The 69,829-nt window shown below is 38.9% G+C and overlaps 6 protein-coding genes across 11 annotated transcripts; 2 read left to right on the forward strand and 4 right to left on the reverse strand.

The window, feature by feature from the left end:
• The first annotated feature begins 691 nt into the window (after nt 1-691).
• On the forward strand, nt 692-8,914 carry LOC132789711 (protein commissureless 1). The gene is made up of 2 exons (XM_060797925.1): nt 692-1,486; nt 6,528-8,914. The coding sequence occupies exons 1-2, from the start codon at nt 979-981 to the stop codon at nt 7,268-7,270; spliced, it is 1,251 nt and encodes a 416-aa protein (XP_060653908.1). The 5' UTR covers nt 692-978; the 3' UTR covers nt 7,271-8,914.
• Nucleotides 8,915-13,953: 5,039 nt separating this feature from the next.
• LOC132788188 (serine-rich adhesin for platelets-like) lies at nt 13,954-33,767 on the reverse strand. The gene is made up of 4 exons (XM_060795520.1): nt 26,917-33,767; nt 24,478-26,852; nt 15,950-24,393; nt 13,954-14,037 (listed from the first exon to the last, which is right to left on the reverse strand). Exons 1-4 carry the CDS (start codon nt 33,765-33,767, stop codon nt 13,954-13,956), a joined length of 17,754 nt encoding a protein of 5,917 aa, XP_060651503.1.
• A 1,770-nt stretch (nt 33,768-35,537) lies between these two features.
• Nucleotides 35,538-38,076, reverse strand: LOC132793029 (uncharacterized). 3 transcript variants are annotated; one of them, XM_060802618.1, is made up of 5 exons: nt 37,793-38,074; nt 37,576-37,720; nt 37,387-37,518; nt 37,154-37,333; nt 35,542-36,412 (listed from the first exon to the last, which is right to left on the reverse strand). In XM_060802618.1, exons 1-5 carry the CDS (start codon nt 37,918-37,920, stop codon nt 35,678-35,680), a joined length of 1,320 nt encoding a protein of 439 aa, XP_060658601.1. In that variant the 5' UTR covers nt 37,921-38,074; the 3' UTR covers nt 35,542-35,677. The 3 variants fall into 3 exon arrangements, with proteins under 3 accessions (XP_060658603.1, XP_060658601.1, XP_060658604.1); XM_060802620.1 differs by lacking the exons at nt 37,387-37,518; nt 37,576-37,720 and having other exon boundaries at nt 35,538-36,412; nt 37,793-38,076; XM_060802621.1 differs by lacking the exons at nt 37,154-37,333; nt 37,387-37,518; nt 37,576-37,720 and having other exon boundaries at nt 35,545-36,412.
• Nucleotides 38,077-38,233: 157 nt separating this feature from the next.
• Nucleotides 38,234-40,413, reverse strand: LOC132793038 (uncharacterized). 2 transcript variants are annotated; one of them, XM_060802634.1, is made up of 5 exons: nt 40,145-40,413; nt 39,920-40,064; nt 39,731-39,862; nt 39,515-39,676; nt 38,234-39,455 (listed from the first exon to the last, which is right to left on the reverse strand). In XM_060802634.1, the coding sequence occupies exons 1-5, from the start codon at nt 40,252-40,254 to the stop codon at nt 38,628-38,630; spliced, it is 1,377 nt and encodes a 458-aa protein (XP_060658617.1). In that variant the 5' UTR covers nt 40,255-40,413; the 3' UTR covers nt 38,234-38,627. The 2 variants fall into 2 exon arrangements, with proteins under 2 accessions (XP_060658617.1, XP_060658616.1); XM_060802633.1 differs by having other exon boundaries at nt 40,127-40,412.
• A 277-nt stretch (nt 40,414-40,690) lies between these two features.
• Nucleotides 40,691-45,449, reverse strand: LOC132791744 (mucin-4-like). 3 transcript variants are annotated; one of them, XM_060800795.1, is made up of 5 exons: nt 45,141-45,449; nt 44,935-45,079; nt 44,742-44,873; nt 44,504-44,671; nt 40,691-42,398 (listed from the first exon to the last, which is right to left on the reverse strand). In XM_060800795.1, exons 1-5 carry the CDS (start codon nt 45,263-45,265, stop codon nt 40,965-40,967), a joined length of 2,004 nt encoding a protein of 667 aa, XP_060656778.1. In that variant the 5' UTR covers nt 45,266-45,449; the 3' UTR covers nt 40,691-40,964. The 3 variants fall into 3 exon arrangements, with proteins under 3 accessions (XP_060656778.1, XP_060656776.1, XP_060656777.1); XM_060800793.1 differs by lacking the exons at nt 44,504-44,671; nt 44,742-44,873; nt 44,935-45,079; nt 45,141-45,449 and adding exons at nt 42,464-42,643; nt 42,697-42,828; nt 42,886-43,030; nt 43,083-43,352; XM_060800794.1 differs by lacking the exon at nt 40,691-42,398 and adding an exon at nt 43,938-44,445 and having other exon boundaries at nt 45,141-45,430.
• A 16,881-nt stretch (nt 45,450-62,330) lies between these two features.
• Nucleotides 62,331-64,897, forward strand: LOC132792297 (protein commissureless 2). Its single transcript, XM_060801597.1, has 2 exons — nt 62,331-63,043; nt 64,117-64,897. Exons 1-2 carry the CDS (start codon nt 62,611-62,613, stop codon nt 64,647-64,649), a joined length of 966 nt encoding a protein of 321 aa, XP_060657580.1. The 5' UTR covers nt 62,331-62,610; the 3' UTR covers nt 64,650-64,897.
• Nucleotides 64,898-69,829: the final 4,932 nt, after the last annotated feature.

A 69,829-nucleotide genomic window follows, 5' to 3' on the forward strand; every position in this document is an offset into this window, starting at 1 on the left:
AGTGCTTCTTCAAACAGAAACACTTTAAGCTGCTTTATATTGTGTGAGCTTAAGCGAAACCATAAGAACTGATGAACAGTTCCAAAGTTTCTAAACTAAATCCATGTTTTCTTTGCGTCCCATAAATCCATGACCAAGCTCAGGCTTATCACCAATCCCGCCCCCTGAATCTCCTCCTCTGGCGTGTGCTCATTATAAACGCTGGAAGTTTTGCGAGCTGCAATTTGGTTTTTGCTTCAAGAACTTGAAAGAACTTTAAAGTTTAAACGCCCCGAAATGCGTCACGAACGTGACCGGGTCGAAGTTTTCTTTAACCAAAATGTCGACATCTTTGTCTTTGGCCAAAAAGGCGAGCGTTCTCCAAACTGGGTCAGCAATGAGGATGTCAAGCATTAAAGAAGCAGAAAAAAAATAACGCAAACTAAAATGAAATGAACTGCCAAGGAAAACATGCTACGCCAAGGAATTGTACTTCAACTCGACTTGCGAGTGAATTCCGAAAGGGAGTTGAGCGAGTATTTGCGAGTCAATTGAGTGAGCGTAAAAAATGTCCCCGCTGAGCGAGAGTGAGAGCGAGAGCCGGAGCGAGAGAGCAGACGACATTGCAGCTGCTGGCGTGCAGTTCGACTCGCTGCGTTTGCTTTTACCTTGTGCTCGCAGTGCGAGAGGCGAATTCAGTCAACAACGAGCCGCCCCAGCGAACGGACGCAGTGTGCGGAGCAGCGTTCAACGTGAAAGCAAAAAAGAGAAAAAAAAAAACAACACTGAATAAGAGACGAATCGTCTTCGTAAACGTAATCGAAATTCGAGTTTCGATTTTATTTATAGACAAACGCTTTGTTTACGTGTCGTGACGCGTGTGCCAACTAAAACGAAACGCAAAGCAAATAGCTAAAAACAACTTGCGAGAAGAGATATACTAAACAACAAATTGTAACTGTGTTTCAAGTGAACCCAAAAAAACGCAAAGACACAAACATGTCGTTGGGCAGCACAACGGATTACCCGCTGACTGTGGAGACTGTGGAGACAACAACAACGATTGGAGAACTGTTTGCGGAATTCATTGCTGCACCGGCAAGCAGCATGAGTCCCGCTGCCATCGCCGAGCACATGCAACAGAATCAAATCACCTTCGAGATACCCACAGCGCACGATCTGCGCCACATTGATGCACTGCATTCGTTCAACGCTCTGCTGCAGCGCATTGGCAACTCTGCCGCTGCCTCTGCCTCTGCCTCGGCCAGCATTAGCACCGAACAACTCTCCAATTCAGTAGTGCTCGATCTGGCCGATCTGCGAGAGAGCAACAATGTGGATGCGGATAACAATTCGACGTGGGAGCAAATCTTTGGCGATGCCGATATGCATGCGATTGTCAACTATTTGTGGATTGGTGTTGTCACCTCGTTGGTGGTGTTATCACTGGTCTTCATACTCTTCAGCTGTTACTTCTATCGCAAGTTTCGTACATGGAAAAAGTGCAGTAAGTATTGAAACTTCCCTCGTCCTGTAATCAAAATGTTTGTCGCTTGTTTTTCGGGTTTTTCTGTGTGAGTGTTTGTTTGTTTCGACCTTATCAACGTCCATTTATCCAGCTGTTTTGGCTGCCAGGCTAAACAATATAAAATGCAGAGGGTGCTCCTCCAATCTCCAATGCTCCCCTCTTCACTCTGACTCCCCTCTATTCGCATTATGTGCCTTTATGGCCGACAGTCTCATAAATTTTGGCGCGCTTCGAAAATTGTTAGGGCGCTGTAATTTTAGATACACAACTTTATGATGCCACAAAATATATGTGTATGTGCCGCATATTTATAATATCAAATTGACCTACCACAGCAACCGACTCCCAACTCTGTCCTCCCACTTCGGCCCATTGCGAGTGCCAGATAATGTGGAGGAGAGACTGACTTTGCAGAGAAAGGCGTGAAATTGTGTGTGTCGCGTTGAATGGACAGTGATAAAGCAGGAGATGCGTAATATACAATATAATATGTAAGGATAACATTTCGCAAATTTTACATTGCGAGCGTAGTCGAAGTTCAGGTACTCTGCTTAGAGTAGATTTCATTTAAATCTTTTTTTATTTTCTATTGTGTTAGTTCAGAAATATATTATTATATTTCTTATTTTCCGATATAATTCAGAGCTTTTTCTCAAATTTGGTTCAATAATATAAAATACTATAAAAAGTGTGCCTGCGAAATTTCATTTTATTATCTCCAAAAAAAGTATTAGGAAATTTAAAGTTATCTTTAACTGAAATTTAAGAACAAGCTGATTATTATTCTACATTGTTTTCATGCACTTACTTTTATAGTCTGCCAAAAATTTGATTACTCTAGTAGAGTATCATAATGTTGGCAGTAATTTCGTCCGGATATTGCATGCCTTTTGTGAGGGCAACAAAAGCCAAAATTGAATACACTTTGTTATGTCTGCTATAAGCAATGGATATATGTGCAAATTCTAAGAAAAAGTGCCTAAAGCGTCAGTTGAATATGCTGGAAAAGTGAACCTGTTGCTTGTGCCCCCCAAAAGACTGACAGTGTTGTAAATAAATGCCAAAAAGTAAATCATATGCTTAGGCACTTTACACATAATTAGAGGCACACACACACACTCAACTCATGTGAATCCCCAAAGAGGTGGTGGTGGAGGGGTGGAAAGGGGCAAGAGCAGCAACCAGCTGTACAACCTGGCCCTAACTATGCAACTTACACAAGTCTCAACTCGAGTGTCAAACTTTTTGCAGACCAATTTAGCCAAATGATTTATTTAGGCCAAAACCAGAAAGAGCGAGAGACGCAGATAGCGAAAGAGAGAGCGAGAGCGAAAGAGTGTGTGCGAGATAGAGAGCATTACACAAGTTGTTAGAGGGGGGAGGCCAAAGGCCGTGGCATTAAAGTATGGCCAACTCAACTGTCAAACTGTCAATTTCGTGCTAACGAGCCTTAAAAACTTTTGCTGCCCCTCGCCTCAAATGGCAGCGAGGAGTGTTTGTTCGGTGCGGCGACGAGGGCGGAGGGAGGAGGGAGCGGGGGAACCACTACGTAAAATATCAATTTGAGCTTTGAGCGATATGTGCGTGAGTGTGCGTGTGTGTGTGTGTGTGTGAGCGAGTGTTGCCTGCTTTTGGGGGCGCCTCTGCGTCTAATTAGTTTCGTTAGTGTCGTGTTGGGTTTAGTTTTTGCTTTTCTCTTCTCGCTTTTTTTTTTTCGGGTAATACACGTTAGACTGGCCTACATAGATAGGGGCTAAACACACACACACACATACATATATATATATATAGTTGTGTTAGGTGCATCGCTAGTGTGTGTGTGTGTGAGCGAGAGGTACACACGTGTGTCATTTATAATTAAGCAACTTTGGCTTAAGTTTGCTCGATTTTCATAGCACGCTTTTGTGCGCTTAATGCTCGCTACGTGTGCTGCAGCCCTGCCTCTCCTCCGTCCCTGGTCAGGTTCTTGTGCTTTGTTGACGCTAAGAGCAAGCAAGGCGGAGGCAGTGAAGAAAGCGAGTGTGTTTACCTTATAAATACTTAACGAGCGCCTGAGATGCCAACCTGGCGAGCTGCCTCTCACAGCCTCACAGTTTATTTATTAAGCAAGGATACACTAGCACTCACACACACTCGCACACAAATGAGGAGCAAGTTTCGGCTTGTTATCAATTAGAGCAGCGCACAACTGAATTTATTAACAGGACAACAGCCAGCGGGGGCAGTCAGGCACTTGTAAATTGAAGCAAAGTACCAGAAACAACACGAACGAACGGGAGCGAAACAGGAGCTGCCCCCAGCCACTGTTTATTATGTTGTATAGGTTGTGCATAATTTACTTGGCTGCCTGAAAAATGTAATTAAGCGTAGCACACTCTTCCTTCTCTCTCTCTCTACTCCTACTCCATCGTCTTCCTTCCTCGAATTTCTTCAAGACACAAAAACTAGCTGCCAAAAACTTGACTCCAGCAGAAGGACACTGAAAGCTGCCTCAATTTATAATGGATTTTGTGGTCTCGCTCTGACTTTGTCCAACAAACTTGCTAAAAACATTCCTCGAGGTATCAGTTAGACTCATTTTCTTTTCATGTTTTTTTTTTTTTTTGTTTTGTTGTTGCTTCAAATGTTTACCAATTAGAACGCTATTGTTTACCCAAATACTTTTAGCTGTTAAGTCTTGGCTTTGCAAATAGTTTTTGCTGTCACTTCCAAAGTTCGAGTGAGCAAAATAAGTCGACGGATAATTCGGGATAAACTTAATTTGAGCATCACTCAACACTCGACTTTCATTGAAATCACCTGCCAAGCGATTAAATGTAATAAAATACCGTCCAACCTCAAAAAAAGCAGCGCCAACTGTTCGACGCATAAAAAAGAATAAAATGAACAAACATTTATGAAAAGCCCAAAAGAAAGGAAAACAAAAAATGCGTGGATAAAAAATAAATAAAAGAGCGCAGCGAAGCGAACTCAATTGTTGGGCCCTTCAGCGTTCGTCAGCTCATTGCAATGAATTTAAATTGTTGCATACATTTCGGCGCTTGGGCAGTAAAAAAGCTGTAACAAAAGCCAAAAACAAATGGCGTGCTAATTTTTTCCCGTAGCCACTGCAAATGCTCCACTCTTCCCTTCGCCTCCTTTCGATTCGTTCCTTTCTGGACAACTTCCTTTTTTTTCGGCTGCGTTTTCGCATGCTGCAAGAGGAGAAGAGGCGTCCCAAATACTTGCATAAAATATGAAGCTGGCAGCATGTGTGTGCGGTGTGTGTGTGTGTGTGTGCCACGCCCATTGCGGCCCCAGTTGGTCGTGTTTGCCGTCTGTCTATCAAAAAATGAAACAAAAGTCAAAATGGGTCTGTGAAAGTGCTCGTCCAGGAGGCAGCACCCGAAAAATATACGAGTTTGTGCTACAGTTATAACAATAAATCAACAAACGCTGCCAGCAGCACACCAATGTACAGCACAGTGCCTGCTAACAGTATGACTACAAGTACTGTGCGACTGCTGTTGATGTTGCTGCTGCTGCTGCTCCTCTTGTTACACTTGCTGTTGTTGTTGTTGTTGTTGTTATTTCTCTGTTTTAATATTGTAATGCGAAAATTTTTTGTTCAACAGGCTTACGACTACCACTGTCTGCCACGCCCCCTTCACACACACACACTCAAATGCAAAAAAAATGCCATCGCTTTAATGGAAAACCATTTGACCAAAATATTTACTCATGCGAACTTCTAGCACATACAAATAAAAAATTAAATTAAATTTAATTTAATGCAAAAAACAACAACGACGAAGTCCAAAAAAGAAAAACAAAAAGAAGCGCGGGGAAAAACAACATTTTCGCTGACAATTAAAAAATTGTCGAGATTTTTGAAATTGCTGCATTCAATTGCATAAAGCGAGCACCCACATGAATGTGGCTTAAATCGCATTTAATAACTGCAACATTGTGCGGCCAGAACACGCAATAAATGCAACTCCAAGCCCTCACTTTATTATTCTTTGGATCAATCTATTTTCAATCATAATTAGAATGCCCCGTTGCCCAATTGTGGATAAAAGGGTTTACAATAAATGTTATTTTGGGAAAAAGCTGCAGTCGATGATAAATTGTAATCAATATTTATTCAGACAAGTTTCATGCTACTTTGTAAAATACTTTGGAAAATATTTGATGCCTCATGAAGTCTATGAAAATCTGTTTAATACCTCGTTTAACTGGCGAATAAAGCTTAAAAGCCATATAAACACTTTTAAGTTTCGGTCTTATGACATTTTTTGGTTTAACGGACAAAAGAAAAAGGTTGAATTCCATAAAAATTCAACATTACGCCGTTGCATACTTTCCGGCGTTTTTATGCCTTCTGCATTTCTGCATCTTCTTCAGTATTTATTCATTTTGCTTTTTATTATTCTTACTTTTATTTTTGTTCATGTGCCACGCGCGCACTTCCGGCATGTTATTGCCTACTCGTTGTAGTTGTAGTTGTAAATGTTCTTCGCAACTTGTTGTTGTCAGTCAGTCAGTCAGTGAGTCATTCAGTCATTCAGTTTGTTGTTGCTGTTGTTGTGAATGGGAAACTTTGCCTGTCCGTCCACTCACACAGGCATTTCCGGTCAGCACAAAAGTTTCTTTTCCCCCCTCTTTGTCTCTCGCTTGCTTGCTGTCTCTTTCTTTGTGTTGTTTTTGCGTATTTTTTGTGTCTTTTCAATAAAAGATCCTGAGGTTCCTGTTCATGTCCTGGCATTCACAAAGTTCAAGCGTTTGCGCCTTTACGCTAAATTGAATTTAATGCCAAGCCCAACGTGCTGCTTCCTTTTTTCGTTCATTCTTTCTTTCGTTCTTTCGTTTATTCCTATCCAACAAGTGTCCTTTGTGTGGGCTGTGGCAAGGGACGAGGACAGGACACATGGCACATAGCACATAGCACATAGCACACAAACAATCTAATGAGACGTCTGTCAAAGTCAAAGCCAACAGAAACTAAACAACTTTCTATCTACCTTCTATTTATTTGCAGACAAGGACATACGGGCACAGATTCATGCGGCAAGCGATTCCTACTCCTCGCACGGCGCCAGTCATCACCTGATCAGCTGCGATGCCCGTCGATTGTTGCAGCAGCTGCCAGCAGCCAATGGAGCAGCAACTGGCTCGCAACTTGTGAGTCCAATGGCAGGCGCTGCCGCAGGCGCTGCCGCAGGCGGCGGCGTTGGAGTCGGTGGAGGCAACGAGGCGGCGTTCTATCAAATTGAATCGCCACCCTGCTACACAATTGCCACAGGTCTGCCCAGCTACGATGAGGCGTTGCATCATCAGCCGCGTCATTTTGCCTACGGCATGAAGTTTGTGTATCCCAGTCTGGCGGCAGTGCATCATCATCACCATCATCATCATAATCAGCTTCTGCAGCAACGTGCGTGCATTGCCAACTGGGAAAAGAACGCAGAGCAGCGGTGCAGCTCGAATAAGCTGCAAAAGTGCAAACTGTCAGCAGCAGCAGCAGCAGCAGACGATTCGTCGAGGCAGACGCAAGTTCAAATGCAGACGGAGAGTGAGAGGCTGAGGCAAGCGGAGACTGAGGACAAAGGCTCGCCTGCTATTTGCATTAACATGCCGGATGAGATGGAGGAGGAGCAGCATCAGCATCAGCATCGAAATGTGGTGGCCAATGCTGCGTCAACAGATGCGGCACAAACTTTGCTGCCGGCGGCAGCTGCTGACGATGATTGCGCCTCATTGGTTGTTGTTGTTGCCGCGTGATTGCCCATCAACTGAGCTGGCCAGGGCATCTAAAGGGGGAAACGGGAACGGGGAATTGCGGGGGAAGGGTATTGGGTATAGATTATGGGCCAGAGATCATGGTTACATGTTTAGTCACTTGTAAATATTGTAGTTTGCATCCTCTGGCTGATCCTATAAACTAGCTTCGATGACAGATGAAATGATTTCATGATTTTGTTTTAGTTATTTGTTATATATCATGTATTATCCAAGACTGAGTATTATTTATTGTCTATGTATTAAGTAATTTAAACGAATTGCCTATCGTTTAAGCCTAAATGTTAATGAACAACAAAATATAAACGCTAAAAATATATTCAACAAAACGACCTACAATGAAAATCAAAGAACAACATTCATTTTGTTTTATTTTCATAGTTTCTTTAGTTTGGTTTTTAATTTTACGCTGCAATTTTATTGGTTTTCTATTGGTAATTGCTAATTGGATTAGATATATTCGTTCTACATTTTTCTCACAATTATTAATGGGACTTAAAGCGTACTTACTCATTTGCTAAATTTTATTTTCTTCTTTACTTGTCCCCAAGACAAGTTAGCGTATTCTCCACAGACCTGTTTCTCCTTAATTGAAACACATTTAGTTAAAGGTATTTTTGATTTTGGTTTAATTTTGCACCTCTTGATCAAGCACTGTTAGTTCTTAAAGTGTTGCAGTTACTAAAATGACTTGAAAAGCAAAACAGCAAGTAGCGAAAATATTATGATGGATTCAAGATAAAAGAAAAATATCTACGATATCTACGTATAGGCCTTTAAAGGGAGAGAAACAAAAACTTCAATCGAAAATGCAAAAATCCAAGCTAAGCAAATTAACTAAAGCAAATAAACGAATAAATATTGTCAACTATGGTAAAGAGAAATTGCAAGCAAAATAAAATATTTATGCAAAAATAGAAATGCATGGTATTTTGATTAACTCTGGGGAAATGGTGAACGTGCATTGGGAACGAGAATGAGATTGAGAATGCGAATGACAGCAGCTGGAATGGAACCAGGTTAAGTCAGAGCTCTCGTGCGAGCATAATAAATACTTAATTTCATGTCAAATTTGACACTTTTGTTGAGGTTTCTGCGCCTCGCCTCGACTCGTGTGTAATGCTGCAATTTGTATTCAAATGTACGATTTGTTGATGAGTCGACGAGGGACAGACCGACAGACAGACATAGAGACACGCGGACAGACAGACAGACGGATGGACAGAGTAACACGCCACATCAAGCATTCCATAACGCAGCGAAGCAAGAAACACCAAAACAGGGCCATAAATTATATTATCGTGCATCGTGTATCTGGTTCAGGTCACAGTCATGAGTGACTGCCAGTTAAACTGTGGACAGCGTCGGCAACAACCACATCGTCATCGACGGGGGGCCAAGGGCTTGTGTAGGGCACAAGAAAGGAGTGGAGGGGGTGTAAAGTGGGTGTAGAACCTGGCACTGACAGCAACAACAACATCAACACCATCACCAGCAGTGGCAGTGGCAGTTTCTGTTGCAAATGCAGTTGCAGCTCCATCTCTGCTAACTTTGTGTCGCGGTCGTGTTTAGCTGTAAATCACAACCAAAACATAAGCCATAAAGCCGCGAGTAGCGTATAACCGACCTATCTATACCCTGTAATATTTATTGTAAAAAAAAAAAACAATTAAAAAATCTACATTTTGCATATTTATTTATTTATTTAGAGTTAGGTTCAAGTCTTTCATAACTGCTTGAAGGTGTCTAAATTTCACAATTAAAATAACATCTCAATGCACTCTATTATTTGCAATAAATTAATATTAATAATAGATATTAAAGGCAATGCAGAGATTACGACAGTGAAGTAAAAGTATCATTGTTGTTCAATGTAGTTGTTGTTTTATCTACACAGCCACATCTTTTAAAGGGTAATGAGGGCATATATTCAGCGACCATTGACACTGTTAACCTCAAAGATAACCGATGCGCAATGTTATATCTACATATCTACTTGTCTTGGAAAATGCACAGTTTGTACGTGCATGAGGAGAATGGTTTTATGGGGCTTCGAACGTGTGCTCGCCGCAATTATTTGAAGAAACAACAAAAAGTTCATTGAACAGGTTACTGTGTTTTCAATATTTCGGTTGAAAAAATAACATATAATATATATATTGTTTTGAATATAGTTGATTTTATAATAATAATCATAATCGTCTTTTGTTGCAACAGTAGTATTATGAAAAATTGCTTCGATTACATCGACAGTATTTATTACATCGTTAGTATTGCCCCATCTCACAGCAGTCAATTATTACTTAAGCTTAAAATGAGTCATAAATGTCATTAAGATATAAACTTTCTGTAGCTCTATCATTCGAATATAATTCTGTTACATCTCCAGTAAGATGATAATCTTTTTTCGCAATAGTCACATCACTAAAATTATCGTAATCTCCATCAAAACCACCTTTTTTTTATGATTTTTGCTCAGTTGTTGACAAAAGAATCAATATTAGATTACTTTAATATTTACTACGAGTAGAATCCTTAGAAGAGTACAGCTGTTGGCAAATAATTTGATCTTTCTGTAGCTGTAACTTTTGTTGTTTCTGTGCTTGTGACTTTTGTGTTAGTATTTTCAGAAGTTGCAACAGTTGTTGTCGAAGGAGTTGCTGTGGCATTGCTTGATAATTTACCAGAAGATACAATATTTGTTCACAATAAAACTTCAGTTAATTCCTCATAATAATGGTCACCAGAAGACAAGACGGTTTTAGAAGTAGACTCTTCTTTGGTTGTATCATCAGAAGATGTACTAGTAGTTGACCAGAGAATTGCTGTTGCAGTGCTTGAATCGCCACCAGAAGATGCAACATTTGTTAACAACGGAGTTGATGTTGCAACGGTTGTTGCAACTGTTGTTGTTGCTGTGCTTGTCACTTTTGTGCTAGTGTCTTCAGAAGTTGCAACTGTTGTTGACGAAAAAGTTGCTGTGGCACTGCTTGAATCTCCATCAGAAGATGCTACGGTTGTTGATAACGAAGCTGATGTTGCAACTGTTTTTGTTGCTGTGCTCGTCATTTTTTTGGTAGTATCATCAGAGGATCTAACAGTTGTTGACAACGAAGCTGATGTTGCAACTGTTGTTGCTGTGCTTGTCACTTTTGCGCTAGTACCTTCAGAAGTTGCATCTGTTGTCGACGAAACAGTTGCTGTGGCACTGCTTGAATATTCATCAGAAGATGTACCAGTAGTTAACGAAAGAGTTGTGGCAGTGCTTAAATGTTGATCAGAAAATGTACCAGTTGTTGACGAAAAAGTTGCTGTGACACTGCTTGAATCTTCATCGGAGGATGCAACAGTTGTTGACAATGAAGCTTCAGTAGATTCGTCGTAATAATAGTCATCAGAAGACGAGACAGTTTCAAAAGTAGAGTCCTCTTTGGTTGTATCAATAGAAGATGTACCAGTTGTTGACGAAAAAGTTGCTGTTGCTACGGTTGTTGACAACGGAGATGATGTTGCAACTGTTGTTGTTGCTGTGCTCGTCACTTTTTTGGTAGTATCATCAGAGGATCTAACAGTTGTTGACAAAGGAGTTGATGTTAAAACTGTAGTCGTTGCAGTGCTTGTCAGTTTTGTGCTAGTATCTTCAGAAGTAGCAACTGTTGTTGACGAATAAGTTGTGGTGGTAGTGCTTGAATCTCCATCAGAAGATGCTACGGTTGTTGACAACGGAGATGATGTTGCAACTGTTGTTGTTGCTGTGCTCGTCACTTTTTTGGTAGTATCATCAGAGGATCTAACAGTTGTTGACAAAGGAGTTGATGTTGCAACTGCAGTCGTTGCAGTGCTTGTCAGTTTTGTGCTAGTATCTTCAGAAGTAGCAACTGTTGTTGACGAATAAGTTGTGGTGGCAGTGCTTGAATCTCCATCAGAAGATGCTACGGTTGTTGACAACGAAGCTGATGTTGCAACTGTTGTTGTTGCTGTGCTCGTCACTTTTTTGGTAGTATCATCAGAGGATCTAACAGTTGTTGACAAAGGAGTTGATGTTAAAAATGTAGTCGTTGCAGTGCTTGTCAGTTTTGTGCTAGTATCTTCAGAAGTAGCAACTGTTGTTGACGAATAAGTTGTGGTGGTAGTGCTTGAATCTCCATCAGAAGATGCTACGGTTGTTGACAACGAAGCTGATGTTGCAACTGTTGTTGTTGCTGTGCTCGTCACTTTTTTGGTAGTATCATCAGAGGATCTAACAGTTGTTGACAAAGGAGTTGATGTTGCAACTGCAGTCGTTGCAGTGCTTGTCAGTTTTGTGCTAGTATCTTCAGAAGTAGCAACTGTTGTTGACGAATAAGTTGTGGTGGTAGTGCTTGAATCTCCATCAGAAGATGCTACGGTTGTTGACAACGGAGATGATGTTGCAACTGTTGTTGTTGCTGTGCTCGTCACTTTTTTGGTAGTATCATCAGAGGATCTAACAGTTGTTGACAAAGGAGTTGATGTTAAAACTGTAGTCGTTGCAGTGCTTGACAGTTTTGTGCTAGTATCTTCAGAAGTTGCAATAGCTGTTGGCGAGAAAGTGGCAGTGCTTGAATCTCCTTCAGAAGATGCTACGGTTGTTGACAACGGAGCTGATGTTGCAACTGTTGTTGTTGCTGTGCTCGTCACTTTTTTGGTAGTATCATCAGAGGATCTAACAGTTGTTGACAAAGGAGTTGATGTTGCAACTGCAGTTGTTGCAGTACTGGTGACTTTCTCAGAAGATGCTACGGTTGTTGACAACGGAGCTGACGTTGCAATTGTTGTTGTTGGTGCGCTTGTAACTTTTGAGCTAGTATCTTCAGAAGTAGCAACTGGTGTTGACGAAAAAGTTGTGGTGGTAGTGCTTGAATCTCCATCAGAAGATGCTACGGTTGTTGACAACTGAGCTGATGTTGCAACTGTTGTTGTTGCTGCGCTTGTCACTTTTGAGCTAGTATCTTCAGAAGTAGCAACTGTTGTCGACCAAAGAGTTGCTGTGGCACTGCTTAAATCTTGATCAGAAGATGTACCAGTTGTTGACGAAAGAGTTGCTGTGACACTGCTTGAATCTTTATCGGATGATGCAACAGCTGTTGACAATGAAGCTTCAGTAGATTCGTCGTAATAATAGTCATCAGAAGACGAGACGGTTTCAAAAGTAGAGTCTTCTTTGGTTGTATCAACAGAAAATGTACCAGTTGTTGACGAAAAAGTTGCTGTTGCTACGGTTGTTGACAACGGAGATGATGTTGCAACTGTTGTTGTTGCTGTGCTCGTCACTTTTTTGGTAGTATCATCAGAGGATCTAACAGTTGTTGACAAAGGAGTTGATGTTGCAACTGCAGTCGTTGCAGTGCTTGTCAGTTTTGTGCTAGTATCTTCAGAAGTTGCAATAGCTGTTGGCGAGAAAGTGGCAGTGCTTGAATCTCCTTCAGAAGATGCTACGGTTGTTGACAACGGAGATGATGTTGCAACTGTTGTTGTTGCTGTGCTCGTCACTTTTTTGGTAGTATCATCAGAGGATCTAACAGTTGTTGACAAAGGAGTTGATGTTGCAACTGCAGTCGTTGCAGTGCTTGTCAGTTTTGTGCTAGTATCTTCAGAAGTTGCAATAGCTGTTGGCGAGAAAGTGGCAGTGCTTGAATCTCCTTCAGAAGATGCTACGGTTGTTGACAACGGAGATGATGTTGCAGCTGTTGTTGTTGCTGTGCTCGTCACTTTTTTGGTAGTATCATCAGAGGATCTAACAGTTGTTGACAAAGGAGTTGATGTTGCAACTGCAGTTGTTGCAGTGCTTGTCAGTTTTGTGCTAGTATCTTCAGAAGTTGCATCTGTTGTCGACGAAAGAGTTGCTGTGGCACTGCTTAAATCTTGATCAGAAGATGTACCAGTTGTTGACGAAAGAGTTGCTGTGACACTGCTTGAATCTTTATCGGATGATGCAACAGTTGTTGACAATGAAGCTTCAGTAGATTCGTCGTAATAATAGTCATCAGAAGACGAGACGGTTTCAAAAGTAGAGTCTTCTTTGGTTGTATCAACAGAATATGTACCAGTTGTTGACGAAAAAGTTGCTGTTGCTACGGTGGTTGACAACGGAGATGATGTTTTAACTGTTCTTGTTGCTGTGCTCGTGACTTTTTTGGTAGTATCATCAGAGGATCTAACAGTTGTTGACAAAGGAGTTGATGTTGCAACTGCAGTCGTTGCAGTACTGGTGACTTTCTCAGAAGATGCAACGGTTGTTGACAACGGAGCTGATGTTGCAATTGTTGTTGTTGGTGCGCTTGTAACTTTTGAGCTAGTATCTTCAGAAGTAGCAACTGGTGTTGACGAAAAAGTTGTGGTGGCAGTGCTTGAATCTCCATCAGAAGATGCTACGATTGTTGACAACGAAGATGATGTTGCAACTGTTGTTGTTGCTGTGCTCGTCATTTTTTTGGTAGTATCATCAGAGGATCTAACAGTTGTTGACAAAGGAGTTGATGTTAAAACTGTAGTCGTTGCAGTACTGGTGACTTTCTCAGAAGATGCTACGGTTGTTGACAACGGAGCTGATGTTGCAACTGTTGTTGTTGCTGCGCTTGTCACTTTTGAGCTAGTATCTTCAGAAGTAGCAACTGTTGTCGACCAAAGAGTTGCTGTGGCACTGCTTAAATCTTGATCAGAAGATGTACCAGTTGTTGACGAAAGAGTTGCTGTGACACTGCTTGAATCTTCATCGGATGATGCAACAGCTGTTGACAATGAAGCTTCAGTAGATTCGTCGTAATAATAGTCATCAGAAGACGAGACGGTTTCAAAAGTAGAGTCTTCTTTGGTTGTATCAACAGAAAATGTACCAGCTGTTGACGAAAAAGTTGCTGTTGCTACGGTTGTTGACAACGGAGATGATGTTGCAACTGTTGTTATTGCTGTGCTCGTCATTTTTTTGGTAGTATCATCAGAGGATCTAACAGTTGTTGACAAAGGAGTTGATGTTAAAACTGTAGTCGTTGCAGTGCTTGTCAGTTTTGTGTTAGTATCTTCAGAAGTTGCAATAGCTGTTGGCGAGAAAGTGGCAGTACTTGAATCTCCTTCAGAAGATGTTACGGTTGTGGAAAACGGAGCTGATGTTGCAACTGTTGTTGTTGCTGTGCTCGTCACTTTTTTGGTAGTATCATCAGAGGATCTAACAGTTGTTGACAAAGGAGTTGATGTTAAAACTGTAGTCGTTGCAGTGCTTGTCAGTTTTGTGCTAGTATCTTCAGAAGTTGCAATAGCTGTTGGCGAGAAAGTGGCAGTACTTGAATCTCCCTCAGAAGATGTTACGGTTGTTGACAACGGAGCTGATGTCGCAACTGTTGTTGTTGCTGTGCTCGTCATTTTTTTGGTAGTATCATCAGAGGATCTGACAGTTGTTGACAAAGGAGTTGATGTTGCAATTGCAGTCGTTGCAGTGCTTGTCAGTTTTGTGCTAGTATCTTCAGAAGTTGCAATAGCTGTTGGCGAGAAAGTGGCAGTACTTGAATCTCCTTCAGAAGATGTTACGGTTGTGGAAAACGGAGCTGATGTTGCAACTGTTGTTGTTGCTGTGCTCGTCACTTTTTTGGTAGTATCATCAGAGGATCTAACAGTTGTTGACAAAGGAGTTGATGTTAAAACTGTAGTCGTTACAGTGCTTGTCAGTTTTGTGCTAGTATCTTCAGAAGTTGCATCTGTTGTCGACGAAAGAGTTGCTGTGACACTGCTTGAATCTTCATCGGATGATGCAACAGTTGTTGACAATGAAGCTTCAGTAGATTCGTCGTAATAATAGTCATCAGAAGACGAGACGGTTTCAAAAGTAGAGTCTTCTTTGGTTGTATCAACAGAAAATGTACCAGTTGTTGACGAAAAAGTTGCTGTTGCTACGGTTGTTGACAACGAAGCTGATGTTGCAACTGTTGTTGTTGCTGTGCTCGTCACTTTTTTGGTAGTATCATCAGAGGATCTTACAGTTGTTGACAAAGGAGTTGATGTTAAAACTGTAGTCGTTGCAGCGCTTGTCAGTTTTGTGCTAGTATCTTCAGAAGTTGCAATAGCTGTTGGCGAGAAAGTGGCAGTGCTTGAATCGCCTTCAGAAGATGCTACGGTTGTTGACAACGGAGCTGACGTTGCAACTGTTGTTGTTGCTGTGCTCGTCATTTTTTTGGTAGTATCATCAGAGGATCTAACAGTTGTTGACAAAGCAGTTGATGTTAAAACTGTAGTCGTTGCAGTACTGGTGACTTTCTCAGAAGATGCAACGGTTGTTGACAACGGAGCTGATGTTGCAATTATTGTTGTTGGTGCGCTTGTAACTTTTGAGCTAGTATCTTCAGAAGTAGCAACTGGTGTTGACGAAAAAGTCGTGGTGGTAGTGCTTGAATCTCCATCAGAAGATGCTACGGTTGTTGACAACGAAGCTGATGTTGCAACTGTTGTTGTTGCTGTGCTCGTCATTTTTTTGGTAGTATCATCAGAGGATCTAACAGTTGTTGACAAAGGAATTGATGTTAAAACTGTAGTCGTTGCAGTACTGGTGACTTTCTCAGAAGATGCTACGGTTGTTGACAACTGAGCTGATGTTGCAACTGTTGTTGTTGCTGTGCTCGTCACTTTTTTGGTAGTATCATCAGAGGATCTTACAGTTGTTGACAAAGGAGTTGATGTTGCAACTGCAGTCGTTGCAGTGCTTGTCAGTTTTGTGCTAGTATCTTCAGAAGTTGCAATAGCTGTTGGCGAGAAAGTGGCAGTGCTTGAATCTCCTTCAGAAGATGCTACGGTTGTTGACAACGGAGATGATGTTGCAACTGTTGTTGTTGCTGTGCTCGTCACTTTTTTGGTAGTATCATCAGAGGATCTAACAGTTGTTGACAAAGGAGTTGATGTGGCAACTGCAGTCGTTGCAGTGCTTGTCAGTTTTGTGCTAGTATCTTCAGAAGTTGCAATAGCTGTTGGCGAGAAAGTGGCAGTGCTTGAATCTCCTTCAGAAGATGCTACGGTTGTTGACAACGGAGCTGACGTTGCAACTGTTGTTGTTGCTGTGCTCGTCATTTTTTTGGTAGTATCATCAGAGGATCTAACAGTTGTTGACAAAGGAGTTGATGTTGCAACTGCAGTCGTTGCAGTACTGGTGACTTTCTCAGAAGATGCTACGGTTGTTGACAACGGAGCTGATGTTGCAACTGTTGTTGTTGCTGCGCTCGTCATTTTTTTGGTAGTATCATCAGAGGATCTAACAGTTGTTGACAAAGGAGTTGATGTTGCAACTGCAGTCGTTGCAGTACTGGTGACTTTCTCAGAAGATGCTACGGTTGTTGACAACGGAGCTGATGTTGCAACTGTTGTTGTTGGTGCGCTTGTAACTTTTGAGCTAGTATCTTCAGAAGTAGCAACTGGTGTTGTCGAAAAAGTTGTGGTGGTAGTGCTTGAATCTCCATCAGAAGATGCTACGGTTGTTGACAACGGAGCTGATGTTGCAACTGTTGTTGCTGCTGCGCTCGTCATTTTTTTGGTAGTATCATCAGAGGATCTAACAGTTGTTGACAAAGGAGTTGATGTTGCAACTGCAGTCGTTGCAGTACTGGTGACTTTCTCAGAAGATGCTACGGTTGTTGACAACGGAGCTGATGTTGCAACTGTTGTTGTTGGTGCGCTTGTAACTTTTGAGCTAGTATCTTCAGAAGTAGCAACTGGTGTTGTCGAAAAAGTTGTGGTGGTAGTGCTTGAATCTCCATCAGAAGATGCTACGGTTGTTGACAACGGAGATGATGTTGCAACTGTTGTTGTTGCTGTGCTCGTCACTTTTTTGGTAGTATCATCAGAGGATCTAACAGTTGTTGACAAAGGAGTTGATGTTAAAACTGTAGTCGTTGCAGTACTGGTGACTTTCTCAGAAGATGCTACGGTTGTTGACAACGGAGCTGATGTTGCAACTGTTGTTGTTGCTGCGCTTGTCACTTTTGAGCTAGTATCTTCAGAAGTAGCAACTGTTGTCGACCAAAGAGTTGCTGTGGCACTGCTTAAATCTTGATCAGAAGATGTACCAGTTGTTGACGAAAGAGTTGCTGTGACACTGCTTGAATCTTCATCGGATGATGCAACAGCTGTTGACAATGAAGCTTCAGTAGATTCGTCGTAATAATAGTCATCAGAAGACGAGACGGTTTCAAAAGTAGGGTCTTCTTTGGTTGTATCAACAGAAAATGTACCAGTTGTTGACGAAAAAGTTGCTGTTGCTACGGTTGTTGACAACGGAGCTGATGTTGCAACTGTTGTTGTTGCTGTGCTCGTCACTTTTTTGGTAGTATCATCAGAGGATCTTACAGTTGTTGACAAAGGAGTTGATGTTGCAACTGTAGTCGATGCAGTACTGGTGACTTTCTCAGAAGATGCTACGGTTGTTGACAAAGGAGTTGATGTTGCAACTGCAGTCGTTGCAATACTGGTGATTTTCTCAGAAGATGCTACGGTTGTTGACAACGGAGCTGATGTTGCAATTGTTGTTGTTGCTGCGCTTGTCACTTTTGAGCTAGTACCTTCAGAAGTAGCAACTGTTGTTGACGAAAAAGTTGTGGTGGCAGTGCTTGAATCTCCATCAGAAGATGCTACGATTGTTGACAACGAAGATGATGTTGCAACTGTTGTTGTTGCTGTGCTCGTCACTTTTTTGGTAGTATCATCAGAGGATCTAACAGTTGTTGACAAAGGAGTTGATGTTGCAACTGCAGTCGTTGCAGTACTGGTGACTTTCTCAGAAGATGCTACGGTTGTTGACAACGGAGCTGATGTTGCAACTGTTGTTGTTGGTGCGCTTGTAACTTTTGAGCTAGTATCTTCAGAAGTAGCAACTGGTGTTGTCGAAAAAGTTGTGGTGGTAGTGCTTGAATCTCCATCAGAAGATGCTAGGGTTGTTGACAACGGAGATGATGTTGCAACTGTTGTTGTTGCTGTGCTCGTCACTTTTTTGGTAGTATCATCAGAGGATCTAACAGTTGTTGACAAAGGAGTTGATGTTAAAACTGTAGTCGTTGCAGTACTGGTGACTTTCTCAGAAGATGCTACGGTTGTTGACAACGGAGCTGATGTTGCAACTGTTGTTGTTGCTGCGCTTGTCACTTTTGAGCTAGTATCTTCAGAAGTAGCAACTGTTGTCGACCAAAGAGTTGCTGTGGCACTGCTTAAATCTTGATCAGAAGATGTACCAGTTGTTGACGAAAGAGTTGCTGTGACACTGCTTGAATCTTCATCGGATGATGCAACAGCTGTTGACAATGAAGCTTCAGTAGATTCGTCGTAATAATAGTCATCAGAAGACGAGACGGTTTCAAAAGTAGAGTCTTCTTTGGTTGTATCAACAGAAAATGTACCAGTTGTTGACGAAAAAGTTGCTGTTGCTACGGTTGTTGACAACGGAGCTGATGGTGCAACTGTTGTTGTTGCTGTGCTCGTCACTTTTTTGGTAGTATCATCAGAGGATCTTACAGTTGTTGACAAAGGAGTTGATGTTGCAACTGTAGTCGATGCAGTACTGGTGACTTTCTCAGAAGATGCTACGGTTGTTGACAAAGGAGTTGATGTTGCAACTGCAGTCGTTGCAATACTGGTGATTTTCTCAGAAGATGCTACGGTTGTTGACAACGGAGCTGATGTTGCAATTGTTGTTGTTGCTGCGCTTGTCACTTTTGAGCTAGTACCTTCAGAAGTAGCAACTGTTGTTGACGAAAAAGTTGTGGTGGCAGTGCTTGAATCTCCATCAGAAGATGCTACGATTGTTGACAACGAAGATGATGTTGCAACTGTTGTTGTTGCTGTGCTCGTCACTTTTTTGGTAGTATCATCAGAGGATCTAACAGTTGTTGACAAAGGAGTTGATGTTGCAACTGCAGTCGTTGCAGTACTGGTGACTTTCTCAGAAGATGCTACGGTTGTTGACAACGGAGCTGATGTTGCAACTGTTGTTGTTGGTGCGCTTGTAACTTTTGAGCTAGTATCTTCAGAAGTAGCAACTGGTGTTGTCGAAAAAGTTGTGGTGGTAGTGCTTGAATCTCCATCAGAAGATGCTACGGTTGTTGACAACGGAGATGATGTTGCAACTGTTGTTGTTGCTGTGCTCGTCACTTTTTTGGTAGTATCATCAGAGGATCTAACAGTTGTTGACAAAGGAGTTGATGTTAAAACTGTAGTCGTTGCAGTACTGGTGACTTTCTCAGAAGATGCTACGGTTGTTGACAACGGAGCTGATGTTGCAACTGTTGTTGTTGCTGCGCTTGTCACTTTTGAGCTAGTATCTTCAGAAGTAGCAACTGTTGTCGACCAAAGAGTTGCTGTGGCACTGCTTAAATCTTGATCAGAAGATGTACCAGTTGTTGACGAAAGAGTTGCTGTGACACTGCTTGAATCTTCATCGGATGATGCAACAGCTGTTGACAATGAAGCTTCAGTAGATTCGTCGTAATAATAGTCATCAGAAGACGAGACGGTTTCAAAAGTAGAGTCTTCTTTGGTTGTATCAACAGAAAATGTACCAGTTGTTGACGAAAAAGTTGCTGTTGCTACGGTTGTTGACAACGGAGCTGATGGTGCAACTGTTGTTGTTGCTGTGCTCGTCACTTTTTTGGTAGTATCATCAGAGGATCTTACAGTTGTTGACAAAGGAGTTGATGTTGCAACTGTAGTCGATGCAGTACTGGTGACTTTCTCAGAAGATGCTACGGTTGTTGACAAAGGAGTTGATGTTGCAACTGCAGTCGTTGCAATACTGGTGATTTTCTCAGAAGATGCTACGGTTGTTGACAACGGAGCTGATGTTGCAATTGTTGTTGTTGCTGCGCTTGTCACTTTTGAGCTAGTACCTTCAGAAGTAGCAACTGTTGTTGACGAAAAAGTTGTGGTGGCAGTGCTTGAATCTCCATCAGAAGATGCTACGATTGTTGACAACGAAGATGATGTTGCAACTGTTGTTGTTGCTGTGCTCGTCACTTTTTTGGTAGTATCATCAGAGGATCTAACAGTTGTTGACAAAGGAGATGATGTTGCAACTGCAGTCGTTGCAGTGCTTGTCAGTTTTGTGCTAGTATCTTCAGAAGTTGCATCTGTTGTCGACGAAAGAGTTGCTGTGACACTGCTTGAATCTTCATCGGATGATGCAACAGTTGTTGACAATGAAGCTTCAGTAGATTCGTCGTAATAATAGTCATCAGAAGACGAGACGGTTTCAAAAGTAGAGTCTTCTTTGGTTGTATCAACAGAAAATGTACCAGTTGATGACGAAAAAGTTGCTGTTGCTACGGTTGTTGACAACGGAGCTGATGTTGCAACTGTTGTTGTTGCTGTGCTCGTCACTTTTTTGGTAGTATCATCAGAGGATCTAACAGTTGTTGACAAAGGAGTTGATGTTGCAACTGCAGTCGTTGCAGTGCTTGTCAGTTTTGTGGTAGTATCTTCAGAAGTTGCATCTGTCGACGAAAGAGTTGCTGTGGCAGTGCTTAAATCTTCATCGGATGTTGCAACAATTGTTGACAATGAAGCTTCAGTAGATTCATCGTAATAATAGTCATCAGAAGACGAGACAGTTTCAAAAGTAGAGTCTTCTTTGGTTGTATCAATAGAAGATGTACCAGTTGTTGGCGAAAAAGTTGCTGTTGCTACGGTTGTTGACAACGAAGATGATGTTGCAACTGTTGTTGTTGCTGTGCTCGTCATGTTTTTGGTAGTATCATCAGAGGATCTAACAGTTGTTGACAAAGGAGTTGATGTTGCAACTGCAGTCGTTGCAGTGCTTGTCAGTTTTGTGGTAGTATCTTCAGAAGTTGCATCTGTCGACGAAAGAGTTGCTGTGGCAGTGCTTAAATCTTCATCGGATGTTGCAACAATTGTTGACAATGAAGCTTCAGTAGATTCGTCGTAATAATAGTCATCAGAAGACGAGACAGTTTCAAAAGTAGAGTCTTCTTTGTTTGTATCAATAGAAGATGTACCAGTTGTTGGCGAAAAAGTTGCTGTTGCTACGGTTGTTGACAACGAAGATGATGTTGCAACTGTTGTTGTTGCTGTGCTCGTCATGTTTTTGGTAGTATCATCAGAGGATCTAACAGTTGTTGACAAAGGAGTTGATGTTGCAACTGCAGTCGTTGCAGTGCGTGTCAGTTTTGTGCTAGTATCTTCAGAAGTTGCATCTGTTGTCGACGAAAGAGTTGCTGTGGCAGTGCTTGAATATTCATCAGAGGATGTACCAGTTGTTGACGAAAGTGTTGTGGCATTGCTTGAACCTTCATCAGAAGATGCAACAGTTGTTGACAATGAAGCTTCAGTAGATTCGTCGTAATAATAGTCGTCGGAAGACAAGACGGTTTCAGAAGTAGACTCTTCTTTGGTTGTATCATCAGAATATGTATCAGTTGTTGACGAGAGAGTTGTGGCAGTGCTTGAATCTTTATCAGAAGATGTACTAGTAGTTGAAGAAAGAGTTGCTGTGACACTGCTTGAATCTTCATCGGACGATGCAACAGTTGTTGACAATGAAGCTTCAGTAGATTCGTCGTAATAATAGTCGTCGGAAGACGAGACGGTTTCAGAAGTAGACTCTTCTTTGGTTGTATCATCAGAATATGTATCAGTTGTTGACGAGAGAGTTGTGGCAGTGCTTGAATCTTTATCAGAAGATTTACCAGTTGTTGACAAAAGAGTTGCTGTGGCACTGCTTGAATATTTATCAGAAGATGCAACAGTTGTTGACAATGAAGCTTCAGTAGATTCGTCGTAATAATAGTCGTCGGAAGACGAGACGGTTTCAAAAGTAGACTCTTCTTTGGTTGTATCATCAGAAGATGTTCCAGTTGTTGACGAAAGAGTTGGGGCATCGCTTGAATATTCATCAGAAGATGTACCAGTTGTTGACGAAAGCGTTGTGGCAGTGCTTGTATCTTCATCAGAAGATTTACCAGTTGTTGACAAAAGAGTTGCTGTGGCACTGCTTGAATCTTCACCAGATGATGCAACAGTTGTTGACAATGAAGCTTCAGTAGATTCGTCGTAATAATAGTCATCAGAAGACAAGTCGGTTTTAGAAGCAGACTCTTCTTTTGTTGTATCATTGAAAGATGTACCAGTTGTTGACGAAAGCGTTGTGATAGTGCTTGAATAGTCATCAGAAGATTTACCAGTTGTTGACAAAAGAGTTGCTTTTGCACTGCTTGAATCTTCATCAGATGATGCAACAGTTGTTGACAATGAAGCTTCAGTAGATTCGTCGTAAGAAAAGTCATCAGAAGACGAGACGGTTTCAAAAGTAGACTCTTCTTTGGTTGTATCATCAGAAGATGTACCAGTTGTTGACGAAAGAGTTGTGGCATCGCTTGAATATTCATCAGAAGATGTACCAGTTGTTGACGAAAGAGTTGTAGCAGTGCTAGAATCTTCACCAGATGATGCAACAGTTGTTGACAATGAAGCTTCAGTAGATTCGTCGTAATAATAGTCATCAGAAGACAAGTCGGTTTTAGAAGCAGACTCTTCTTTTGTTGTATCATTGAAAGATGTACCACTTGTTGACGAAAGCGTTGTGATAGTGCTTGAATAGTCATCAGAAGATTTACCAGTTGTTGACAAAAGAGTTGCTGTGGCACTGCTTGAATCTTCACCAGATGATGCAACAGTTGTTGACAATGAAGCTTCAGTAGATTCGTCGTAATAATAGTCATCAGAAGACAAGTCGGTTTTAGAAGCAGACTCTTCTTTTGTTGTATCATTGAAAGATGTACCACTTGTTGACGAAAGCGTTGTGATAGTGCTTGAATAGTCATCAGAAGATTTACCAGTTGTTGACAAAAGAGTTGCTTTTGCACTGCTTGAATCTTCATCAGATGATGCAACAATTGTTGACAATGAAGCTTCAGTAGATTCGTCGTAAGAAAAGTCATCAGAAGACGAGACGGTTTCAAAAGTAGACTCTTCTTTGGTTGTATCATCAGAAGATGTACCAGTTGTTGACGAAAGAGTTGTGGCATCGCTTGAATATTCATCAGAAGATGTACCAGTTGTTGACGAAAGAGTTGTAGCAGTGCTAGAATCTTCATAAGAAGATGCAACAGTTGTTGACAATGAAGCATCAGTAGATTCGTCGTAATAATAGTCGTCGGAAGACAAGATGGTTTCAGAAGTAGACTCTTCTTTTGTTGTATCATTGAAAGATGTACCAGTTGTTGACGAAAGCGTTGTGGCAGTGCTTGTATCTTCATCAGAAGATTTACCAGTTGTTGACAAAAGAGTTGCTGTGGCACTGCTTGAATCTTCATCAGATGATGCAACAGTTGTTGACAATGAAGCTTCAGTAGATTCGTCGTAGTAATAGTCATCAGAAGACAAGACGGTTTCAGAAGTAGACTCTTCTTTTGTTGTATCAGTAAAAGATGTATCAGTTATTGACGAAAGCGTTGTGGCAAAGCTTGTATCTTCATCAGAAGATGAGATAGTTGTTGATGAAAGAGTTGTAGCAGTGCTAGAATCTTCATCAGAAGATGTAACAGTTGTTGACAATAAAGCTTCAGTAGATTCGTCGTAATAATAGTCATCGGAAGACATTTCGGTTTCAGAAGCAGACTCTTCTTTTGTTGTATCAGTAAAAGATGTATCAGTTATTGACGAAAGCGTTGTGGCAAAGCTTGTATCTTCATCAGAAGATGAGATAGTTGTTGATGAAAGAGTTGTAGCAGTGCTAGAATCTTCATCAGAAGATGCAACAGCTGTTGACAATGAAGCTTCAGTAGATTCGTCGTAATAATAGTCGTCGGAAGACAAGTTGGTTTCAGAAGTAGACTCCTCTTTTGTTGTATCATTGAAAGATGTACCAGTTGTTGACGAAAGCGTTGTGGCAGTGCTTGTATCTTCATCAGAAGATGAGATAGTTGTTGACGAAAGAGTTGTAGCAGTGCTTGAATCCTCATCAGAAGATTTACCAGTTGTTGACAAAAGAGTTGCTGTGGCACTGCTTGAATCTTCATCAGTAGACGCAACAGTTGTTGACAATGAAGCTTCAGTAGATTCATCGTAGTAATAGTCATCAGAAGACAAGACGGTTTCAAAAGTAGACTCTTCATTAGTTGTATCAATAGAAGATGAACCAGTTGTTGACGAAAGAGTTGTGACATTGCTTGAATATTCATCAGAAGACTTACCAGTTGTTGACAATGAGGCTTCAGTAGATTCGTCGTAATAATAGTCATCGGTAGACAAGACGGTTGCAGAAGTAGACTCTTCTTTAGTTGTATCATTAGAAGATGTACCAGTTGTTGACGAAAGAGTTGTGGCAATGCTTGAATCTTCATCAGAAGATGCAAGTGTTGTTGACAATGAGGCTTCAGTAGATTCGTCGTAGTAATAGTCATCAGAAGACAAGACGGTTTCAGAAGTAGACTCTTCTTTGGTTGTATCATTCGAAGATGTACCAGTTGTTGACGAAAGAGTTGTGGCATTGCTTGAATATTCGTCAGAAGGTGTACCAGTTGTTGACAATGAAGCTTCAGTAGATTCGTCGTAATAGTCGTCGGAAGACAAGGCGGTTTCAGAAGTAGTCTCTTCTTTGGTTGTATCATTAGAAGATGTACCAGTTGTTGACGAAAGAGTTGTGGCATTGCTTGAATCCTCACCAGAAGACGTACCAGTTGTTGACAATGAAGCTTCAGTAGATTCGTCGTAATAATAGTCATCGGAAGACAAGACGGTTTCAGAAGTAGACTCTTCTTTGGTTGTATCATTAGAAGATGTACCAGTTGTTGACGAAAGAGTTGTGGCATTGCTTGAATCTTCATCGGAAGATGTACCTGTTGTTGACAATGAAGCTTCAGTTGATTCGTCGTAGTAATAGTCATCAGAAGACAAGACGGTTTCAGAAGTAGACTCTTCTTTGGTTGTATCATTAGAAGATGTTCCAGTTGTTGACGAAAGAGTTGTGGCATTGCTTGAATCTTCATCAGAAGACGTACCAGTTGTTGACAATGAAGCTTCAGTAGATTCATCGTAATAATAGTCATCGGAAGACAAGACGGTTTCAGAAGTAGACTCTTCTTTGGTTGTATCATTAGACGATGTACCAGTTGTTGACGAAAGAGTTGTGGCAATGCTTGAATCTTCATCAGAAGATGCAAGTGTTGTTGACAATGAGGCTTCAGTAGATTCGTCGTAATAATAGTCATCAGAAGACAAGACGGTTTCAGAAGTAGACTCTTCTTTGGTTGTATCATTAGAAGATGTACCAGTTGTTGACGAAAGAGTTGTGGCATTGCTTGAATATTCATCAGAAGATGTACCAGTTGTTGACAATGAAGCTTCAGTAGATTCGTCGTAATAATAGTCATCGGAAGACAAGACGGTTTCAGAAGTAGACTCTTCTTTGGTTGTATCATTAGAAGATGTACCAGTTGTTGACGAAAGAGTTGTGGCATTGCTTGAATATTCATCAGAAGACTTACCAGTTGTTGACAATGAGGCTTCAGTAGATTCGTCGTAATAATAGTCGTCAGAAGACAAGAGGGTTTCAGAAGTAGACCCTTCTTTGGTTGTATCATTAGAAGATGTACCAGTTGTTGACGAAAGAGTTGTGGCAATGCTTGAATATTCATCAGAAGATGTACCAGTTGTTGACAATGAAACTTCAGTAGATTCGTCGTAATAATAGTCGTCGGAAGACAAGACGGTTTCAGAAGTAGACTCTTCTTTGGTTGTATCATTAGAAGACGTACCAGTTGTTGACGACAGAATTGTGGCAATGCTTGAATCTTCATCAGTAGACGAAACAGTTGTTGACAATAAAGTTTCAGTAGATTCGTCGTAATAATAGTCGTCGGAAGACAAGACAGTTTCAGAAGTAGACTCTTCTTTGGTTGTATCTTTAGAAGATGTACCAGTTGTTGACGAAAGAGTTGTGGCATTGCTTGAATATTCATCGGAAGATGTACCAGTTGTTGACAATGAAGCTTCAGTAGATTCGTCGTAATAATAGTCATCGGAAGACAAGACGGTTTCAGAAGTAGACTCTTCTTTGGTTGTATCATTAGGAGATGTACCAGTTGTTGATGAAAGAGTTGTGGCAATGCTTGAATCTTCATCAGAAGATGCAAGTGTTGTTGATAATGAGGCTTCAGTAGATTCGTCGTAATAATAGTCATCAGAAGACAAGACGGTTTCAGAAGTAGACTCTTCTTTGGTTGTATCATTCGAAGATGTATCAGTTGTTGACGAAAGAGTTGTGGCATTGCTTGAATATTCATCAGAAAATGTACCAGTTGTTGACAATGAAGCTTCAGTAGATTCGTCGTAATAATAGTCATCGGAAGACAAGACGGTTTCAGAAGTAGACTCTTCTTTGGTTGTATCATTAGAAGATGTACCAGTTGTTGACGAAAGAGTTGTGGCAATGCTTGAATCTTCATCAGAAGATGCAAGTGTTGTTGATAATGAGGCTTCAGTAGATTCGTCGTAATAATAGTCATCAGAAGACAAGACGGTTTCAGAAGTAGACTCTTCTTTGGTTGTATCATTCGAAGATGTACCACTTGTTGACGAAAGAGTTGTGGCATTGCTTGAATATTCATCAGAAGATGCAAGTGTTGTTTGACAATGAGGCTTCAGTAGATTCGTCGTAATAATAGTCGTCGGAAGACAAGACAGTTTCAGAAGTAGACTCTTCTTTGGTTGTATCATTAGAAGATGTACCAGTTGTTGACGAAAGAGTTGTGGCAATGCTTGAATCTTCATCAGAAGATGCAAGTGTTGTTGACAATGAGGCTTCAGTAGATTCGTCGTAGTAATAGTCATCAGAAGACAAGACGGTTTCAGAAGTAGACTCTTCTTTGGTTGTATCATTAGAAGATGAACCAGTTGTTGACGAAAGAGTTGTGGCATTGCTTGAATCTTCACCAGAAGACGTACCAGTTGTTGACAATGAAGCTTCAGTAGATTCGTCGTAATAATAGTCATCGGAAGACAAGATGGTTTCAGAAGTAGACTCTTCTTTGGTTGTATCATTAGAAGATGAACCAGTTGTTGACGAAAGAGTTGTGGCATTGCTTGAATCTTCACCAGAAGACGTACCAGTTGTTGACAATGAAGCTTCAGTAGATTCGTCGTAATAATAGTCATCGGAAGACAAGAGGGTTTCAGAAGTAGACCCTTCTTTGGTTGTATCATTAGAAGATGTACCAGTTGTTGACGAAAGAGTTGTGGCAATGCTTGAATATTCATCAGAAGATGTACCAGTTGTTGACAATGAAACTTCAGTAGATTCGTCGTAATAATAGTCGTCGGAAGACAAGACGGTTTCAGAAGTAGACTCTTCTTTGGTTGTATCATTAGAAGACGTACCAGTTGTTGACGACAGAATTGTGGCAATGCTTGAATCTTCATCAGTAGACGAAACAGTTGTTGACAATAAAGTTTCAGTAGATTCGTCGTAATAATAGTCGTCGGAAGACAAGACAGTTTCAGAAGTAGACTCTTCTTTGGTTGTATCTTTAGAAGATGTACCAGTTGTTGACGAAAGAGTTGTGGCATTGCTTGAATATTCATCGGAAGATGTACCAGTTGTTGACAATGAAGCTTCAGTAGATTCGTCGTAATAATAGTCATCGGAAGACAAGACGGTTTCAGAAGTAGACTCTTCTTTGGTTGTATCATTAGGAGATGTACCAGTTGTTGATGAAAGAGTTGTGGCAATGCTTGAATCTTCATCAGAAGATGCAAGTGTTGTTGATAATGAGGCTTCAGTAGATTCGTCGTAATAATAGTCATCAGAAGACAAGACGGTTTCAGAAGTAGACTCTTCTTTGGTTGTATCATTCGAAGATGTACCAGTTGTTGACGAAAGAGTTGTGGCATTGCTTGAATATTCATCAGAAAATGTACCAGTTGTTGACAATGAAGCTTCAGTAGATTCGTCGTAATAATAGTCATCGGAAGACAAGACGGTTTCAGAAGTAGACTCTTCTTTGGTTGTATCATTAGAAGATGTACCAGTTGTTGACGAAAGAGTTGTGGCAATGCTTGAATCTTCATCAGAAGATGCAAGTGTTGTTGATAATGAGGCTTCAGTAGATTCGTCGTAATAATAGTCATCAGAAGACAAGACGGTTTCAGAAGTAGACTGTTCTTTGGTTGTATCATTCGAAGATGTACCACTTGTTGACGAAAGAGTTGTGGCATTGCTTGAATATTCATCAGAAGATGCAAGTGTTGTTGACAATGAGGCTTCAGTAGATTCGTCGTAATAATAGTCGTCGGAAGACAAGACAGTTTCAGAAGTAGACTCTTCTTTGGTTGTATCATTAGAAGATGTACCAGTTGTTGACGAAAGAGTTGTAGCAATGCTTGAATCTTCATCAGAAGATGCAAGTGTTGTTGACAATGAGGCTTCAGTAGATTCGTCGTAGTAATAGTCATCAGAAGACAAGACGGTTTCAGAAGTAGACTCTTCTTTGGTTGTATCATTAGAAGATGAACCAGTTGTTGACGAAAGAGTTGTGGCATTGCTTGAATCTTCACCAGAAGACGTACCAGTTGTTGACAATGAAGCTTCAGTAGATTCGTCGTAATAATAGTCATCGGAAGACAAGATGGTTTCAGAAGTAGACTCTTCTTTGGTTGTATCATTAGAAGATGTACCAGTTGTTGACGAAAGAGTTGTGGCAATGCTTGAATCTTCATCAGAAGATGCAAGTGTTGTTGACAATGAGGCTTCAGTAGATTCGTCGTAGTAATAGTCATGAGAAGACAAGACGGTTTCAGAAGTAGACTCTTCTTTGGTTGTATCATTAGAAGATGTACCAGTTGTTGACGAAAGAGTTGTGGCATTGCTTGAATCTTCACCAGAAGACGTACCAGTTGTTGACAATGAAGCTTCAGTAGATTCGTCGTAATAATAGTCATCGGAAGACAAGATGGTTTCAGAAGTAGACTCTTCTTCGGTTGTATCATTAGAAGATGTACCAGTTGTTGACGAAAGAGTTGTGGCATTGCTTGAATCTTCATCGGAAGATGTACCTGTTGTTGACAATGAAGCTTCAGTTGATTCGTCGTAGTAATAGTCATCAGAAGACAAGACGGTTTCAGAAGTAGACTCTTCTTTGGTTGTGTCATTAGAAGATGTACCAGTTGTTGACGAAAGAGTTGTGGCATTGCTTGAATATTCATCGGAAGATGTACCAGTTGTTGACAATGAAGCTTCAGTAGATTCGTCGTAATAATAGTCATCGGAAGACAAGACGGTTTCAGAAGTAGACTCTTCTTTGGTTGTATCATTAGAAGATGTACCAGTTGTTGACGAAAGAGTTGTGGCATTACTTGAAACTTCATCAGAAGATGTACCAGTTGTTGACAATGAAGCTTCAGTAGATTCGTCGTAATAATAGTCATCGGTAGACAAGACGGTTTCAGAAGTAGACTCTTTTTTGGTTGTGTCATTAGAAGATGTACCAGTTGTTGACAAAAGAGTTGTGGCATTGCTTGAATATTCATCGGAAGATGTACCAGTTGTTGACAATAAAGCTTCAGTAGATTCGTCGTAATAATAGTCGTCGGAAGACAAGACGGTTTCAGAAGTAGACTCTTCTTTGGTTGTATCATTAGAAGATGTACCAGTTGTTGACGAAAGAATTGTGGCAATGCTTGAATCTTCATCAGTAGACGAAACAGTTGTTGACAATAAAGCTTCAGTAGATTCGTCGTAATAATAGTCGTCGGAAGACAAGACAGTTTCAGAAGTAGACTCTTCTTTGGTTGTATCATTAGAAGATGTACCAGTTGTTGACGAAAGAGTTGTGGCAATGCTTGAATCTTCATCAGAAGATGCAAGTGTTGTTGACAATGAGGCTTCAGTAGATTCGTCGTAGTAATAGTCATCAGAAGACAAGACGGTTTCAGAAGTAGACTCTTCTTTGGTTGTATCATTAGAAGATGTACCAGTTGTTGACGAAAGAGTTGTGGCATTGCTTGAATCTTCACCAGAAGACGTACCAGTTGTTGACAATGAAGCTTCAGTAGATTCGTCGTAATAATAGTCGTCGGAAGACAAGACGGTTTCAGAAGTAGACTCTTCTTTGGTTGTATCATTAGAAGATATACCAGTTGTTGACGAAAGAGTTGTGGCATTACTTGAAACTTCATCAGAAGATGTACCAGTTGTTGACAATGAAGCTTCAGTAGATTCGTCGTAATAATAGTCATCGGAAGACAAGACGGTTTCAGAAGTAGACTCTTCTTTGGTTGTATCATTAGAAGATGTACCAGTTGTTGACGAAAGAGATGTGGCAATGCTTGAATCTTCATCAGAAGATGCAAGTGTTGTTGACAATGAGGCTTCAGTAGATTCGTCGTAATAATAGTCATCAGAAGACAAGACGGTTTCAGAAGTAGACTCTTCTTTGGTTGTATCATTAGAAGATGTACCAGTTGTTGACGAAAGAGTTGTGGCATTGCTTGAATATTCATCAGAAGATGTACCAGTTGTTGACAATGAAGCTTCAGTAGATTCGTCGTAATAATAGTCATCAGAAGACAAGACGGTTTCAGAAGTAGACTCTTCTTTGGTTGTGTCATTAGAAGATGTACCAGTTGTTGACGAAAGAGTTGTGGCAATGCTTGAATCTTCATCAGAAGATGTACCAGTTGTTGACAATGAAGCTTCAGTAGATTCGTCGTAATAATAGTCGTAGGAAGACAAGACGGTTTCAGAAGTAGACTCTTCTTTGGTTGTATCATTAGAAGACGTACCAGTTGTTGACGAAAGAATTGTGGCAATGCTTGAATCTTCATCAGTAGACGAAACAGTTGTTGACAATAAAGCTTCAGTAGATTCGTCGTAATAATAGTCGTCGGAAGACAAGACAGTTTCAGAAGTAGACTCTTCTTTGGTTGTATCATTAGAAGATGTACCAGTTGCTGACGAAAGAGTTGTGGCATTGCTTGAATCTTCATCGGAAGATGTACCTGTTGTTGACAATGAAGCTTCAGTTGATTCGTCGTAGTAATAGTCATCAGAAGACAAGACGGTTTCAGAAGTAGACTCTTCTTTGGTTGTGTCATTAGAAGATGTACCAGTTGTTGACGAAAGAGTTGTGGCATTGCTTGAATATTCATCGGAAGATGTACCAGTTGTTGACAATGAAGCTTCAGTAGATTCGTCGTAATAATAGTCATCGGAAGACAAGACGGTTTCAGAAGTAGACTCTTCTTTTGTTGTATCATTAGAAGATGTACCAGTTGTTGACGAAAGAGTTGTGGCATTACTTGAAACTTCATCAGAAGATGTACCAGTTGTTGACAATGAAGCTTCAGTAGATTCGTCGGAATAATAGTCATCGGAAGACAAGACGGTTTCAGAAGTAGACTCTTCTTTGGTTGTATCAATAGAAGATGTACCAGTTGTTTGCGAAAGAGTTGTGGCATTGCTTGAATCTTCATCAGAAGACGTACCAGTTGTTGACAATGAAGGTTCAGTAGATTCATCGTAATAATAGTCATCGGAAGACAAGACGGTTTCAGAAGTAGACTCTTCTTTGGTTGTATCATTAGAAGATGTACCAGTTGTTGACGAAAGAGTTGTGGCATTGCTTGAATATTCATCAGAAGATGTACCAGTTGTTGACAATGAAGCTTCAGTAGATTCGTCGTAATAATAGTCATCGGAAGACAAGACGGTTTCAGAAGTAGACTCTTCTTTGGTTGTATCATTAGAAGATGTACCAGTTGTTGACGAAAGAGTTGTGGCATTGCTTGAATATTCATCAGTAGATGCAACGGTTGTTGACAATGAAGCTTCAGTAGATTCATCGTAATGATAGTCGTCGGATGACAAGACGGTTTCAGAAGTAGACTCTTCTTTGGTTGTATCATTAGAAGATGTACCAGTTGTTGACGAAAGAATTGTGGCAATGCTTGAATCTTCATCAGTAGACGAAACAGTTGTTGACAATAAAGCTTCAGTAGATTCGTCGTAATAATAGTCGTCGGAAGACAAGACAGTTTCAGAAGTAGACTTTTCTTTGGTTGTATCATTAGAAGATGTACCAGTTGTTGACGAAAGAGTTGTGGCATTGCTTGAATATTCATCAGAAGATGTAAGTGTTGTTGACAATGAGGCTTCAGTTGATTCGTCGTAATAATAGTCATCAGAAGACAATACGGTTTCAGAAGTAGACTCTTCTTCGGTTGTATCATTAGAAGACGTACCAGTTGTTGACGAAAGAATTGTGGCAATGCTTGAATCTTCATCAGTAGACGAAACAGTTGTTGACAATAAAGCTTCAGTAGATTCGTCGTAATAATAGTCGTCGGAAGACAAGACAGTTTCAGAAGTAGACTTTTCTTTGGTTGTATCATTAGAAGATGTACCAGTTGTTGACGAAAGAGTTGTGGCATTGCTTGAATCTTCATCGGAAGATGTACCTGTTGTTGACAATGAAGCTTCAGTTGATTCGTCGTAGTAATAGTCATCAGAAGACAAGACGGTTTCAGAAGTAGACTCTTCTTTGGTTGTGTCATTAGAAGATGTACCAGTTGTTGACGAAAGAGTTGTGGCATTGCTTGAATATTCATCGGAAGATGTACCAGTTGTTGACAATGAAGCTTCAGTAGATTCGTCGTAATAATAGTCATCGGAAGACAAGACGGTTTCAGAAGTAGACTCTTCTTTTGTTGTATCATTAGAAGACGTACCAGTTGTTGATGAAAAAGTTGTTGCAGTGCTTGAATATTCATCAGAAGATGTGCCAGTTGTTGACAATGAAGCTTCAGTAGATTCGTCGTAATAATAGTCATCGGAAGACAAGACGGTTTGAGAAGTGGACTCTTCTTCGGTTGTATCATCAGAAGATGTACCAGATGTTGACGATAGAGTTGTGGCAGTGCTAGAAGCTTCATCAGTAGATGCAACGGTTGTTGACAATGAAGCTTCAGTAGATTCGTCGTAGTAATAGTCATCAGAAGATAAGACGGTTTCAGAAGATAAGACGGTTTCAGAAGTAGACTCTTCTTTGGTTGTATCATTAGAAGATGTACCAGTTGTTGACGAAAGAGTTGCTGAGACACTGCTTGAATATTTATCCGAAGATGCAACAGTATCTTCAGAAGATTCAACAGTTATTGGCAATGGAATTGTTGTGGCTTTGCTTGTAACTTTTTCAGAAGACAAAGGAGTTGATGTTGCAACTGTTGTTGTTGCTGTGCTCGTAACTCTTTTAGTAGTATCTTCAGAAGATGCAACAATTGTTGACAAAGGAGTTGTCGTTGCAGTGGTGGTGAATTTTTCGGAAGATGCTACGGTTGTTGGCAAAGGAGTTGTTATTGCTGTGCTTGTCACTTTTGTGCTAGTATCTTTAGAAGATGCATGAGTTGATGAGGAAAGAGTTGCTGTGACAGTGCTTGAAGCTTTATCAGAAGATGCGACTGTTGTTGACAACAAAGGTGATGTTGCCATTGATATTGTTGCTGTGCTTGTGACTCTTTTGGTCGTATCATCAGAGGATGTAACAGTTGTAGACGAAGGAGTTGATGTTGCAACTGTTGTTGTTGCTGTGCTTGTTACTTTTTTAGTAGTATCTTTTGAAGATGCATCAATTGTTGACAAAGGAGTTGTCGTTGCAGTGGTGGTGACTTTCTCAGAAGATGCTAAGGTTGTTGACAACGGAGTGGTTATTGCTGTGCTTGTCACTTTTGTGCTAGTATCTTCATACGATGCAAGAGTTGTTGACAAAAAAGCTGATGTTGCAACTGTTGTTTTTGCTGTGCTTGTAACTCTTTTAGTAGTATCTTTAGAAGATGCAACAGTTGTTGACGAAGGAGTTGATGTTGCAACTGTTGTTGTTGCTGTGCTTGTAACTCTTTTAGTAGTATCTTTAGAAGATGCAACAGTTGTTGACGAAGCAGTTGTTCTTGCAGAGCTAGTGATTTTCCCAGAAGATGCAACGGTTGTTGACAAAGCAGTTGTTCTTGCAGTGCTAGTGATTTTTCCAGAAGATGCAACGGTTGTTGGCGAGGGACTTGTTGTTGCTGTGCTTGACAAGGGATGTGGTTTTGCAGTGTCGACGAAAGTCATATCTGAATCAGATTCTGGGTTGTCCTCATCTGGCGTTGAAGTTATCTCTGTCGTGGTTCTTATGAGTTTTCCGGGTGTTAAGGGTTTATTGTGGAATTGCCAGTAGAATGTTAGCCAGTAAATGATAAGAAAGTCATGAAAGAGTATTAAGGATGCCAGCAAGGAGTCACTCAGTCTCATCTCTGCAAATCGGCATCCTTTGATAGTTTGTGCATGATACATGACAAACTATCAAATACAAAATCTTAATCCGAAAGACTTAAAAATCTATTGTAATATTACTTACCATGAGAATCATATAGGAAATTAATAATTCAAAGGCGAGAAAGCTTAGTGATCCGTTCGAAATGAAAGAGCCAGACTTTTTCTCTACTAACAGAAAACGAAGAAGAATAAAGATTGCGGCCAATATGCTAATAAAGGCGCCAATGAAAAGATTTGCCACATTTTGGGTTAAATCAATCTGCGAAATTAAAATGGGTTATTAGGAAAGTGTAATTTAAAAGAAAACTAACCCGTCTTGGAAGTATAGAGCTAATGAATATAAAAATAAACAATACAACGACACAAATTCCAAAAAAGAATATGAGATCAGGCCAATAAACTCGTGCAACCAATGCGAATAGCGATATTATTTGCAGCTCAACCTAAAAATATATTATGCTAGAATTATGGTATGAGGATAAATAATTAAGTCCAACTCACAATTAATATACTGATTATAAATCTCAGGCCATCGATTAAGCGTAGCTTCTCAACGAATACGTAGATGAAAAAGAGAATAAGCGCTATAAGAAATGTAACGAAGCATACTTCATAATGGTCATAAAATATTTTTCTTATGGGGTCACTGCGAGCAGATATTTTTCGATCTTTATAGATATACATAAATAAATATTATATTGTGACATACGGAACTTACACAAGGCAGACAACACACCATTGTATTATACCCAATATGAGCCATAGACATAAAAATAAATAAGACTTGCAAATAAACTTGCGACGGGCTTTCTTATTGATGAGATAGTTCCGGTAGCTGGCTCTCATGGCAGCCGGAGCTCCGGAGCACCAATGATCGTTTTACTGACATTTACGGCGGACAACAAAAACAACAACACAGCTTACAAGAACTAATTAAAATAAACAAATAAATTTGACATTGAACGGAAAAGTATCTGGAATATTTTAAATTTTGTCATATTGTCATATATAATATAAGGTAATTTTTTAAACATCATTACATTCATTACTTTTTTTAATTCTAAAAGTAAATCATAAATAAATACTTGTCACATATACTCGATTTCAGTTTCTTCAACGTTATAGCGACGTAGCTCTTCAGTAGATATATGATTATCAGTTGGCTTTTTAATGTTAATAAACATGTCACTATCATCTTTTGTTATACGATCCCAGCTTCTTTGAATCATTGACTTCGATGCTCTTGCAATATCGTCCTTCATAAAGTCAAAAGTTATTGTTAGTGGTTCTGATGTGTGCTGAGGAGCATACAGGACCTTAACTTCAGGTTTATTATTGGACATTATGCTTTCATCACCAAAGGATTCTGATGGTTCATCGCCAGTATCGCCGGTTATTCCAAAAATAGTATCGCTAGAATCGTATGTCATTGCTAAAGGGACTTCCCTAATATCGAAGTAATAATCGACATCTGTAGACTTTGATACTTCAATACTAGATTCGACTTCACTAGCTTTACTGGATGTGACAATAGTAGCATCGTAATAATCGTCCGTTACTTCAATGACAGTTTGGATAGTATTCTCTGCATCACCGGGTATTGCAGCAGTATGTTTTCCAAGAATTCTTCTTCCGGTTGAGTCTGACGTTGTTCGTAAACTTTTGTCGGGTGTGAAGGGTTTTTCCTTGTATTGCCAGTAGAATGTCAGCCAATAAATGATAAGAAAGTCATGAAAGAGAATTAGCGATGCCAGCAAGAAATCATTGAGTCGCATCTCCGCAAATCGGCTTCCTTGAATAGTTTGTGCATGGTACATGACAAACTATAAGTGAGCAAATTTTAATTAGAATCATTTTAAAAAACAAGTAAGATAGTTACAGACGAGTGTGCTCGACTGTGAGATACCCGCTACCCATTTTTAATAAAGGCAAAATATTGCGGTATCATTTTCAAAATATACCAAAAATACTAAAAAAATACTAAAAATATACCAAATGGTATGTTTATACCAAACAGATAGATAGATATAGTACACGGCACAATATACCAGATTGTCAGCCAAAGCAACTAAGACCCCTAGTAAGTAGGCGTTTTTGCCCATACAAAAGTATTTCTTTAATAACTTCGACAATTTTTATCTGATCGCAGCCAGAAATCATAACTACTATAGTAGTTATTATATATACCAAAATTCGGAACTCTAGCTTTAAAATTACGCTTGTTATTCGATTTTTTTGATTTGCGGGGGCGGAAGTGGGCGTGGCAAAAAATTTGAAACAAACTTGATCTGCGTGCAAACATAACAATGCCGTCGAAAAAATATAGCTCTATCTCTTATAGTCTCTGAGATCCAGTGTTTCATACGGACAGACACACAGACACACAGACGGACAGACGGACATGGCTATATCGTCTCGGCTGTTGACGCTGATCAAAAATATATATACTTTATAGGGTCGGAGATGCCTCCTTCTACCTGTTACATACATTTCCTGCCGGCGCAAAGTTATAATACCCTTCAACCCTATGGGTAGCGGGTATAACAACTGGAATGGAAACTTACAACAAGAATCATCACGGAAATTAAAATTTCAAAGATGAGAAAACTTCCAAATTCTTTGTAAAGAATGTGACCTGGTTTTTTTTCTGGTATCAGAAAACTGCACATGAGAATGAATATTGCACCCAAAACGCAAAAGAAGCCGAAAATGAAAAGCACTGCCACATTTTGAGTTAAGTCAATCTGTAAAATCGGTGTGCTTAAATTGACAGAAGAATATTTTAAATAAATCTAACTCGTCTTGGAAGTATAGAGCCAACAAATATAGCCATAAACAATACAAGAACACATAATGCAAAAAAGGAAATCAGATCGGGCCAATATACTCCTGCAACCAATGCGAAAAGGGATATTATTTGCAGCTCAACCTAAAAATACAACAATATTCTCAATTTTTGAGGGATTAATAATAAAGTGAAACTCACAATTAATACGCAGATCAGAACGTTAAGACATTTGACAAAGCGTAGCCTCTCAATACATAAATAGATATATAAGAGCAAAAGCGCTACTACAAATGTAATGGTGCTTATTACATAATGGTCGTAGAATATTTTTCTTATGCGATCACTGCGAGAGTAAATTTTTCGAGCTATACATATGTTCATTTATAGATATTATATTGTGACATAAGGAACTTACATAAGGCAGACAATGCACCATTGTATTATACCCAGTAAAAGCCATACGCTTAATAGGAAATAAGATTTAATAGCAAACTTCCGACGGGCTTTCTTATATCTGCGATAGTTCCAGTAGCTAGCGTTCATGGTAGCCGGAGCTCCAGAACGCCAATAAATATTGAGGTCCTTCCTTGGCAACAAGCACTTAAAGCGGACTACAAAAACAGTAAAACTAGGAAGCACTAAATCTATTAAACATATAAATTTGACACTGAAAGAAAAAATATCTAGAAACCTTTAAACTATGCCATATTTTATAAATCACAACATCCTGAGTTATTGCTTTGTAAGGCCGACAATTTCTTCGCATATCACATGCAAACTTAACATTAACATAGGTTTGCAAATTAAGCTTACATTTAAATCGAACAATGGAATCCAGACCGACAAATATACCGGGTATTTTATTTATGATTTTATTGAGTACGGAGAGAAATTAAATTATAATTGGCTTAATTTTATACATGTCACATATAATGGATTTCAGCTGCCTCATCGCTCTACCGATATTGGTCTTCTGTACTTATTTGTATAAGCTTAAAGATTAATGTTAATACACATGTGACAGTTTTGACAATTTTTTGCACAAGTTTCCAAATCGTTCTCGCTCATTTCAAAGAGTATTTGGATTTGGTTGATTTCATATGGGTTAACCAACGAACGCGCCTTCTTTTCAGTTTTTTATTGAATTAAATGCTCTCAGTATAAAAACCATTATAATGGACTTGGAATTTCCGGAATTTAATTTTTGCACATGACAATCTGCATTTTCAATTAAAGTCTACAGGAATGGCTTAACTGACATCGTCCTCAGAAAATATTGCAGTTGAATCAAAAGATTCTGTTGTTACAGTTTCAGAATCGACTTTTGTTGCAACAGAAACCTGATCGTAATCGGAAGGCATTGTAGTTGTAGCAAAAGATTCTGAAATTGCAGCATCGGAATCGATTGTTGTTAAATTAGTTTCAATAGAACCGTCATCAGAAGAAATTGCAGTTGCTGGAACAGTTCCTGCAATTGTAGCACCGGAGTCGTCTGTTGTTTCCGCAGAAACATTATTGGTATCGTTACCAGAAGACATTGCAGTTGCTGGAGAAGATATTGTATCGGTTGCACCTGAATTGTTTGTTGTTCCCATAGTAACCTCACTAGACTCTTCAACACTGGCATCATCATAAGATGCATCAGAACTATAGTCAACATAATCGTCTGTTGTTGCTGAAGAAGTTTCACTACTGTAATAATACTCGTCATCAGATGACATTTCTGCTTCGGTACTAGAATCTGCATTGCTATAAACATCAGATGTAACAGTATTTTCTTCGCTATTTTCATATAGGGATTCATCAGTTGCATCGTAATAGTCGTCCGTTACTGTAACATCGTCTTCACTACCCTCTGCAGGTGTTTTTTCCTCGTTAACTGTTGTTCTGGTACGATCCGTCGTTTGTCTTAAAATATTATCAGGCGTCAAGGGTTTATTGTGGAATTGCCAGTAGAATGTTAGCCAGTAAATGATAAGAAAGTCATGGAAGAGAATTAGTGATGCCAGCAAGAAATCATTGAGTCGCATCTCCGCAAATCGGCTTCCATTAATGGTTTGAGCATGATACATGACAAACTATCAAAAATAAAATCTTTATCCAAATAATTTAGAAAACAACGGGAATAGAAACTCACCATGAGAAACATTAAAGAAATTAATGATTCAAAAATGAAAAAAGTTTTTGTTCCAGAATGTTTTTGTGTTATGACAAATCGACACATCAGAAAAAAGATTGCACCCAAAATGCTAAAGAAAGCGCAAATGAAAAGCAGTGCCACATCAATGGTTAAATCAATCTGTGAATTCAAAATGTATACTTAGGTTTGTCTAATATTTAGAGATTAACTAACCCGCCTTGGAAGTATAGAGCTAATAAATATAGCCATAAACAATACAAGAACACATAATGCAAAAAAGAATATCAGATCGGGCCAATATACTCGTGCTACCAATGCGAAAAGCGATATTATTTGCAGCTCAATCTGAAAATACAACTCAATGCTAAATTTATAATAAATTAAAACTTAAAAACGACTCACAATTAATACGCTGATCAGATAGTTAAGACCATTGTTGAATCGTAGCTTCTCATAATATACATAAAAGAAAAAAAACAGAAGCGCTACAGCAAATGTGATAATGCATACTTGATAATGATCATAGAATACTTCTCTTATGGGATCACTGCGAACAGAAATTTTTCGATATTTATTTATAAATATAATATTGTGACATAAGGAACTTACGCAAGGCAGACAACGCACCATTGTATTATACCCAGTAAAAGCCATACACACAACAGCAAATACGATTGAAAAGCAAATTTTCGTCGGGCTTTCTTATATATGTGATAGTTTTGGTAGCTGGCTTTCATGGTAGCCGAAGCTCCAAAGGGCCAATGAACATGGATATCACTCCTTGGTAACAAACATTTACAGCAGACAACAAAAACAACAAAACAGCTCACAAGAACTAAATAATTTAAACATATAAATTTGACATTGAACGGAAAGTATCTGCCACTTTTAAAGCTATACCATATGAGTATATATACGAGTATGTATTTAAAGATCTTTGGTATTTGAATTACCGATTCACTGTTTAAAGATCATCGGTCAGACGAAATATAAGTCTATATTATGATATATGGGCATTTCTGAAAAATTGTTACCTAAATTGGTAGCGGGTATCTCAAAGTCAAGCACATTCAACATTCGCATTCTCACTTGTTTTGTTATGCAGTTTGTTGGATTAAGCCTGCAATTTCGATCATTTGAATTGGCATCCCTAAAATCAAGAGTTATTGTCAGTTGCTTTGATGATGGTTGAATAATAAACGCAACCTTTTTTATCAAGTTTATTAGTGGATAAAATGCTCTCAATATTTTCTTAATTTAGATATGAGTTGACGCTAGAAATATAGACAATAAATGATGGAAAAATCGGGGAAAAGAAGCAATGATCCAAAGGAAAAATCATTTGAATGCATCTCCGCGAATTTCCCGCCATTTATAGTTTTTGCCTGAAAACTGCAGTTTCAATTATGTTGAATATGATGGTTTGTGATATCGTCATTAGAAGACATTATTCTGTACCAAAAGATCTGGAAATGGTAATACCTGAACGAGTACTTCTTGTTCTTCGAGTTCTTCGAGTTCTTCTAGTTCGAGTTCTTCCCTTAGTAGCCTCACTATTCCCATTACCAAAAGTTATTTCAGTAGGAGGAACTTCAGTTTCAGCATCGATAATAGTATCGTCATAATAATCATCATAATAATCTGTGGTGGTTTCTTCTGTTGTAGTGGTAGAAGTCTCAGTAGAATTGTCATCAGTTGACATTACAGTTGCAGCAGAAGATTCCGTAATTGCAGCACTAGAGTCAAATGTTGTTGCCACAGAAACATCATCATCACCAGAAACATCATCATCACCAGAAACATCATCATCACCAGAAACATCATCAGAGGACGTTGGAGTTGTAGAAGAATATTCCGTAATTGCAGCACTAGAGTCGACTGCTGTTGTCACAGAATCCTTAGTGGGATCGTCATCAGAAGACTTTTCAGTTTCCTCAGAAGATTCCATAATTGCTGTACTTGAGTCAACTGTTGTGACCACAGAAGGCTCAGTGGAATAGCTATCAGAAGACATTGCAGTTAGAGTAGAAGATTCCGTTATTGCAGCACTAGAATCGACGGTTGTTGCTACAGTAACCTGAGTAGAAATATTATCAGATGACGTTTTAGTTGCAGCAGAAGATTTCGTCATTGCAGCACTAGAGTCGACTGCTGTTGTCACAGAATCCTCAGTCGGATCGCCTTCAGAAGATATTGCAGTTGCAGCAGAAGATTCCGTAATTGCCACACTAGAATCGATAGATGTTGCCACAGGTGCCTCGATACTAGAAAACGTTGCAGCTTCAGAAAACGATCCTGTAATTTCGGCACTCGAATTGACTAATGTTGTCACTGAAGCCTCACTAGAATCGACACTAGAAGTTGCAGCACCAGAAAATGATCCCGTAATATTAGCTTCAGAATCGTCTGTTGTTACAATAGAAACCTCACTATAATCTTCAGCGCTAGCATCATCAGAAGATGCATCAGAACTATAGTCAGCATAATCGTCTGTTGTTGCCGAAGAAGTTTCACTACTGTAATAATACTCGTCATCAGAAGACATTACTGATGCTGAACTCAAAATATCGTCAGTTTCATCGGAAGATGTATCATCGATATAATCGTCCGTTGTAACAAGATCAGCTTCACTGGTATCCTCTGTACCAACAGGACTTTCTGTATAACCTTCGTCATAATACTTTTCTTCATCATCTGATGCTGTGGTAGTTCTTAGGATATTGTCAGGTGTCAAAGGTTTATTGTTGAATTGCCAGTAGAATGTCAGCCAATAAATGATAAGAAAATCATGGAAGAGAATTAGTGATGCCAGCAAGAAATCATTAAGTCGCATCTCCGCAAATCGGCTTCCATTAATGGTTTGAGCATGATACATGACAAACTATCAAAAGAAGATACTCTTAATCCGAATGATTTCATATAAAAAACAACTGCATGGAAACTTACCATGAGAATCATAAAGGAAATTAATAATTCAGAAATGAGAAAAGATTTAGATCCTCTGGATATATATTGTCCTAACTTTTTCTCAGTTATCAGAAAGCGACACATGATAAAGAAGATTGCACCCAACATGCTGAAGAAACCATAAATGAAAAGCAGTGCCACGTCTATGGTTAAATCAATCTGTGAAATCAGAATGTATACATAGGTTTGCTAATATTTAGAGATGAACTAACCCGCCTTGGAAGTATAGAGCTAATATATATAGCCATAAACAATACAAGAACACATATTGCAAAAAAGAATATCAGATCGGGCCAATATACTCGTGCAACCAATGCGAAAAGCGATATTATTTGCAGCTCAATCTGAAAATACAACACAATGCTAAATTTATAATTGATTAATAATTAAATACAACTCACAATTAATACGCTGATCAGATAGTTAAGACCATTGTTGAATCGTAGCTTCTCAAAATATACATAAAAGGAAAAAAGCAGAAGCGCTACAACAAATGTGATAAAGCTTACTTGATAATAGTCATAAAATACTTCTCTTACGGGATCACTGCAATTTATATATATATAATTAATATAGTATTGTGACATATGCAACTTACGTAATGCACACAAGACACCATTGTGTTATACCCAGTAAAAGCCATACACACAATAGCAAATAAGATTGGAAAGCAAACTTCCGACGGGTTTTCTTGTAGATGCGGTATTTCTGGTAGCTGGCTTTCATGGCAGTCGGAACTCTAAACTGCCAAAACTTCGTGCTTGACAAATATCATTTACAGCAGACAACAAAACAGCTCACAAGAATTAAATAATTTCTAGATATAAATTTGACATTTAACGGTAAAGTTTCTGTAAATTTTAAAATTATACGAATATATGCATAAAGTTATTTGCTCGTTTTTATTAACCGCCGATTAATCATTAACATTAACGACTACTCATATGTTAGAAGGCTATAATAATCTTTGTGTGTACAAGAAAGGTCCACAGAAAGAAAAAACGTTCTAAAATCAAGAATATAATCTGAAATATAGATTGTATAATGGCAAAATTTAAACAAGGTTTATTTTTAAAACATGATCAAAGTTCTACAAAAACTCTAGATTGCCCAATCTTCAAATTCAAGATTATAATCTAGTTTCATGAATGTAAAGATCTCAAAATTGAACAAAGACCAACAGCCGAGACGATATAGCTATGCCCATCTGCCCGTCCAAGATCTCATAGATTATAAAAGATGGAGATGTACTTTTTTTCGTCAACACTTCTTATTTGTACGCAGATCAAATCAAAAAATCGAATAACAGCCGCATACTTACTATGTGTCTTAATTGCTTTGGCTGATAATCTGGTAAATTTTGTACACTATGATATGTTTTGAATGAAATATAATAGTATAGCCTTCAGTATATTTCCTCTCAATTACAATCACAATTCTATTCAATTTTTAAGGTAAATTGTATTTTTTAAAAATTATATTTCAAATCAATTGATATAATCGATTCCAGGTCCCTCTTCTGTAGCTATTTGTCTATAATCTGCCTTTCTAATGTCTTTTGTTAGACGTTTAAGCCTCCAACTTCGTTCACTCATCGGTATTGGTGTTCTTACCACATCGTCTTCCCTAAAGTCAAGAGTTATTCCCAGTTTCGGTTGATCCGATGTTGTTTGATGTTGAGAAATAAACACGACATTCTCTTCTGCTTTATTATTGGATAAAATGCTCTCAGTATAATCATCGAAGTCGAGTCGTATTACTCTCCTATCTTGATTCCAAAACGTTGATAAATGCGTCCAGTCATCGGGTGTGACATATCCTGACATCATTTGCCAGTAGAATGTTAACCAATAAATAATGAGAAAATCGTGGAAAAGAATCAATGATCCAAGACAAAAATCATGGAGACGCATCTCCGCGAATCTCCCGCCATTTATTGTTTGCGCATGGTACATGACAAACTACAAGTTAACATTTCAAAATAAATACAAACGGTTAGTGTGAAGAGAAAGTACTCACTAATAGTATGGTGATTGTAATTGGAATTTGAATCAGATAAAAGCCATGTTTTTTAATGTCTTTCCACATCTCTGGGACCAGTAGTTGATGCATAAGAAAGAAGACGGTGATAAGAAGAAAGAGAAAGGCGAGTATAAAAAGTAAAGCTATATGGAGCGTGCAATCGATCTATAACATTAAACAGTTCATTAATTATCCATTATCATGTATTTTGCAACACTTTGGGCCGTTCACTCACCTGTCTTGGTACAATCAATCCGATGATCACAAAGATAAATATTGCTACTACACAGATCCCGAAGTACAGAAGCATTTCTCCCCAATAAGAACGAGAGACGAGCATGAAGAGGGCAACAATTTGCAACTCTACCTAAAAGTTGTAATGTGTTTTATCATTATGGCAAACATTGCAATGACCAACAGTTACTCACAATAAGAAATGAAATTATGATGGACAGAACTGCATTGTAGCGCAGCCTCTCGATGAACAGGAACAGAGCAAAAATAAAAATTGATAAAAAGAAGGCCACCAGACTTATGTAGTAATGATCCCGGAATGCATCTTGAATCTCTTTACTATTAAATTCGAAACATCATAAGTTGCAGTGACATTTAGTCATAAATTAGTTGCACTTACACCAAACACACCATCACCCACTGTCCCGCAGCCAAAATCCACCATAAAAGCAGCAAGAAATAGGTTTTTAGCGAGAAGTTTCGACGAGCCTTCCTATACCCTCTATAGATATAGTCGGAATGCATGCTGTTCCCTCGGGGTCCTGATCGAATCGATCACCTGCTTAAATCCTTTTAAAGCCTACATTCACTGCAATTTTGTTGCGGACTGTCATAAGTTAATAAGACATCCACGTATATTTAGTGTAGACATAATAAAGTTATGTCATTGCCAACTCGATATTTTCATATTCTATTGACAAAAGTCCAAACTAAAAGTTGTCATCTAAATTCTCAGTAATTGATTAAACAAGTCAAGTTGTTTTGGCCTCAATAAATTATTGATATCTTTCAACTTTCCACTTTAATCATTCTCTACTGTATTATTTATTATAAACAAAATTCCAAATAATTTTGAAGTTTGATCGATTGAAGAGGTCCGAATATTTTCCTAATTAGCTTGCAACGGAAATATTTATATTTACTAATGCTAAATCTGCATTAAGTTAACCATTATTTGCAAGCACACGAACTGAGACAAATATGCAAATATATAGAAGACGACGTAGTCTGGCAGTCAGTGAGGCAGCTAATGCCAAAAGTCAACAAAAGCGAAGAAGAAGAGCAACAAATTCAAAAAATGTACTGAATGCAGTTAACTAATTTGCGCTTGTTGGCAAATATGGCTGGAAGTGTGTAAATAGCGCAAAAGGCTGAAAAAGCGCTGAACTGTCAGCTGTAAGCCAAGTGTTAAAAATGTCAAATAAATAATGCTGCAGCAACAGTAACAGCAACAACAATCAGGCACACTAATGAGCTAGCTGACAAATGCAATGCAAACTTTACAAACCTGAACCTCGGTCACAGCTCTCGATCTGTCTGTCACGGCACAAGTTTTGCTGCCTCGTCGCTCTTGTTGTTGTTTTTGTTGTTGTTCCAGCCAATTTGCATACAACAAACGACAACAACGAAGAGTCAAGTTAAAAGCTAATGCCAGTCACAAAACTGCGCTTGTCACACTCGGCGTATGCGTAACGTACGCATCACACGCAAACAGAACGACACACAAACATAAAGACAGCCAGTCAGTCAGTTAGTCAGGTGGTGCCCTGGGGAGGAAAGAAACGAAAATAAGAATCATTTAGCGACACATTTGGCATATCAAAATCGGCTAAAACGTCATGCGGCATTCACAATCAGCTGCCGTGTTTGCGACGTTCGTTTATTAACTTCCAAATAAAGCCGAAAGCTGAGACCTGAGCCAAAGTATGAGTGCGAGTACTCATACTACTTTTCCGACTATCGTCAGTCACTGTCTGTGACTCTTAGTCTCAATCTCGCTGTTGCTGCTGCTCTTGACTTGCTGACTTGCATGCAAAATTAATTACAGGCAAAATTGTATTACCGAAGCTGGCAGCGTAACAAGTCGTGACACGAACTGATTTAACGCTAACAAATTAATCAGTTTATTTTGCATTGCACAGAGTGAACTAACTTCACTTATCGTGCCGCACGCTCCCATCTCTAGCTAGATGTTGACGTCAACACAACGCGCTGCCTTTTGACTTGGCCCAAAGCATCTTCCACGCGCACGCCCTGCGCCAGCCATAAAACTTTTACGTTTTAGCCCTAACCGAATTTAGAGCCCAGACCAGAGCAGACCAGACCAGACCAGAGACACAGTCTCAGACCCAAAACACACCCGGACCCGGACTCTCGCTATGACTCTGACTCTGACTCTGGCCCAGACCCAGACCCCGAGCCACTCAGTTTAGATTCATTCTCATAGCCATTTGCGGTGTGGGCCATAAAACCTGAAGCAGCGCTGACATTTCACCAGCTGCATTGCAGTGGACGCGTTACGCTGCGGTTCTCGCTGCACTTTTTACGACCCAGCACTACGTTTTTCTTTTTGCTTTTCGTTTTGGGGCTGCTACCTGTTCCCGGCACCTGCCCTAGTAAAGCACCCAGCGTTTGCAACAACAAACAACCCAAAACACCCAATCACGGCATCGCAGTCGAAAGTGCGAAATGAAATTTTAATCAGAGTCGAGTTCGTGTTTATGATTTGGCTGTAAAATCTATGTTGTTGCCGCATTTTGGTAAACTTCTAATTCAATGTACAAATCACATGTGTACTATATGTTATGTGCCCGACTATGTGGGTTAAGCAATAACTTTGTTCGGGAAGTTGAAGGAATTCCAAAGTTGGCGATAAAAGATGCACATGACTTCGCTGAGCCGTACTTTTCCTTGTATTTAAGTTATATGAACACCATATTATAGTATTAATATTGAATTGAATATTGAAGTACTTTATATTTTTTAAAATTATTTAATTTAATTTATCTAAGGTTATTTTACAGTTCATAACTAAGAATCTTATATCATTGGGTTTTAGTTGCTATTTTTATGATAGAATGTAATAAACTTGCATTGGACTTTAAAGCCTAAATATTTACTTTTTTAGACATAAAGACATAAAGAGCTAAGCTCATAATAATAATATTTTTATCATTAATAACGTGCGAATATTAAAACAACCTACGAAATAAAAATAGTTTTTGGTTTGTATTAATTTTATGAATAATAACGCATTAAACTTGCTTTCCATTTTCGTTCATTTTACTTTTTCAACGCTAAGCTCCTTACAATAATATTTATATGCATTATAAATTAAATTAATATAACATTCTAATATCAATACCCTAAAATAAAATAAAAATGTTTTTTTTATCTACTATTCTTCATTCCATTTTCGTTCATTTTACTTTTTCTTCACACATAAAACAAAAATGAGTTCCTTAGAATAACCATTTTTTTGTTAAACAATTAATTAATATACCGTTCTAATTCTAAAGTACCCTACATAAACATATTTTAAAAACAAAAATACCTCAGACGTATTGTAGATGATAAGCCTGAGAAGTGTGAACTACAGCAAACAGATACAGTATCTAGTATCTCATCTGCAAATAAGCAATGTGAGTTGGCTTAGGTCAGGGTTACGTTGTTGTCTGATAAGCTCGGAAAATGCTTCCAATGGAAGGGCACATTTTTGGAGGTGAACCAACAGAAGTGAGGTCGATGTGACTGCATGCCAACTAGCTGTTGTTGTTTGACCAAGATGCAAGCAAATAAGAGAGAAGGCCACCTCAGAGCAGAGCAAAGCTGAGCAGAGGAGAGAGGCGAGACAATAAGGAGGCTGCGTAGCACATGCCGAGATAAGGACCACACTGCAACGGCAAGTGATAAGAGAGATACAACGAGTCGGAAAGAATGCCGCAGGCAGCAGTTCAAAGTGCCGCCCACAGAGCCGACATCAAACAAAGTGAGCAACAAATTAGTGGCAGCAACTACCGGGAAAATGGTCGGCGACATTTGCGTCATCAAATTTGTAGCAGCTTATCAAGAGGCGGTGGCGTCACTGCCCCGATAAGCCGAACTCTCTGTCTGCCTCTATATATATTTATACGTGTATGTGTGACTCATCCGTGAGTGGAACGTGACCTGGCACTCTGCTCACATTCTATAATCATTTTAGTTTTTCCTGCAGCGCATTTCCATTCAGTTTGTCCTTATCAATTTAACGACTTCCTCTTCAACCTGTACGCTGACCCGTTGCTGACTCAGACTCCGATTCTCAGAGTGTCTCGTCTAAGTCTCAGTCTCAAAGTGGACCACCGGCAGACTTGAGTCAAACTACAATTAGCCTTAGTTTCGGATCGTACAGCCCGTGGCTCGCTTCGGCATCTTTATCTAAGCTAATTGATATTTATGGCTTCAGCACGTTTTGAGAACTTTTACCCATTTTCTTTTCCATTTCGTCTCTATTTTTATTGGCAATAGGAAAAGACATTTCCCAGAAATGACTCAACTTTTCATAGAGCTGTGGAAAATCGTTTAAATTGAATATAGCTCACCAAGAAACAAAAATACGCTTTATTCTAAAAATGCAACCAAAGCAAGAACACCAAGGTTCTACTCGATTTCTCGCTCGTCAGCTGTCCTGGCATACGAAGTTATGGACTATCATATTACGAGCACTGAAATAACCATGAGGAAGCAGTTTTTTCAGCTTCCTTCGTTTTTATATACATACATATTTTTTCTTGTATCAACTAAGGAACACTTAAGAGGTTGCCTCTAAAAACATGGCATAGATATATCGAAAATTAACAATACTTTGTGCAGCCGTGTTGCGTTCCTTGATTTATGAATGAGTTCTGTTGTCAGGACACTTTCCACAGGATGATAAGTCAGTTTTTATACCCGCTACCCATAGGGTAGAAGGGTATTATAACTTTGTGCCGGCAGGAAATGTATGTAACAGGTAGAAGGAGGCATCTCCGACCCTATAAAGTATATATATTCTTGATCAGCGTCAACAGCCGAGACGATCTAGCCATGTCCGTCTGTCCGTCTGTGTGTCTGTGTGTCTGTCCGTCCGTCCGTATGAACACCTAGATCTCAGAGGCTATAAGAGATAGAGCTATAATTTTTTTTCGACAACATTTGTTATGTTTGCACGCAGATCAAGTTTGTTTCAAATTTTTGCCACGCCCCCTTCCGCCCCCGCAAATCAAAAAAATCGAATAACAAGCGTAATTTTAAAGCAAGAGTTACGAATTTTAGTAGATACAATAATCACTATAGTAGTTATGATTCCTGAAAACTTGGTTGCGATCAGATAAAAATTGTCGAAGTTATTAAAGAAATACTTTTGTATGGCAAAAACGCCTACTTACTGGGGGTCTTAGTTACTTTGTCTGACAATCTGGTATATTGTGCCGTCTATGGTATATTTTGAATGCGGTACTATATCGATATACCACATATACATTTTGGTATATTTTTTTAGTATTTTTGTAGTATATTTGGTATATTTTGAGAAATATACTGCAAAATATATTGCTTTTATTCATAATGGGTAGCGGGTATCTCACAGTCGAGTACACTCGACTGTAGCTTTCTTACTTGTTTATTTTGCCTTCCATCGTTCCATCGTGTACAGCGACTACTTAAAAGTAAATAAATAATACAGGAAATTACTATCTTGTTTGTGCAAAGGAAACACACACCCGACATGAGTTGTCGATATTTTTTGAGTTATGATATGTCAATGACAGGCTACCGAAAAGGTAAACAAACTGCTCGTTCGTCACATTAAGTTATGTTATGTTGTGTTGGAAGGTATCTTCAATTTTATTCCTGCAAGTTATGATGATGAGTACTGAATCTTTCTCTCTCTCTATTTCTCTCTCTCTCTCTTTCTGCGCCACAGGAGCAGCAGTCAAATCAACTTGAGAGACTGCAGGATGAATTTATGACACCTTTAGTAATGAATCCTGTAGAGTATGTAGCCTCATTTCCATTTAAACTCTACACTCCGAGCACAAACTCGAAACCCGATAATGCCCACTGCGTAGCTATTGCGTCGGAGTTGAAGTTGCTTTCGAAATTCTGGGAATAGATTGAAGACCATAATTATGCCCACGCTTCCAAGGCAGCAAAGGCAGCCTGTCAATTGCAAAAGCAAACAGAGGATGGCAAAAAAAAAGAGCAACACAAAAGGCCAGCTGAGATGGAAGCTGAGATGGGATGAGTTGGGATGAGACAATAAGGAGTTTACCTGCGACACAACCGAATACCCAGCATGTCCTTGATGTCCTGCCTCACTCGCTTCTTCACTCTTCTTTTTGTGGTGCTGACAAATCAGCAGGCAGTGCCTAAATTTATGAATAGACCAACGTCCAAATCCCAGTTCGAATTCTATGGAACAGTGTGAGGCCTTAGGCTCCTTAGACTCTGCCACTGATCGCTTCATTATGGTGCAGAACATGTCAATTTGGTTGCAAGCATGTTGCAACTTCTGCTCACTTCCTGTGTAATCCATCTTCGATAAAACAATTTGTCGTCCGAATGTCAAAGGCATTAAAATATTTTTTATTATTGCTGCAGCAGCGAGTTAAAAATACTTCGTTCCCACCTGCAATGTAATTTAGATTGATGGCCTTCAGATAAGCCGCCAGTCATCAAGGGCAAGGGAAAGTGTCTCACGACAAATTTGCGCAGTCCTCGAACTCGAACCTTTCTTAGTCTGTCTCCCAATTTATGCACAGTTCGTGACCATGAACTATGCGATGTGTGGCCACAAACTGCTGGCAGTAACTGTAGTCATTACAGTTGAAACTAGCAACAGTTCTAGAGTTTAAGGACTCGAACTAACCTGTTACTCCCGACGCATGTAAAATGGCCCCTAAACTTGGTTTCAAAATTCGGTTTCAGGTAAATAAAATTTTAATATCCTCACGCGTTCCGTCAACAGTGTTTTTTTTATGCTCTTTCTCTTCTCTTCAGCTCGTTTTCCACCAATTTCGAGTGCCTTCGCACGTTTGCTCTCGTTCTCAGTTCTCACTTCTTGTTGTTGTTGCTTTTTTCCGGAAAATTAGTTTAAAAGCATCATAAAATAATTTTCGTGTGCGCGTTTGGAAAATATTTCGCGCTCGCATTTGCCGTTTTATTGCGGGCCAAGTTGAATGGCTTTTAACTTTCAGTAGATACCCTACAACAAAGATGCTTAAGGGGAAGCACAACTTTCAATACATTCATTATAATAAGTGTTATCTAATTATTTTTATTATTATTATTATTACTTTATAATGCTTATATAATGCAATTATATGAGCCAAAGCTAATAATTCTTTATACAGTTTAATTTAAAGGGTATTTCGTAGTCAAGCATGGCTGGTGCTCAACAGTTTTATGGTCAGGTGTGTAAATGGATTTGGAGTAGTACATTTTGGGCGCTTAGATAGCCCATCATCATCATCATCAGCAGCAACATCAACAGAGCATTTGGCAATTCTCTTTTCAAACGATCCGCTCGATGGCCATCATAAAAGAGCCCAAAAAGCCAAATTAGATTTATGCCCTTTTTGGAGATTTTACAGTTTTACAGTATTACAAATGCTGCAGCTCAAATCAAATTGGTGAGCCCGAGGTCAGTGAGAGATGAATTGCGTGTACAGCTTTACAAATTATTCAAATTCTATTAATCCCGAGTAACTGAATCATTCCATTACTCATCCAGATGATGTGCAATTTCGTAATCGGTCTTTGGTATTTACAATCCAACACTTATCATCAGGCTAATTTCGTGCTATTATGACATTTTATGAGTGAATCATTAAGATAGATATACTTATCTAAGTCTCAAGCTCTTAGGGTTTTCCCAGCAACAACTTTTCCATTGACAATTCGATAACTATTTTGGAAAATTTGTAGTTCACTGCTTAAGACAAAACACCAACCACTTCCTCTTCAACACACACACTCGATTCTGGCGTAATCCATACCAAAATGCACTTAAGCAGCACACTTACGCTCACATGCATCTTAAAGATACAAATAAAACTACAAGTACATTGTAAGTGAGTGCAAAACACACAAAAAAAAGAGAAAGGAAACTGAAAAACAGATGAGAACCTCTTGTAATTTGAGCAATTTGTTTTCATAAATTTCGCTGATTCTTCCCTCCAGCCTTATACAATATGAAGCTAGCGGCCAGCAAATAGTATCTTGTATCTCGTATCTTCTGCTGGGTATTTTCATAGGAATTACGTTAAGAAATTTGTTAAGCATCTCTCAAGTTAAGCATGTGTGGATGTGAATGTGAATGGGAATGGAATTGAGAATGCGGTTCTGGCACATCCTCTAAAAACAATCCCAGATCCTTAACAAAACACTCAACCTGGAAAAAAGGAATGTTGAATGCAGTCGCAACTTTCTCGTGTGGTTGAGGCGTCAACATTTTAAGTGCTCTTCCTCTCCCCCATCCTCTTCTTTATCCTCATCATCGCTCTAGTCTCCTTTGCCCGTGTCCAACTGGTAGTTTCTTTATAATGGTTTTAATAACAATTTGCCGCAAATGTGACCAGGTTTTTCTTATATGCTTGTGCAAATATAATTTCTTTAATTGGATTTTGTCGTCATAGCAGCCAGAAGCTCGTTGCTGGCGCTGGAGTCGTAGCTGGGTAAAGCGCTAGTATTAAAAGCGCCGCAAAAACATTTGCCACTTGGCGGCGGCGTTGGTGTGAAATTAAGAAGCAGTCAACAACAAAAGCAAGCCAGACGCAGCCAGAGAGACAGACAAACTGGCAGATAGAGAGACAGACTGACTGCCAGACGACAACATGCAGCTGGCAAAACCCGTTAAAATAGCGGCCTAAAACCAAATGACTTTGCGGTTAGTTCGGTCTCGTCAACTTTGAAAATGTCCTACATATACAAATAGTAATAATCTTGATCAGATAACAATAATATCTGTACTTAACTTGTAACAAATTCTTAATAGTTTTTTAAAAGTTAAGGTTTAAAAAATCTTAAACAATAAGTTAACTTTATTTTCAGTTATGTTTTTTTAAGAAGAAATTGTTCGATATTATAAATAGAGCTTTAATTTTTTTTATTTATTATTTATTTATTTATTTTTTATGAGTGGTAAGGCAAGAAGATTAGCAAGATTTACTAATTTTGATTATTAGTAATGTTTTTATTTTACAAATATGTACAAATATTTATACTGCCTTTCAGATATTTTTGTTTTAATAGAAGAATATGAAATAATTTTTGTTTGGCATTTTACCATTCCTATCGATTAAATAAACTTGAATCTGATTAGCATAAAAACTACTCTATGTAATTTAATATTCTGTTCTCTGTAGCCTGAAACCAAAATTATCTTTAGCACTTTAAATTATTTTATATTATATATTTATTTATAGTAAATAGGTAATGCAATTTCTCCGTGTGCTTTTATTGCACTTGCGAATTCTTTGCTACTTCAATAGGAGCGCCTTTTGATCTCTAGTTTATTTAATGCTCAATTGGAGCTTAGCTAAGCTGCGCCACGGGGCAATAGTTAAAGTCCAGAGTAGGGCATGCGTATACGTAATATGTTGAACTAATGCTAGTGACAGGCGACAGCGCGCGACACGCTGTCTAACAATTTTAATTTTCAATTTTAACTGCAACAACGGCAGCAACAAAAGTAACAACAACAACCACGATGACGACGGCGACGTCACACGGTTCGCCTCATAGTCAGTTCCAGTTTGCAGAGACGGAGACACGAGACGAAAGACGAGAAACGCGATTCATTGGGAGTCTGTGACAGAGTCGCAGTCAGAGAGTCAGAGTCGGAGCCAGAACCGCGTCCAGTTTTATCCGTCGCGTTAAACTGGGTCACTGGTGTCAATCGTTGACTTGGCTCGTTGTTGTTGCTGCTCATGTTGCTGTTTCTGCTGCTGCTGCTGATGTTGCTGTTGTTGTTGTCAACTTAATTATGTCGCAATTGCTTTGAAGTCGACTTTTGCAAATGTAAACCAGCAGCAGGTGGCATTGCTCCATGGTCCACAACAGTCATTTGAAATTGCGCTTTATTCAATTTTTATGCGCTATTCAGCCCCCGCATTCCCTCGCACACAGTTGCCTCCTCTTTCTTTCTAACAATCGCTGTCTCTTTCTCTCTGACTGTGTTGCCCTTTTTTTAGTGGCTGCAGCGTCGTTGTCACCAGTTTAATTGGATTTGCCTCGCTGCCGCATGGCTTTGTGTTTGGCATTAGCTTAGCCACAGTTCCCTCTCCTTCTCCCTCTCTGTCTCTGTCTCCTTTGCACGTACTTACCCCAATTCTCAAAGACTTTGTAGCCAACGCCATCATCATCGACGTCATCATCATGGTCCTCTTCGTTGCTGTAGCTAAAAAGCTGCAGCGCATTACAAATTGGTTTAGTTATTGGCTTAATTGAATTGTTGCAGATTGGACTTTAAATACACGACCACTTCCCCCGCCACTCCACTTCCACAGCTGTTGCTCGTGCTGCAAGGGACAGCATAATAATTGTTGCTGTGCCTTCGGGCAACCTTTTCTCTCATATACTAATTTTGATAAGGTAGCGTCAAGAACTTGGCATGCAATTAATTATCGCTTGCAATGGACAGTTGAATGAAGAGAGGCGCGAAGTGGGCGTGACTTTGAGTCGTGTAAGACATGTAATTAGAGCAGCGACGAGCTGTGAGTACAGTTAACCTCATTAGAAATGCAAATTATGAAGAGGCCACTTCAAATGTGACGAAAGACTTTTTAAGAAAATTCTGCACAAGAAATGGCGTGAAAAAAGATTTTTCTTGTCGGGGTAATATAATTATTGACAACATTAAAACCATTTTAGAAAGGCAATAAGTGATTTAATCCACTGTAAAAAATTATATATTTAATATAAAATCAAAAATGTAATTACTTTTTTATAAAAATGAATTAAATAAAAAACAATTAAATATTTTAGTATTTACATATTTAATTTTATTATTTTGTTTACTATAAATATAAATTTTGGTTTTTTATAGTTTATGATAATGTATTTGTGTTGACAGATTTCTTTGCTTACAGATTTCTTGTCGTCTCGACAATGTTGACTTCCTTTTTTATTATGATTGTCAACTCTTACCTCAATTATAAAGAACCTAATTGTAAGTTAAATCTCTTCGTAAATATACACTCATTTATATTGATAACAAAAAAAAAGACTATAAACTAAAAAAAAATCCAGAATTAAGTACAGATTGAAAAAGAAGGTGTTAAATTTAAAAAAGAATTCTCATTATTTCCAAATTAATCGATTTCGCATCCCAGTATCAATTGGAAAATCACATTTTTGTCCCACTTTTTTTTACCAATACTCTTACGAATGCATTCAATTTCCAATATCTCTTGACCATATCGCTTGGAGGGCGAAACAAAGCGCCCCTGTGACAATTTCCCAGAATTGCTAAACCGAAAAGTCAAAAGCAAATGCATTGTAATGCTACTGTCGCCAGACTGATGGATCCAATGCAAACGCCTCCTGCTCCCATAAAAAATAACAACAAAAAAATTGAAAAATGTACAACAAAAAGAAACAACAAAAAAACCGATTTCATTGTTTGCATGCAACGTTGACGAGGCAGAAAGAAATGTCAACAAAAAAAAAAAGAAAGAGGAGAGGGACTCGAATTGGAACTGATTGACACCAAGAGACGCAACGAGGCATGCAACATATGCGAGGGCAAGTGGGGGGAATTGGACAAGGTAACACTCGAAAACTAATGCGCTTATCAGTGAAAATTGATCGGGTCTGCGGGTCTCCAACTCCAACTCCAACTTCGATTCCAACTCCAACTCCATCTTAACTACAGTCGCACAATGAATGCAGGTGATTGTTGGCGTTGTATGTGGAAATAATTAACATGTACTTTCAATTTCGTGACTTCAGCGGAATGAAAGAAAAGCAGTCCGTGGAAAAGTGAAACGAAATGCAGTCACAATACCTTGAGTACAGCAATCTCCTCTACCTCCTCCCTCTTGCAGCCTATCTATCAATCAATAACATTTGTAATGTCAATAATAACAAGCCGCGACAAGGCATCGGGCAGTTCTTGAAATTGAAAGTTTATGGCTAATGAATTTCATGTATTTCGTGTACGACTGTTTGATGAATGTGATGAATTGCCCCAGCTGAAAGCCGGCCAAGCACCTTGCATATCATTTTACAATGGGGGAACTGGCGATAACAAGCAACTGATAAGGCGAATCCACTCGACTCGACTCGCCTCGATTCGAAGTCGATTTCCCCATTGAAATCAATCATAGTATATCAATTGTCCAGTCACAACATTTTCTTGGTTTATTTCTCTTTCAGTGACTCCAATTGGGAACAGTTGCGCTGGGCGCCAGGTGCGAAATTAAGGTTAATTGCGTATCTGAAAAGCCTAGACTTGAAATTACATTGTTGCAACCGACGATCTGTAGTCTAATGTTCCACACGAGTTTCTAATTTCTTTTAGCAACTTTAGTTTTTTTGAAAACTTGTTTGTCGCTCGTTTTTATAATTAGTAAATCAAAGTAAGCTCGTGGATTAAGGGCATAAATTGTCAGAAAAATATTATTATTATTATTATACAAAGTAAGTGTTTTAAGCGAAGGTGGTTGAATTTTGCGATTTAAAGGAAGTGGCTGATGGGAACTCCTTGAAATATTGCCCCTCATTATGGGAATATGAAATAATTTATTAGTACTTAGCTAATGGCTTTGTATTGTTATTCAGTTCGAGTTCATTATTTATCAATTTCAATTTACAATTCAGATTCAACTGTTTAATAGTAAGTATGACTTACATTTGCATTACTACAGAGTATACAAACTTACATTCATTTGACATAAGCTTAATCTAATAATAAGATAAATAATAACATATAATCGCAAAATGTGTAAAATAAGCTTTAGAATCGTCGCGATTGATATGAAAGCTCTGCTAACATTTGTAATATATCGCCTAATCATTAGCATACCTATAAATCCGGTTTTAAGTTTAAAAATAATCGTAGGTTCGATTGTAACAACGTTCTGTGGAGCGTTGACATTTGGTAAGATTTCTAATGATAACTTGAAGGGAAACTGTAATATAGTAAGTCATAGAAAATGTTCAACACGATTTTGCATAAGATCGTCAGTGTTAAGTGATGCTGCTTTCATTACTAACGACAGCTGAACATTTAATTAATCTTTGATCTGCACTTTAACATGTAGTAATTAACAAGCAATCGAGTTTTAATTGAATGTGCATCGGCGCTAGATGCAACACTAAATGAAATCTAAGAAAACGCACTCTGATTGTAAGAATTTTGCTTTACTACGATTTTCCATTCAATAGTTATTCAAATTGATTTACGTTGATGGCATTTTCACGTCAACCGCAAAATAATTAACCAAAAACAAGAAAATCGATTTAGTAGAAGGAGTTGTGAGCTGCACCTATAGAAAATACACACAACCATATAAAGACGGTTGATTGACTAGAATGTCGAAAATATTTATGCTTGAGTGCTAATAATGTTCAATCAATTGTTGTATTGAAGCATTGAAAATCTATGAAGCGATAAACCAACAAAATGTAGAGAACTTTGACAGAAGACAGCGACAACGTCGACAGCGACGACGACAACGATAGACGACAATAAAATGAAATAACATCATAAGTACTATATAGATATAGATACGTAGCGCTGTCTCGGCCCTAGTAACAATAACAATTCTCAATCCCAATCGCAGCTACGTTGCAACCTGGCCAAGCGCAACGAACTTGAAGCTAACGCGCCCAAGATTATCTGAGACGGGGCAAAACCATAAACAAATAAGGAAAGAATTCAATCCCAACGACAGCTACGTATGAATGTGTGCAAGTGTGTGTGTGCGAGTGTGCACGAGTGTGTGTGATATTACGGCTGCGGTTCATTGACATTGAATGGGCTGAAGCGTTGAGTTGAGTTCTTTTGGGTGGCTTTGCAGCGGGGGAATTTGCAGCTCGAGTTGCTTTCTGTGACTGTTTCACTAGCTTCATGTTTTTTTGTCTAACTGCGTTTTTAATTGTGCATGCAATGAAAGCGGCACTCAAAGTGCACTTGTTAGTCAGATGAATGTGCAGACACAGTGGGGCATGCAACATGCATAATAGCTGGGACTTGCAACAGGACAAGGCTACTTTCCTAGTTGCTGGCGCTGCTTCTGCAACATGCTCATGCGTAATTTCTACGAATTCAAGTCGAGTTGAGATTACAAAAGGCACAGACAATGCCGTGGCATGCGGCACGTTGGATGGAGGCATGCCACTACGCGGAACCTTGAGGGTTGCATGACCTATATCACAGATTAAAGGCAAAGGCTCGACTTGCAAGACGAGGTAAAGCGTCGCTCTATCGTTGACAACTTTCCCAGGGCAGCTCACGGCACGTCTCGGTCCATATGACAAATGTTTCACATCAGTGCGTTCCGGACTCCAGCAATTACCTGCCTATGCAGCACATATTGTTGTTATTGTTGTTGCCTCCCGGCGTCACAGCTCAGCACAGTTGTTGGTCTGTTGCGCCTTGCTGCGCTCGACTCGAAGTCGAAGTCACAGGCGAAGTCATAGGCAAAGTCAGAGGAGAAGTTAAGTCCGGGGTCGAGAAACAAGTGCTTCCAGTTGCCTGGCAGGACGTCTTTAAACTAATCGAGTCTTTTACTTTATGGCGCACAGTCCACCACAGGAGTTGATATCAGGCTGTGACTGCAGTTCCCACTCTTCTATATAGTCTATATACTATAGAATTTCCCATTTCTTTTCTTGGCCTGATGCTGCAGCTGATTGCTCAATTAGAGTGTGAGAAATGCATTGAGTGCTTGTAATTATGCGGAAAATAGTTACAGATTTTCACATGAACCCTACAATTGAAGAAAAACCAAGAAGTGAAACTGCCTGTCAAACGAGGATCAATGCAATAAATCCCAGAAACATCCTTATTAACATGCTTAGAAGGCATGTCATAGAAAAATCAATTGCATTGATCTATAAATAAAACATTGCTTCATAAAGTTAGGGAAGATATAAAATCCATCATCGGAAGATCTATCAACCCTTTTGTAGTATTTCTTAATTCAATATTCCTTAAATTATAGCCTTCAACAGTTAATTCTTTTTTATCGCCTTAATAACTAGAATACTAAGAAGATTGCATTTAATTATACGAAATATATTTTAAGTTCGATTTATTGTTAAATTTACTTAAAGTTGTCTCTGAATTAAACACAAACCCAATCGAGGTCAGTTCGACTTAGAGAAGCTTGACTGTAAATTGTTCAAGATCAAATTTAAGCCGATTTATAGATGTCAGAAGAGCTTGACAACCAATAGAGAGGAACACAACGACAAAGACAGAGAAGTATCTAAAAAATTAATAAACTATGTTAAATTGTATTTGGGGCTGGTTCGGTGTGTGTTTGTTTGGCTGGCTTGCATTATGCAAAGCAGAGCATCAAATCGGGCCCCATGGACAGTGAAAAATTAAGCGGCTTTATCAGTGCCATCACCCGCATGCAATCCGTAGCGGATTGAGTCTCCGACTGACCGTGGACTCATTTATTTTTGTGGGGCCTCAGCGCACAGTAGTCGGCATTGAGTGGCATACAGACAAAGCCAGAATGCAGAATGCCTAAATGGCTCATTAGGGTCTTAAATTAAAGCTACTTGGGCCGCTTTTAAAACACACACAAACAAACACACGTACACATATACAGAGAACTCGGTCAACTAGGCCCCAAAGGGTCAGCGCAGTCCAAAGAAAGCCAGCGAAGCGAACTCACAAAACAGAAGACATTCTAACAAAGACTCTGCTGCTCTGGTAGCTACTGTTAAACACGTATGTGGGTCTAAGTCGGGGATTTGCCATCGGGGTCGGTCACTGAGAACGTTTCTTTACCTCACCTAATTAGAGGGGCATTGTCTTAAGCGACTGACAGTTGGGCAGAAGTTATTGCAAAAAGGTTTTCAAGATCCGGTCCCAGCCCATATGGCTAGCCACAAGAGCCACAAATTCCAGTCTTAAATGAGCTGGAAACGACGCGTCGCAAGAGAAAATTAAAGAAGCAAAGCAAGGCAAAAAAAAACGTCATCAACTGTGACACAAAGTACAACCCAGAAATCTTTGCTAATCTGACCCTCGTAATAGACAATCAACGGTAGGAGTTCTTCCCTCTGGGTTGCTGGGCTGCTAAAAGAGTCTCTCAGCAAGATCAACGTCATTCTTGCTTGTTGTTCTGCTGATTCATTTCGCTGCCTGGATAGATTAGACAATCATGATAAGAATGTTCTTTTGTGCACTCGATGAGCTCATCAAGATCATCATCAACAGCGTCCAGACAATTCCCGGACTTGGCCAACCCTTTTGTAAATTGCACTCAAATTTATCATAGACGAAACCTCGTTGAAAAGCAATTTCATTTTTTCCAGCATGTATGAGAAACTGATCGTATCCCGCTTTGTTTTGAGTTTTGAAGTGTGTGCATTCGCCATAAGATTCCTTATCGACTCGCTAATGAAAAATAGCAAACAGACAGTTTACTAATAACCAATGATCAACTGATATACGAGCGTTCATATCTCTTAAATTCTTCTAAACTTAACTTTTATCTTTGCAAAGAATATTCTTGTTTCTTAATGAATGATCTGTAACTGATGGGAATACATTTACATAACTTGGCTAACGAACTTAATCTCGTATAATCAGATTCTGGAATAAATTTATTATCTATTTTTAACTTTGTTAAATTTACAACTGAAAACTCGTAATATTCTATTCTTAATCTAAATGCTAAATATCATTCATAAGATCGTATAGGGAATTCTTTCAACATACACTCACTATTATTCCGCGTATAGATCGCCTGTCATTTTAGTCCATCCCTCTTTAATTTTCTCCCAAGCATCGATTATGGATATGGAAATCCATCAATTTAAGAAATGCGCAACTCTTGCATTCTGCTGTCTCCTGTCTCCTACCTGAGATGCTATCGCTAAACTCTCATCTCTCAGCCAGGTGAATACACAGACGATGTGCGCCCACCAATTGCTCGCGAGTATCGAAATAAGATATCTGCACGTAGCTGTAATTTAAAACCCCACCAAAAAAAGAAAGAAAAAATTAACAAAAAAACGAAAGAAAAAACGATAAATGGTCTCAGGCCCCGTCAAAGAATCCAACACACACACTCGCACACGCATTTGTATTATCCTACAGCAATAATTTCTTTTCCCAAACAATACAAATGTAGAAATATGTCATTTGCCAGGCACAAACGAAATCGAAGAAACGAAGCAGAGTGCAGAACAGAAATGAAGATCGATGCTCCATAACAGTACGAAGAAGTTGAGCTGGGACGGGAACTAAAACTGGGACTGCGCAGAGGCAGTCGAGCAACATGTGCGCCGCTTTGTAACGCCAATTATGTGCCCATAATTCGAAGGCATTGTCTGAGCAGGCACAAAAGACTAAGCGAGCCGAGCATTACACGCAGCAGCAGCACAAGATTAGTTCCCAAAGAGGAGAGAGAGAGGGAGCAAGCGATGCGTAGCCAAGCGGTAAATGAACAGCTCACGGAGCGCATTTGAGCGCATCTTCAGCCCAGGTAGCAAAACTCACTCTCACTCAGTGCTACGATCACCAGCGTTCTCTCGCTCTCATTCGCTCTCTCTCTCTTGAGTGAAGTTCGAGCCGAGCTGCCTTCGGCTGTCTTTGCGGCGCTGATCGCTAATCAGTTTGTTTGCAGACGTCGACTACGTCGGTCGTGAGCTCAGCGTCGAGAGCGAGAATTACAAGATAAAAGCAACAGCGAATCTGAAGTCAAGAAGCAGATGAAGATAAAGTTGGCGATAGAGTGAAAGTGTGCCGCAGTTAACAAACCGAGTAGCCGCAACAACAACAACAACATACAAGACCATAAAAAAGAGATACTCTCCGCGTAATTGAGATACTTTAGTTGAATAGTAGTTATCTATTTTACGCACACCGAATATAAGGCAATATGGAGAATCTGCCGCACACATTAAACTACGAGCAGTCGCGCGATTTGCCGCTTCAGCAATTTATCGGTGTCGCCCGGCAGATATTCGAGGCCAACAAAAAGAACAAGAATCAAAACAGTGATAATACGGATAGTGATATTCTGCAAAAGATTGGAGCAACAATCTTCAATTCAATTCAACTGAAGCATCCCACACTCAACGATCAACCACTCGGACACAATTCCAGTGAAGCAGCAGACATGGACTTCGACTTCCAAAATCGTGTGGTCCTCGATAGCAGCAGTGTGAATAAACTGCAGGAGCAGATCGAGTACGACAAGTTCATGAACGAAGTGTGGATCGGCATTGTGTTCACGCTAATCTTGATCTCGATGGTCTTCTGCATATGCTCATGCTTCCTGTACCATCAATTTCGTACCTGGAAACGCAATTGTAAGTATAAATTCAACAGTTCGTATAGAATTCCAAAGATCTGACGAACTGCCTTTCAACATAATCTCGCATTGATATAGTCAATATTATTGATTAGACGTTATCGCAACCAAGAGTTATTTTAGTTGGCCATTTGATTAGTTCTACCAACATTTCGATCGTGGTCTACGTGATATTCGCAACATTGTCGCCATAAACTAGACTAATGAATCAAGAACATTCTCCATAAAGTTGGCTAATGAATGGATCAATTCATGGATGACACTTATCACAAGGGTGATAATTAAATACGTTACATCCAATATCTATGCAAATCATAGAGACTGAACTAAGATAAATGGGGTTAAATGCAGCGATTAACTATGGGTTAAATAATAATCACTACATTGAGTAATATCAATATGTAAATTGACTTCAACTCAGGTGTTTTGTTGCAAATTGTCCTGCTAAATGCTGTCGAATTTTCACCTCTCTTCATAGAACTTTCTCAAGGTATTTCGGTGTCAGCGAAAATGATATCACAACAATAGCCATCAAAATATAAAAAAAAATAAATAAAAGTAGCCCAAGTGCATTAAACCAGCGTCAAGGCAACGACAGCAACAACAACAAAATGCGAGCCATAAACAACAATGTTTTAACAATGAATGTGCAGCGCATACATGTATATTAAATAAATAAATAAAATATGTAGATGCAGATCAGCCGCACCTAAATAAATAAATTCAAAGTTGAGCAACTATTACAAAATAAATTCAATAATACAACGTTGCGTGCAGTTAAACGGAGAATAAAACTGATTAGCTGCATATACTTAAATACATTTTAAAATGTATAATTAGTTTTGCATATTTATTTAATTGAGAGACTACCTCAATACGCTTTTGTCATATTAGTACTATTCATTCATTAAAATGTTTGAGTAGCTGTGGAAGTGTTGATCTTTGTGATACCTTCTCACATAGTTGCAACTCAAATTAGATCAAATTAAAAGGCGATTACTTTTAGCACAACCCACATATGTAAATGCAGCTTAGCTAATCAACAACTTCTCTCTCTTTCTCTCTTTTTAGATCACAACAATGCAAATGGCTCGACGCAGTGCACAATTGTTGATATCGAGGCATTGAAACTGCGACCCGATGTGGAGGATCCGGTACCGGAATACACATTGGTATCGGGTCTGCCCAGCTATGAGGCCGCCTTGGAGCTGTTGCATAAAACGCCGCAATCGTCGTGTTTGATTGTCTATCCAAGCGTGTTTAATGTATTCAATAAGCATGAAAGAGCGAACACGGCAGCAGCAGCAACAGCAGCAACAACACCCACGGCAACCACGGCAACAATAGATGCCGTTGCTGGGGAAGCGTCGTCGGCAACGGCGGCAACTCTGTCACAGACAGCCGCATTGTGCGAGGCAACAACTCCACTGCTTTCAACAGCAACAACAGCGATTGGCGGAACAACAACAGAAACAACACCAACTAACACACCCACATGCGAAAGCATTAAGCCCAATTTTGTGCCCAGTTATGCCGAAGTATTTGGCTTTAAGACGATCGATGAGAAGAAAAAGTCAACGAAAAGTCAAGACGACAAATGCTAAAGCTAGTTGCTCTGTATGCATTTCAGGAATATCTGTTAACCAAATGTGTTCTGTGATAATAATTGTTGCTGTTCCCAATATCATATACAATACTTAAGTCTAAACTAAGAGCTGTGATTATTGATTATCGAAAAGACAACTCGCAAGAATGCTTAAATAATATTTGATGGTAAAAGCTTGTACCTAGTTCCTAAGTAGATCATAATAAATTATACACTACAAAAATATACAAATTATTCCAAAACAAACCCTTTCTTTTCGTTTACTTTCACTGCCATCGAACTCTTGTTATCATTGAGATGACTTTCAACGTGAATAAACGATTTGATTGACAGCAAACAGCAGCAGATGCCTCAATCGCAATCAAAACTCAGTCACAGTTGCAATCGCAGTTGGTCCTTATCAGACATTCTGTTAGCAACCCCGTCAAGGGATTTCCCAGCTCAATTCTTTGTTGTGCTTTGTGCCAGTAAACTTCCGAGACGAGATTGAGACAGTTGCAACAGATTGAGAGACAGATAGATAGCTAGCTAGAGATGCAGACAGTCTGAATTTGACATTGAACAAAGGACGTGCCACGTGACTACTACGACGAATAGTTTGAATGCTAACACTGCACTCGCTTCAGTCATTTGTTTTGATAAGCTCGCTGTCAGACTATGCAAATCCGTTCATCGAGCTCTCAATTGAATCCAACGTGAACATAAATAATGATACACACAAGCTGCTAAAAATGTTTATTGCAGTTCACGCTCAGATGCCGGTTAAAAAAAAACGGCATAAATAGAAATTAATTGAATCTGTAATTAGTCGCGCTTCAAATGATTGATACACATTACAAAGAAATAAATCAAACACAATAGTGTTTTGAATAGCTAAGGTAATAATTTTACCTGTTGATTGCAAGCCCCAATAAAAATTGCAATAAGCAAGTGGCGACAATGACAAAGTTGTGTGAACAGTAGCTAAAGCTGTTGCTAACATTTAAAATGGAATTAAGGGTAATAATAAAGTAATATTCATTTAACTGCAATTCAGATTAAAGTGATAGTCTAGAAATAACCAGAGTTATTAAAGGAGATTTGTCATTATTAATTCTAAAATTATAAAAATTGCATTCTCTCAGTAGCAGATCTTATCGGCCTTGCTGCTCATTTGTAAACATCGTGCTGCAATTTTATTTGTAAAATAATATTCATTTCGATTATCAGTTAGTGATTTTTGCAGGCGAAATAAATGGAAGCATTATTGTTTATGGCAACAGCAATTGGCAAACAAAATCGTAAAGCATTATTTAAAAGACCTCGCCGTGTATAAATGAATAGTTATTGCCGGCCGGGTGATAAAACACCGCAATCGTAAAGTGACAAATAAAAATAATTCACATTTGCAACTTGACATTCAACTGAGGCGTGGTTCTGCACTCATTTGCAGCACTCACTATTCACTACTCAGTCAGTCAGAGCTATTCACTTGATATGCATGCAAAGAGAGGCGATAGGTGTTATTAGCATATTACTTACATTAATTTTTGTTGGCGACACTTTCGAGTCGTGCCAAACAATATAATTTAATTGTAATTTCTGTAATTTATGACAATTCTCAAGTTTATGATCAGTCTCACGAGTTGAGTCAGCTTTCTCAGTTTCTCAGTTCTTTCCTTCTCAACGATCGATTAGTGAAGCTTTTGTTTTTTTTTGCGGCCAACCAGAAAAAATAAGGAAAAAGTTGTTAAATTTTTGTTGTGGCGCAGCAATGTGTGCAAATTATTTCATTAGCCAAAATCGAATTCCGAATTTCGAAAACAAAACAAAACAACGCAAAAAATAAATTTCGAATATGTTGCGCATGCGCGTGGCTATCAAAGCGTGGCAAGTGCTTATAATAAATCAAAGCACGTTCGGACATGCCTCCAAAAAAAATATCTGGTTGTTCTCTGACAATGTTAACTTATGAGAGTTCTGTTAACAACAGTATTGGCAAATATTATTCCCCTACATCCCTAGACATTGGCATATTTCATCATCTCTGATAATGTTAACTTAACAGAGCTCTGTAATCAACAGCATTGGCAAATTTGATGGCTTACTTATTTTGACATTCTCATATTTCATCATCTCTGTTAACGTAAGTTCACTTAACAGAGTTCTGTTACCAACAGCATTGGCAAATGTTATTCCTCAATTCCTCAGCTATTCTCATATTTCGTATTGGTTCTACAACTTTAGTATGTTAATGAAGAATAAATAAACTATTCTCTCTAATTGTGAATCGTCACAAGGCGAGTAAACATCAGAGATGTGAAGTGCGTACTTGAGGTTTCTTGCTAATGAGTTTTTGTTTATGCAAACTAATTGCCAAGCTAATGGATTGAATTGAAATGGCTTATACAATATAATAAATAAATAGATATATGTATAAGGGCACAACTATTAACACCTTAGTCACGCTTTTCGAGCTAGAGAAACACACTATGCCATAATACCATATCATATCATGTCATCTTAAGAGTTCTCATTTGCATTTCGAACTGCAGCTCAAAAAAAGTTTATTGCAAAATGCAAGAAAACATGTGTTTGCCGTTGAGCATATCAAAATATTATACAACATAAACAACATAATTAGCTTATAATTCAAATGAAATGCCCAAATTCAAATAGTCATGCAGATGCATAGAAAGCGCATCCAAAGGGCAAACAATTTATTAAAAAACCATCTCATAGATGCAGATGTGGTGAAAGTTTGCCCTCTGGAGAGTTGTTGTTGTTGTTGTTGTTGGATTGGGCCAGGCTAATGAAACGAACAATTTATTAATAAAGAAAAAACATGCACATTAGCCCACGGATTGTGTCTCGAAACGGAATTTAGTTAAATGAATTTTCAATTAAGCGCTAAATCCATGGGCCCAAAACTCTGGAATAACCACAGACGCCCCGCCGCCGACATATGAAAGTGAAAACCGGTCGAACCACGAAAACGAACAACGACTCCAACGACGCCGACGACGATGACGACGACTCCAAATACAAATCCAAAAAACTGAAACCGAATCCGAATCCGAAATCGACGTCATACGCAATATTTGACCTACTTTTCAGAAGGCATTGCAAAAAAAGAAATAAATACAAAATGAAATACAACAGCAAAAATCGCAAGCCAGTTTTTCAAACGGTTCACATTAGTCTCCCCCAGAAGCAATGTACATAAATAAATTTATTTACACGAGAACAAAACCATTTTTATCGAAAAAAATATATGGAGAGTGGAAAAAATACTCGTGCTTTATAACTGTAAAAACTGTATATAAATATTTAACAAACGGAGCAAAAACCTCATAAATATTGTTAAGAGAGTCTATTAAACAAACGTTTATTCGGTAATTCGCTTTTGACTTTAAGCAAACTAATTGAGAAATGGTTATTCCAGTTTTGAAATATTTCAAGCAGGTTCAATATGATAAAGCTAAACATATATTTCGCAATTTTTAATTAGAATATCAAGTTTATTACCCAAAATATCAAGTTAATTACCGAAAATTCAAACTCACCGAACTCCTAAGAAATTTCAAATAAACTAATGCAAATATTATACAGTTTTCAGATCAACAGCGAATGTGATATGTATACTCGAAATACATATATATAAATTTTAAAGCAACATAAAATTAAATCATAAATATTTAATGAGGAGATTATCTAATTTTTTTGTTGTTAAGAATCCAGTATAAGCTAAATGCCTATCAAAGATAATAAAAACTGTTGAACCTATTAGAGTTTAAAGAATTTGAAATTTGTGTGAGTTTTTACCAATCAAAAAAGTCAAAATGAATCAAAGTAAAGCTTAAAAAAATCATCTTAGAAATAACAGCAATATTAGCATACATATTTATGATGTTTTCGCAGAAAGTTATGATTAATTGGCATACAAATTTAAAAAAATTAGTAATATTTTAACATCAATTTCGCTATACAACTTTTATCAAAAGTAACACAAAATTGCGGAAAGAGTTGAAAAGAATTTACACATTTTTGTTTAAATAAAATCCAGCTGTATCCGCCTTGTGGCATGTCTTGTGTCATTTCACTAAGTTCTTTAAACAATTTTTATTTGGATTCGCATTAAAAGTCACACTGCCTTAAAATGTTTGCGCCTCGTGTCGAGAATTTTATTTTTTTTTTAAATGTCTTGCCGTAATTTAGCTTTGAAATATTTATCTCTTCCCATGCGACTTGGGCAAACATCATCACATTTTACATGGCTTCTATTTTACGACCCAGAAAGGTGAATGAAAGGTTTGGCAAAATACAACAACAACAAAAGAAAAAACCAAAGACACAAAAGTAAATATGTATGAAATAAAAGGCAAACGCTATAAAGATTTTGTCTATTCTGATTTGTTTGCCTTTGTAAAATGGCAAGACAAATGCGGTGCTCGAATAAATATTTGTGGCGCATATTTACAGTAGTAAAAGCTCGAGAACATTGCCAACGTTCATAACAGCGTAGAAAGACGGTAAACAAGAGTCAAAAGAACTAATAACATACTAGTTATTTAAATAATATACCACATCATAGTAAATGAGGTATGAAAGATATAAATATAAGTATGAATCTTATGTGCTTAGCAATCACTGAGTTGAACTTGGACTTGCAAATATACTCATAAATTCAGCGTGGGTCAAGTTTGACATGTGTATAAAATGGAAAAAATACTAAAAATTGAATAGTAAAGCTTATAAATATTTGCTGTTTGTTTTAGTAAACAACAAACAGAGATAGAGACGCGAGAACGGGAACCAAAATCAAAATGCAAATAAAACTTAGATGATGTGGAGTTATGGGCGCGCTGCTAAATGTTCGTCCGACCTTAACTTGAATCCGCCTCGTAAAAAAATAGAACCAAATGTAGACAGAAAGAGAGGGACGGGAAAGAGACGGGGAGAGGTTTAACTGTTGCTATCTGGGCGCTTGCATCAGACGACATCAAAGCGCAGCAGACGGAATGTAAAAAAGGGTTTCCCAGCATCCGCAGACGCAGTTACAGATACAGATAGAGAAACTGATACAGATACAGCTACAAATGCAGTAACAGCCAGAGATACAGAGATTGAGATACATGCACATATAAAGTAGGTTGCTCGCAGGTTTGTTTGGTTGATAAGATTAACGTGTTGCACACA

This window comes from Drosophila nasuta, chromosome 3, assembly GCF_023558535.2.
Source record: "Drosophila nasuta strain 15112-1781.00 chromosome 3, ASM2355853v1, whole genome shotgun sequence".
In the NCBI taxonomy this organism is placed as follows: Eukaryota; Metazoa; Arthropoda; class Insecta; order Diptera; family Drosophilidae; genus Drosophila; species Drosophila nasuta.

What these genes read in the sequence shown, in the direction of transcription:
- LOC132789711 (XM_060797925.1), top strand. Translation starts at nt 979, where the DNA reads ATGTCGTTGGGCAGCACAACGGATTACCCGCTGACTGTGGAGACTGTG. An exon ending in TCGTACATGGAAAAAGTGCA is followed by an intron (nt 1,487 to 6,527) that starts GTAAGTATTGAA and finishes ATTTATTTGCAG; the next exon opens with ACAAGGACATACGGGCACAG.
- LOC132788188 (XM_060795520.1), bottom strand. Translation starts at nt 33,767, where the DNA reads ATGGCAACATCACCTTTGTTGTCAACAACAGTCGCATCTTCTGATAAA. An exon ending in GAATCTACTGAAGCCTCATT is followed by an intron (nt 26,853 to 26,916) that starts GTCAAACAACAC and finishes TTCGTCAACAAG; the next exon opens with TGGTACATCTTCGAATGATA. An exon ending in CAACTCCTTTGTCAACAACT is followed by an intron (nt 14,038 to 15,949) that starts GTAAGATCCTCT and finishes CATTGTCAACAG; the next exon opens with CTGTTGCATCATCCGATGAA.
- LOC132793029 (XM_060802618.1), bottom strand. Translation starts at nt 37,920, where the DNA reads ATGAACGCTAGCTACTGGAACTATCGCAGATATAAGAAAGCCCGTCGG. An exon ending in TTCTGATCTGCGTATTAATT is followed by an intron (nt 37,519 to 37,575) that starts GTGAGTTTCACT and finishes TTGTATTTTTAG; the next exon opens with GTTGAGCTGCAAATAATATC. An exon ending in GCTCTATACTTCCAAGACGA is followed by an intron (nt 37,334 to 37,386) that starts GTTAGATTTATT and finishes CCGATTTTACAG; the next exon opens with ATTGACTTAACTCAAAATGT.
- LOC132793038 (XM_060802633.1), bottom strand. Translation starts at nt 40,254, where the DNA reads ATGAAAGCCAGCTACCAAAACTATCACATATATAAGAAAGCCCGACGA. An exon ending in GCTCTATACTTCCAAGGCGG is followed by an intron (nt 39,677 to 39,730) that starts GTTAGTTAATCT and finishes TTGAATTCACAG; the next exon opens with ATTGATTTAACCATTGATGT. An exon ending in TTTCTTTAATGTTTCTCATG is followed by an intron (nt 39,456 to 39,514) that starts GTGAGTTTCTAT and finishes TATTTTTGATAG; the next exon opens with TTTGTCATGTATCATGCTCA.
- LOC132791744 (XM_060800793.1), bottom strand. Translation starts at nt 43,210, where the DNA reads ATGAAAGCCAGCTACCAGAAATACCGCATCTACAAGAAAACCCGTCGG. An exon ending in TGGTGTCTTGTGTGCATTAC is followed by an intron (nt 43,031 to 43,082) that starts GTAAGTTGCATA and finishes TATAAATTGCAG; the next exon opens with TGATCCCGTAAGAGAAGTAT. An exon ending in TTTCCTTTATGATTCTCATG is followed by an intron (nt 42,399 to 42,463) that starts GTAAGTTTCCAT and finishes TTCTTTTGATAG; the next exon opens with TTTGTCATGTATCATGCTCA.
- LOC132792297 (XM_060801597.1), top strand. Translation starts at nt 62,611, where the DNA reads ATGGAGAATCTGCCGCACACATTAAACTACGAGCAGTCGCGCGATTTG. An exon ending in TCGTACCTGGAAACGCAATT is followed by an intron (nt 63,044 to 64,116) that starts GTAAGTATAAAT and finishes CTCTCTTTTTAG; the next exon opens with ATCACAACAATGCAAATGGC.